Source organism: Lepisosteus platostomus, chromosome 15, assembly GCF_059453375.1.
Source record: "Lepisosteus platostomus isolate fLepPlt1 chromosome 15, fLepPlt1.hap1, whole genome shotgun sequence".
Classification (NCBI taxonomy): Eukaryota; Metazoa; Chordata; class Actinopteri; order Semionotiformes; family Lepisosteidae; genus Lepisosteus; species Lepisosteus platostomus.
In genome coordinates, this window is record NC_142625.1 from 6917830 (window position 1) to 6978777 (window position 60948).

General features: G+C 48.3%; 4 non-coding genes and 3 pseudogenes across 4 annotated transcripts; all 7 read right to left on the reverse strand.

Moving 5' to 3' along the window:
* Positions 1 to 502: 502 nt before the first annotated feature.
* Positions 503 to 677, reverse strand: LOC148647801 (U2 spliceosomal RNA; annotated as a pseudogene).
* An 11745-nt stretch (positions 678 to 12422) lies between these two features.
* On the reverse strand, positions 12423 to 12607 carry LOC148647802 (U2 spliceosomal RNA). The gene has a single exon (XR_015927159.1). It is a non-coding gene; the product is annotated as a U2 spliceosomal RNA (small nuclear RNA).
* A 6569-nt stretch (positions 12608 to 19176) lies between these two features.
* LOC148647803 (U2 spliceosomal RNA) lies at positions 19177 to 19361 on the reverse strand. The gene has a single exon (XR_015927042.1). It is a non-coding gene; the product is annotated as a U2 spliceosomal RNA (small nuclear RNA).
* A 6065-nt stretch (positions 19362 to 25426) lies between these two features.
* LOC148647804 (U2 spliceosomal RNA) lies at positions 25427 to 25600 on the reverse strand (annotated as a pseudogene).
* Positions 25601 to 35624: 10024 nt separating this feature from the next.
* LOC148647805 (U2 spliceosomal RNA) lies at positions 35625 to 35803 on the reverse strand (annotated as a pseudogene).
* A 10562-nt stretch (positions 35804 to 46365) lies between these two features.
* LOC148647806 (U2 spliceosomal RNA) lies at positions 46366 to 46558 on the reverse strand. The gene has a single exon (XR_015927071.1). It is a non-coding gene; the product is annotated as a U2 spliceosomal RNA (small nuclear RNA).
* A 5647-nt stretch (positions 46559 to 52205) lies between these two features.
* On the reverse strand, positions 52206 to 52395 carry LOC148647807 (U2 spliceosomal RNA). The gene has a single exon (XR_015926899.1). It is a non-coding gene; the product is annotated as a U2 spliceosomal RNA (small nuclear RNA).
* Positions 52396 to 60948: the final 8553 nt, after the last annotated feature.

Sequence of the window (60948 nt, forward strand, 5' to 3'; positions counted from 1 at the left end):
GTCAACGGCCTGACAACGACCGCAGCCGCAGGGGGCGCCAGCCGCCCGGCCTCCTTAGCTTAGGCCCCTCCCACCGGCAGCAGCTGTGCCCAACCAGCTGCAAGCGAAAGCCGAGCGCCAGCACCTGTGGGCAGAGGCAAGGGGCAGCTCTCTCTCTCGGGAGGGAGGGACGGGGATGCGCGTGCGTGCGCACGCACGCACGCACGCACGCCTGCCTGCCTGCCTGCCGAAAAAAAAGAAAAAGGTTGGATATACTAAGTTTTTTGGAGGGAAAACGCACGGGAGCCGAAAAGGGGGCCGGGCCTGCTTGCCCAGAGAGTCGAGACGCGGGAAAGCGCACAGAGGGAGCACGGGAACGGAGATGGAGACAGGGAGGGGGAGAGAGACGGACACAGAGACACACACAGATGGACGAGAGACGAGACCCGAGAAGAAGGAGCTCCAGTCCACCTCGCTTGCTTGCTCGCTAGCTAGCTACGTCTGTCTTTTCACCACTGAGAGAAGGTGGTGCACCGCTCCCGGAGGCACTGCAATACCGGGCCGATGCGTGGAGAGGACGGAGCAAGCTCCTGATCCAGCTCCCTGTTCCAAAAATCCGTTTAATATGTGGTCCCCCGATGGGGGACGTATCAGATATTAAATTGATAAGAACTGCTTTTTTTATTACAAAAAGCAAACCTTCAAATATAAACAAACAAATCACAAACAACCAAAATACACATTAGTCATGACCCAAAGACAACCAACCTTATAACACAAACCCAAACATAATACAAAACCAATATATCCGTTAAGCACTTCCTTTTTCTACCAATAATTCCCATTCAACTTATCAACAAAATTGTTACAACACAAAACAAATCTGTTCAAATCCCACTACATAACCCCAAACCCTGCTCATCTCCATAATCCTGCCCATTATGCTAATTAAACCAAAATCCTCATTCCCAAACTTACAATTCGCTCATTTTCCTAACCCCATTATATACAACCAGCATCCCATCCCAATTTCCAAAACAATTCCCCCCACAACGTCACCCTATTTACATTTTCACTCCTTATACAAATTATTCCAACAATCAAATTCATATCACAAACAGTACAATAATTTTGTTACACTAATACCAATTCGATCAAAAACAATACACAGCAAATCAATATCACAGTTCATCATTATTCACTTCCACCATTCCCCTAATAATCCCACCCCTTATGCAATTGTAACCCTAACTTCTAAAAGTCACTTCAAACCTTATAGTAAACAAATAAACCATTCCATCTTTCTTTTGCAGCATGGTATCCCCTTTTCCTTACATCCAATGTTAACTCATTTCTAATTCTGTACAAGAGACTGTTATATAAACCCACCTCACTTGTATGTACCCCGTTTTTGGCCAACTTATTCCGTGCTCTCCATAATTCCAGTTTCACCATGCTTATTAATATCCATAACATTACACCAACCCCACGTGGATATGTCCCCTTCTTTATTCCGTACAATATCATTTGCAGAGTGACTACAAATCTCGGTACCAATTTCTCAAACACTCCATTACACATTTCCCACGTCCTTCTTGCATACTCACATTCCCAAAATACATGGTTTATGGTCTCCTGTTGTTTGCATAGTGCTCTAGGACATGTTCTCTGCAAGGTCAATTTTTGCCTATATAAAACGTTGCGCACCGGGAGCCGCTGCCAGGCTATGAGCCAGTTCAGGTCCATCAATTCGTGGCTCAATTCTTTGGGTTGTATTTGACCCCATACTTCATCTGGCAATCCACCAACCAACTCCATTCTGTCCTTTGTTGCAGCTTCTTTGTACAGTACTCTGTGATTGAGCAGCAATGCGGCCTCTACCCCATTTGTGTGTCGTTGGATCCACACCGTGGCGTGCCGGTAGTGCCAAGGTAAGTCTTCACCGTGGGGATCTTATTGTCCCATTTAAATATCCCTCTTAATTTCCCTGTTAACCAAAACCTCACAAAGTATTGAGATGCGTGAACAAACAGCGTTTTAAGAGCAACACACAAAGAAACCACAAATACACAATTAATCTTCATAGGCAAGTTTGGAACTCCCCTTCCCCCTTTCCCAGTAGGTCTAAACATGTCAGGTCTCTTTATATAATCATATTTTTTCCCCCATATGAACCAAAAAGTCTCTTATCAAATATCTATTTAATCTCAAAGGTATCGGATACACTGCAGCCAAAAAACTCAAAACAGACAGAACTTCAATCTTGATTACAAGCACTTTACCTATATGAGTCAAACTTATTCGACCACTGGCCTAGTCTTACTCTCACCTTTTCCAATTTCTCTAGCCAGTTATAGTTGGCCGCATCCCCTTCCTTAAAGTGAACTCCCAGTATCCGCATTGGATCCCTACAGACTTGAAGTCCACTCACTCTATCTTGCCTGTCTCTCCATTTCCCGAAAAATTTGATTTTACTCTTCTCTATATTCAACCTAGCACCAGAAGCCGCAGCAAAAAGCTCTAAAAGTTCTAGCGCCCTCTGCAGGTCAGCGTCAGAAGACATGAACAGAGTTAAATCATCAGCATATAGGGCTATCTTAGCCCTTTGTCCACCACCCCCAGGTATCAATATCCCCTCCACTTTCGGGTCTAGACACACTAAACGGGCGTAGGCTTCAATGTACAGTGCCTTGCGAAAGTATTCGGCCCCCTTGAACTTTTCAACCTTTTGCCACATTTCAGGCTTCAAACATAAAGATATAATTTTTTTATTTTATGTGAAGAATCACCAACAAGTGGGACACAATTGTGAAGTGGAACGAAATCTATTGGATTTTTGAAACTTTTTTAACTAATAAAAAAATGAAAAGTGGGGCGTGCAAAATTATTCGGCCCCTTTACTTTCAGTGCAGCAAACTCACTCCAGAAGTTCAGCGAGGATCTCTGAATGATCCAATGTTGTCCTAAATGACTGATGGTGATAAATAGAATCCACCTGTGTGTAATCAAGTCTCTGTATAAATGCACCTGCTCTGTGATAGTCTCAAGGTTCTGTTGAAAGCGCAGAGAGCATCATGAAGACCAAGGAACACACCAGGCAGGTCCGTAATACTGTTGTGGAGAAGTTTAAAGCCGGATTTGGATACAAAAAGATTTCCCAAGCTTCAAACATCCCAAGGAGCACTGTGCAAGCGATCATCTTGAAATGGAAGGAGTATCAGACCACTGCAAATCTACCAAGACCTGGCCGTCCCTCTAAACTTTCAGCTCAGACAAGGAGAAGACTGATCAGAGATGCAGCCAAGAGGCCCATGATCACTCTGGATGAACTGCAGAGAACTACAGCTGAGGTGGGAGAGTCTGTCCATAGGACAACAATCAGTCTTACACTGCACAAATCTGGCCTTTATGGAAGAGTGGCAAGAAGAAAGCCATTTCTCAAAGATATCCATAAAAAGTCTCGTCTAAAGTTTGCCACAAGCCACCTGGGAGACACCCCAAACATGTGGAAGAAGGTGCTCTGGTCAGATGAAACCAAAATCGAACTTTTTGGCCACAATGCAAAACGATGTTTGGCGTAAAAGCAACACAGCTCATCACCCTCAACACACCATCCCCACTGTCAAACATGGTGGTGGCAGCATCATGGTTTGGGCCTGCTTTTCTTCAGCAGGGACAGGGAAGATGGTTAAAATTGAGGGGAAGATGGATGCAGCCAAATACAGGACCATTCTGGATGAAAACCTGTTGGAGTCTGCAAAAGACCTGAAACTGGGACGGAGATTTATCTTCCAACAAGACAATGATCCCAAACATACAGCAAAATCTACAAAGGAATGGTTCACAAATAAACGTATCCAGGTGTTTGAATGGCCAAGTCAAAGTCCAGACCTGAATCCAATCGAGAATCTGTGGAAAGAGCTGAAAACTGCTGTTCACAAATGCTCTCCATCCAACCTCACTGAGCTCGAGCTGTTTTGCAAGGAAGAATGAGCAAGAATTTCAGTCTCTCGATGTGCAAAACTGATAGAGACATACCCCAAGCGACTTGCAGCTGTAATCGCAGCAAAAGGTGGCTCTACAAAGTATTAACGCAAGGGGGCCGAATAATTTTGCACGCCCCACTTTTCATTTTTTTATTAGTTAAAAAAGTTTCAAAAATCCAATAGATTTCGTTCCACTTCACAATTGTGTCCCACTTGTTGGTGATTCTTCACATAAAATAAAAAATTTATATCTTTATGTTTGAAGCCTGAAATGTGGCAAAAGGTTGAAAAGTTCAAGGGGGCCGAATACTGTAAGGCACTGTAAATGACAAAAAGCAAAGGAGAAAGAGGGCATCCCTGCCTTACCCCCGAGTTCTGCCAAACCATATTTCCAATATACCCATTTATTAAGCTTACTTCCCACTTCTGTGTAAAAGGTCTGAATCCATCTAATGAAGGTTGGGCCAAACCCCATCCGCTCCATCACCTTCCACAAGAAAGAGTGGGAGACCCTGTCAAAGGCCTTTTCCAGATCCAGATTTACTAACATAAGAGACAGCTCCCTTTGTCCTGTCCAAGCTATTAAATCTCTTATCAATTGTAAGGTCCAACTTATTTTTCGACCCTGAACCCCACACTTTTGCTCTATGCCAATAACTGATGGTAGTACCCTTTTTTTGTCTATTCACAAGTACTTTGGCAAAAAGCTTGTAGTCCGTGCACAAAAGCATCAATGGTCTCCAATTCTTTAAGTCAGTAGCCCTTCCCTTTTTAAACAGCAATGTTAAAATCCCTGTCCTCATCGAAGTCCCATATGCACCTTTTTAAAAATCTCATTCATAACCTGAAGCAGCACGTCACTCAACTCATCCCAAAACGTAACATAAAACTCAGCAGGTATGCCGTCGACACCGGGCACCTTACCCTTTTTTATGTCACTCTTGACCTCATTTAATTCCTTTAAAGTAAAGGGTTCTTCTATGCTCAGCCTTTCCTTCTCTGTCACTGTTTGTGACACCTTTCCCAACACTCTTTGCACTGCTTCCTCTTTTATTTCCTGATCTGTAAAAAGTTCTTGGTAAAACTCAAGTGCCACTTCTAGCATTCCATCTCTATCTGACACCAACTGTCCTGAATGATTCTGTATCCCCTCCATCACCCTCCTTCTCTGCCTTTTCCGCAAACAATTGAACTGGAATGTTGAACAAGTTTCCGAGTACTGCAATTTATCTATATGTAACTTAAATAGATATTTGCGTGCTCTTTTCTCGTAGTAGTCCCTCAATTTCCTTTGTGTATAAATCTCTTCTAAGTCCACCGGTAAACCTTCGTTGCTTTTCTCATATAGACGGTTCAAACTCTTCCTTCTTTCCTTTCCGCTATCTGTCTTCTCATGCAGTATTCCCTTGTTTCTTTCTGAATCCACTAATTCCCACCACTTGGGAATTAAAATGGAAGATTGCCTACACCTTGTTCTTTTCCACATTGCCACCTTCTTCCTTATTAGTTCCCTATACTCAGCATCTTCTAGGATCTCAGTGTTAAGTTTCCAGAACCCTTTTCCAAACTTAATACCAGTACCAGTAATCTCAACCATCAAAATGTCATGATCTGAGTGCCAAAAGGGAGATGTTAACACACTCCCTATCCCCAAGTCTCTGGATACAAAGATATAGTCTAACCTCTTGGCTAAACCCATTGCATTCCTCCACGTAGGGGCAGGTTTCCCCTTAGGAAGTCTTACAACACAGTCTATCAAACCATATTGCCCTAACAGTTTATACACCTTACGTCCGGGCTGTCCTTATCTTTCAAATCAATATTAAAATCTCCTCCCATAACCACTTTCCTATTCGTTAAACAAAAGGGGGCCAAATTCGCATAAAAGGCAGAGCGCTGTGCCGCCACTGCCGGAGCATACACACACACAAACCGGAAATTCACTCCACTCACCACAACATCAACACTCATTAGCCTACCGGCCACGCCCACTTCACTTCTTTCCACTACAAAGTCGTGGGTCCCAAACAAAATTCCGATGCCCGTTGAATGGACTCCTCCCACGCTCCATCTGGAAGTTCCTTTGCCCCATTCGCCTGTGTAATGTTGCCATAGCCAAAATGTAATGTAGTGTGCTCTCTGAAGGCACCAGTTCTGTAGGGTTTGGGCATTTACTGGGACAATTATTAATTGTAGCAGTAAATCACAAAATTGATTCTTTTGATGGCTTTAGAATCCAACCATGCGACATAACTCAAACAACGCACACACACAGGTACTAATACACGAGGATACATTTATTAATACATAAAATATGCATATAAACCTAACAGATCTTATCGAGAGGGTTATCAGAATACAAAAGATATATATTCAGTCAGTTACGAAGTGTTACATATATCAAGAGGACATACGTTCAGTATATCATTCATTTAGACCGTTTCGTAAATGCACTTGGTTATAACTTCTACATTAGATACTCAAAACAAGTACATAACTCTTAGGAATTAAATTGATATCAACTGGTTGGGATAACAATTGAATTCTCAACTGTAATGCATTGAAGTTGAATACTCATCCAATCTCTGGGGATTCAGATCTCCTGCGGACTCAAAGAAACAGTTGCAGGCTGTTGCTGTCCAATCCGCGCTCACTGGCTCCGCGGCTGCGCACTGTGCTGTGCGGCTTGCGATGGTGCGCTGCTGATGCTCACTGGCCGGCAAGTTAGTGTTGGCTTTAACTAGCAAAGTTTGCGCAGAGGAGAAAAGATGACTGTGGGTCCCAGCAAGTCAGGAAGAGGACCAGTTCGTTCCTGATGAAGAGCTAGTTCTGAATAGTGATTCAGCTGTCCACAGTTCCGACCTGTTCACGAGGCCTGCTGCTGATGCTAACCTCAGGTGGATCCTCTGGTTACTCCCTGGCAACCTCCGCTCTAGACTCTTAGAACAAAGGAAAGTTCTGGCACTCGGACACACTGGCCGTTCCATGGTTGTCCGGGCTGAGTCTCAGGATGGTCAGGAGGCGCTCTGCAAGAATGTCCTACCCTTGGGAGCCTTCTGCTCCTGGGCCGTCCTGCCCTGGAATTCTCCTTTGAATTCCCTTTAGAAAAGTCCACAGAATTCTCCTGAATCCCTTCTGAATCTTACTGAATCTGTGTTGCCTGTTTTTACCTGGAGGAACTTCAGCTCGTTGATTGGCTGAAAGTTCCATGGGCATCAGAGTCCCACGTGGGTTACTCGGCCCTACCAGTCCCTGATTGGTTGATCAAGGTGAGATATGAGTCACTTACTCCTGACACTTAGGAATGCAGTCCAGAATGTCCATCTGGCACTCCCTAGACAGATAGATGCCAATGGATGACCATTGATCATGATAGCCAGGCTTAGCTAGGTGCATCCCCCTTTTGAGCTGTCCTAGGAAACCTTATCAAAGGAAACCTTAAATCAGCCTGCATGAATAGTTTCTCTGTGGCTGCACCACAGAGATGAACAGAGAAATGGGGCCTCAATTGGGAAAGCTCAGAAACACAATTCTGCCTTATTAATAAGCCTCGCCGCTACACCTGTGAAAGACTCCACATCCCAGTTATTTTTTTAAGTGCACTTCTTGCAAAAAACAAACAGTAAATTCCAAGGACTTCAAATAACTGAAAACTGCTGCTCTTTTAATCCTATCCCTCAAACCCCTTACGTTAAGTTTTAAAATCTTCATCATAAATAAATTGGTTTAACAATATCCTCCCTTCGTCCATTTTCTTGCAAGAAATACGAACCGTATAAACACCTTACTTTCTTCTTCACTCGTCCCACTTAATAACAGCCCTGTCAGCTTTTCTCTAGTTTTTTCCGCTTCTATTTTTACATTTGTATACTCTTAACATTTTCCCAATGCCCCCCGCTTCAGTAGGGTATACAACATTCCCATTTGCCAACTTACATGAACTTAGGAACTCCTTGGGGACAGTCAACTTAACCTTTGCACCCTCCCGCCTTCTATTTCTTTTCTGTTCAAAACTAGCCTCAACTATCTCTACCTCTTTCACCCATTCCCTCACTAAATCTTCTCATTGATATATCTTTACTTGCAGCTCGTTAGTATCTTCTACATATATCTGAAATGTATTTATTTCACCCAAAATCACTACCGGTCTTAAATTAATACCCTTTTCCCCAAAAACAGACCCGTCAAAGGACTCAGGCCATGCAACAGTTGCTGTTTCGTCGTCCCATCTGCAATACTTCCTGAAACTTGGAGGTAAACATGCTTCAAACCAAACCTCTTTCTCTTTCTCAGTCACTCCACCAGGTAAGTTGACATCTTGCGTTAGCGTTTGCAGGGATGAATTCAACGATGACAGAAATGATTGACACGCAGGCTGACCCTTCCCACCTCTCTTCCAAGGTAGGCATCGGGCTTGCAATGCCTTTGCTTTGCTCAGACAGATCTAGCTGCATCTCTGAACCTTCCATACTTCTTCCTACCTTCTTACCCGGGTCTTCCTCCGATTCCAGATTGTTTCCTTTTAGTTTGACTCTTCTGATGAATCTTCTCCCCCTCCTCTTCCTCCATTCTGTCCCCCCAATTTATTTCATCCACTGCCTTCTTCATTAACTCTAATCCCGGCGCATCTCTTGAAGTCCCAGCTTCCTGATTGTCCATAGAAGGACACGCTCAGTATATTCCCCTGGTTACCTTCTGCCTGGGTCTGCTTTATCCGCTTCAACACTCACAGATATGTCCATACTGTCCAAATCCCCTTCCGTTATATTCTCCTGCCTGTTCTCCGGAGCGCTTAAGGCTGAATGTGCCTCCGCGGTACCACGTACAACCTCTGCATAGTTCCTCTTTCTTTTATCACAGTCTTTAAACATGTGCCCCTCCCCTCCACACAGGTTGCACCTAACTTTCTCTTTGCACTCAGCCATCCAATGTCCCAGTCCTCCACATTTACTGCATACCTTTTCCCTACAATCAATAGCACGCTGGTCGGGTTTCCTGCAGCGTCTACATACTGAAGGCTGCCCATAGTAATATAGGTAGCCATTATTAGAGCCAATCGAAAAGGTTGCTGGGGGGTGTAAAAGACCATCCGGGGAATTTGCATCGAAATGGAGTCTCACTCTATACCGATTCTTCCCTGTCCAAACTCTTTTCCTATCAATCACTTTAGTCCCAAATCCCTGTATATCAACGAACCTCTTCAAGAAAAAGATGACATCTTCCTCTGGGACGTATGGGTTGAACATCGTAACCGTTAAGGTTCTCAATTCCCGGGCAAAGAGGGGTTCTATTATATAATCCGCAAATGGCTTAACATCCTTCCTCAAATTATCAGTATTCCATATCTTTGTTGCTAGATCTTCAGTATACAATGAAAGATCAAAGAACCTCTTACCAGGAAAATCCTGCAAACAGAAGATATCCTCGGGCTCCAACTTCAAGGCTTTGAACAGCACCTCTTCTTCAAAGGTATCCCTTGAGTCCAGTTCTGTCTTCTCACCTCCAGCCCGTAGCACAAAATGCACAGCGTGCCTCACTCGTCCTTCTCGTGTTCTTGATGCTCCCTCCATCGTGGGGAAAAAAAAAGGCCGGAAATCTCCACCTCTGAGTAAATACTTCCAGGAAAGTTCTTGAAGCGCGATCCCTGTCTCTCTCTCCCCCCCCGGCCAAGACCAAGCTGCGGACAAGCCGATTTCGATTTTTAAGAACTTTATTTTCTTTTCACAAAAAAATTCAGGAAATCGCAAATCGGAAAGCTTTACATAAATATACAATCTGGTGCAAATCACATTCTTTATCATGTTTAAGTAATGTTTTTCACAGTTTCTTGAGATATTGACCTATGCTCTCTATTTCCCACAGATTTTCTGCTTCCTCCCTCCCTTCTCTCCACAGATCTCTGAGGTAATAGTTCTCTCGGGTGATGAACAGGGCCAGGCTACCTGCTGCCTTGACTGGGACCTCGATGCCTTTGAACAGCCCCATGTTCCTCACTCTCCACAGGGCGTCTTTCCCACTGTTCACCACGGCCCAGATCCTGTCAAACACGTCAGGAGGAAGTTTGACAGGAGAGATGCCGTATATGACGAAAGCAGCGGTCAGGGTAAATTGGGGCGAGAGAGCCTGCAACCAATCTTCAAACTGTGCCCAGAAGGCCTTAGCAAAAAAGCAGGACCACAGGAGATGGGTCACAGTCTCCTCCTCGCAGCAGCCCACCCTAACGCAGCGAGGGCTGGGGGTGAGGCCCCTACGGTACAAGAAAGTTCGTACCGGTAAGCACTGGTGGACGACACTCCAGGCTAAATCTCTGTGAATGTTGCACAGAAATTTAGAGGATGTGCATTTCCACACCTTCCTTGTTTGGGCTGATGTTAAAATGCCCACAGGGGTCTGCCTATTGTTCTGGGGTGCAACGAAATCTTCCAGTTTTTGGACGCTGACATCTCGGAGGGGAATATGGCCAATTGGGTGAGATCTTAGAAAACTTTTAACTGTCCCATAAATTGCAGGGCATGTGTCAGAGAGTGGGACGTCCAGCTTGGGTCTGACACCCCACACTCTGAACACCTCCCTACCTACCCAGAGCCTGGAAAAATAAGTCCAGGTATGCGCTGCAGGTGCTGTTGCAAAGCCTCTCAGCACAGAGGCCAGGAAAATGCACAGCAGCTTCGTAGCAATATCTGGGACAGACTTCCCCCTGAGGGTAGCAGCCTGTACATTATTTCCCTTCTGAGTCTTTCCTGCTTCCCACCTCATAGAAATTGAAACAATCTCCTCAGCACCGCCGCAACATGGTGTGGGATTGGGAAGGTAGAAGCCAGAAAATTCAAGACAGGCAAGAGCTCGGCTTTGATGACCAGCACCTTCCCTGTCATGGTGAGGTCTCGGTCCTTCCATTGCATCAGTTTTTTGTTTAAGATTGGCAATTTGTTCTGCCAATTTACTGTTCCCATCTCTTCTCCAAAATACACCCCCAGGACCTTAATTCTTTTCTCTTGCAGCCTGAGATCATGTCCTTCTTTTGGCTCCCTCCAGTTCTGATAAAAAATCTCACTCTTAGATTTGTTAATTTTTGCGGAGGAAGCCAAAGAGAACCGATCACAGCACTGCAGAGCTCTGCTAATTGAGGCATTGTCAGAGAGGAGCAGGGTGACGTCATCCATGTATAGAGATGTCTTTACCTCTCCTCCCCTACTTCCAGGCACTGGTATCCCATTAATGGCCTGATCCTGGCGCAAGGCACAGGCGAAGGGCTCCATAGCCAAAATGAATAACAAGGGGGATAATGGGCAGCCCTGCCTCACCCCTGAACAGACTTCAAAGGGGCGTGATCTATTGCCATTAACCATTACTCTGCTGTTGCTACCTGTGTACAGCAGGTTAATCCACTTTCTCATGATGGGGCCAAACTTCATGTGCTCAAGTACCGATGTTAAGTACTGCCGGTTTAGGCGGTCAAAGGCCTTTTCTAGGTCTACACCTAAAATGCACAGAGGGAGGGAGCGATCCTCTGAGTACAGACAGACATCCCTCAACAAGGCCAGGTTGTCGCTCATCAGGCGTCCTGCTATCCCACAAGTCTGTTCTTCCCCTACCAGTGAGGCCCACTACATTTTGTAGGTGCAGGAAAAGGGCTTTGGACAGGATCTTAGTGTCCACGCCTACAGGCTGAGGGGTCTCCAGTTCTTTGTCATTCTTTGCTCCTTTCTTAAACAAGAGAGAGATAATGCCTTCTCTTAAGGAGTCAGGCAGCAATTCTGTCTTATAGCTTTCCTCGATTAGGAGCAGTAGCGGATCCTGAAGCAGATCCCAAAAGGTGCAGTAAAATTCTTTAGGGAGCCCGTCAGCACCCGGAGTTTTCCCCTTCTGTAAGTTCTCCATAGCCTGTCTCAGCTCTTCTACTGTCAAATCCCTCTCAAGTACTTCCCTATCTTCTTCACTCAAAACAAGCCGCACACTTGATCTTAGCCAAAAGGCCGAGAAGCTATGCCCCCAAAGGCGCGGACTGACGCGCGGGCGTTCCGCTGACGCACAGTGGCGCAGGACGACTCCTCTGGAGCCCGGTGGATATACTAAGTTTTTTGGAGGGAAGACGCCCGGCTGTCGAAAGGGGCACGCCTGCAAGGACGGACGGACACACACACACACACACACACACACACACACACACACACACACACACACACACACACACACAAGCTACGCCTGCCTCCCTGGGAAAAGGCTGAAAAAACTAAGTTTTTTGGAGGGAAAACGCACGGGGGCCGGCCTGCTTGCTGAGAGAGTCGAGACGCGGGAAAGCACACAAAGGGAGCACGGGAACGGAGACGGGGAGGGGGAGAGAGAGAGACAGACCCAGAGACACACAGATGGACGAGAGACGAGACCGGAGAAGGAGCTCCAGTCCACCTCGCTTGGTTGCTTGCTAGCTACGTCTGTCTTTTCACCGCTGAGAGAAGGTGGTGCACCGCTCCCGGAGGCGCTGCAATACCGGGCCGATGCGAAGAGAGGACAGAGCAAGCTCCTGATCCAGCTCCCTGTTCCAAAAATCTGTTTAATGTGGTCCCCCGATGGGGGACGTATCAGATATTAAACTGATAAGAACAGATTTTTTTATTGCAAAATACATCACAAACAACCATAATCAACACATAATTACAACAAAATTCTCCATAACAAAAAACAAACTCCTGTAAGGAAACAAAAAACAAGCTTCAATACACTCATCATTACCATAACCCCACCCCTTATTCAAATGAGCACACACCCTTCAATAACAAAAACCCCCCTTATTTAAAACCCGAGTCAACCTTTTTTCTAAATATCCATTAGGGATTTCCATTTTTCTTTTACTGCATGGTAGCTCCAATTAGGCAAATGAGCTGTTATTATGCATTAAACATCCCACACAACTTTGTTCCGCAACACCCCTTTCTTAACTAACACATTTCTGGCGGCCCAAAATTCTAATTTAACACAACTAATCAAAAACCATAAAACAAACGCAGCCTTTTTTGTTCTCCCCCTCCCCCCAACACCATACATTATGGTCGCCAGATTGATTTTGAAACCTGTCTCCAATATCCCAACCAAAATGAACACTTCCCCCACACACTCTGTGCAAAATTACAAAACCAAAAAACATGTTCAACCGACTCGACTGCTTGGCAGTCTGCTTGTGGGCATCCGGCCTGCCTGGTAAGCTTTTGTTTATACAAAACGTCCCGCACTGGAAGCCTCTTCCAAGCCACCAGCCAGTTCAGGTCCAGCATATCCAGCCGCAGGCCTTTGGGCTGGACTCTTCTCCAGGTCTCGGCGGCAACACTCACAACGATCGTGGCTTCTCCCTGCTCCATCACCGTGTGATACAGCGCCCTGTGGTTCGACAGAGGAGGATCTTCCCCTGTTAGATGACTCTTCACCCAGGACACTGCGTGCCTGTAATACCACGGTAAGTCCTCCCCATGCGGGACATCATTCCTCCAGCCAGTAAGGTGTCGCATGCTGCTGGAGAGCCAAAACCTCGCAAAAAACAGAGCTGTGCGTTACTGGTTGACTTAAAGCGGTGCATAACCCCGACACATACAGACAATTAAGCTTGACAGGGATATTTGGGACACCTGGGGTCACGTTAATCATCCTTGCAAATAGATAGATAGATAGATAGATACTTTATTGATCCCGTGAGGGAAATTGCAGTGCAACAGCAGCTTAACACACACAACACAGCCACAGTGTAACGAATTATATACTAATAGTACAATACATACAATACAATACAAGAGTTACTCACAGTCCGGACACACAAGAGGAAACTAGAACAGAACAGTACACAGAAAATCGTATCACACGTATGAATATAAATATAGATGTAACCATAGATATAAATATAAATATAAATGTATTGCACAGGTCCCTGGCATATATTGCACAAAAGTGGTTGTAAACTGGAAAAAGAAAAAGAAAAAGAAAAAGAAAGAGAACAGATGTAGCAGTATATGTGTATATGCGTTTAGTCCAGAAACAGGTCACTGTCGCTGTTGCCTCTGCCAAGACGCAAGGTGGATGCGTTGTACAGTCTTATGGCAGACGGCAAGAATGACCTCCTGTAGCGCTCCCTGTCGCACCGTGGGTGAATCAGTCTATTGCTGAACGTGCTCTTCATTCCTGCAAGCCTGTCATAGAGGGGATGGGAGAAGTTGTCCATGATGGCCTCCAGTTTGGACATCATTCTCCTCTCAGCCACTACCTCCAAGGGGTCCAGGTCAGACCCAATGACAGAGCTCGCTCTCCTGATGAGCTTGTTCAGCCTTTTGGAATCTACTGCTCTAATCCCAGAGCCCCAGCACACCACTGCGTAGAAAATGGCACTCGCTACCACCGACTGATAAAACATGTGTAGCATCTTACTACACACACAAATGGTTCTATATAGAGGATGAACAACAATGGGGACAAAGGACAACCTTGCCTTACTCCTGAGTTTTGTTTTACGAACTTCCCGATGAAGCCGTTGACCACAACTCTGCTGCCCACCTGTGCATACAAGGTTTTCAACCAACCAATAAATGTATGTCCGAAACCCATTCGCTCCATCACTTACCACAAGAAAGAGTGCGATACTTTATCAAACGCTTTCTCCAAATCTAGGTTGGCTAAAATCAATGGCAGATTCCTTTGCTCTGACCACGCAATTACATCTCTAATGAGCTGCAAAGACCAGCTAATCCTTCTCCCCTTTACGCCACAAGTTTGATCCTTGCCTACCACAGACCCTATTACCTCCCTCAAGCGATTAACCAGGACCTTGGCAATGAGCTTATAATCGGTACACAACAAAGTAAATGGCCTCCAATTCCCCAAGTCCGTTGATTGCCCTTTCTTGAATAATAAGGTCAAGACCCCCTCACGCATTGAATCCCCTAACCTTCCCTTAGTGACGACCTCTGTTGTTATTTTGAGCATTATAGGTCCTAATATGTCCCAAAATGTTTTGTAAAATTCTGCAGGTAAGCCGTCTAAACCTGGTGCCTTCCTGTTTTTCATCCCGGCTTCTTTAAGTTCTTCCAAACTCATAGGCTTTTCCAAGAATCACCTACCACTCTCCGACACCCGTGCAGAAATACACTCTAACACAGCGGACTCCGAAGCTCCTCCTAAAGCTTCCCAAGAAAAGAGCTCCTGATAGTACGCATGGACCGCTTCCAACATGCCATCAGTGTCCTCCACTATCTTATCAGTACCTACACGGACCCCGCTCATACTTCTTCTATTTTGAAGTTTCCTTACCTGCCTGAACAGAAAGGAGGCACATGTCTGTTGCTGCAACAGGGAATCAATATGGGCCTTGAACAAAAAACAGCTGCAATCTCCTCCATATCTACTTCCACCCCCTCATTAAGCTGCGTGTAGAGGTTATTCAGTTCCTGCTGCAAGATCCTCCCTTCCTTCACTTCACTCCTCTGGCGATTTAGGTTGTACTCCCTTGTGAACTTTCTAATTCTCTTCTTTACTACCTCCCACCAATCCAGAGCCTGGACATAGCTCTTCTTTGCGCCCCATCACTCATTCAGCTTGGATTTCATACCTTTAATATAAGCTTCCTCACTCAATACCTCCACATTCATTCGCCAAAAGCCCCTGCCATACAACCTGTGCTTAAGACGCAAATCAACCTCAACGATGTTGTGGTCAGAGCACCACACTGGCTGGACAGCAGCTTTCTCCACTGTCACTTCCCTTGAGGCGAAGATATAATCCAGGCGTCTTGCAATACCTGCTGCGTTCCTCCAAGTCGCCGCCCCTGCCCCAGCTGCAACTTGGGAAAAACAATCCACCAAGTTAAAACGTGTCAAAAGCACTCGCGGCTGTTTCCCCCCCACATCCTCCCGGCTGCCAAGATCAACATTGAAATCCCCGCCAATGACAAGTGTTTTGTTCGAAGCACACAGCGGGTATAGATCTTTAAAAAAATCTGCTCTCAAAGAGCTTATAGCAGGGGCATACACCGAAATAAGCCTAAAATTGTTACCAAAACACACATCCACACTCAAGGCCCTCCCAGGCACTATTACATTGCATTCTTCTACAATCATATCGTGATTACCAAATAAAACCCCCACACCCGACGAATGTACCCCACCCACACTCCACCGAGACCCACCCTTGTCCCATTCCCTCGTAAAAGCTCTAACATCCTTGTCGTTCTTCAGGTGCACTTCCTGCAAGAAACACACATCAAAGTTTAAGCTTTTCAGGGAAAGAAACACAGCAGTTCTCTTCACTCTGTCTCTCAACCCCCTCACATTAAGAGTAGCTAGCTTCATCTCGGATACTGATTAGATCTTCCCTTCCCATCTCCTAATGATCTTCATAGCTGCGATATACGCCGCCCTGACTTCCAACTCCTTTTGCCCATACAAACGACTGATATTTCTAGTGTTCCCATCACCTCCGATCTTAACCCCCGGAAAAGACCTTGAAATACTTTTAAGCGCTCCGGCACGATTAGGAAACTTTGTTCCTGTCCATCCATTCACAGCCTTTCAGAAAACCAGGAGATGCCTCTAGGTACTTCACTATTCCGTCTTTTCTTTTGATTGGCCATGCCCTCATTGTTTCGCCACTTTTCCTCAATGTCCAACAGAAGAATCTTTTTAGACCCGATTTCTGCGTGCGTCTTCCCGTACAGCGCTGGATCTTACTCCCATTGCGCACACAATCGTATCGAATAGTCTTTCCTTGATATCTCCTGTTCCTCAAAATCAGCGGGCCATAGAAACTTACCACTCCCCTCGTCCCATTTACAGAGCTCTACAAAGTCACGGGGAAGATCTGAGTCTAGCCAGAGGCCTTCCTCTTCTCCTTGCCTTGGGACTGCACCTGCCTCTAAGACTTGGGTGAAAGTATTGCCGCTTCCATCATTAGGGCCTCCAGTTTCGGGGACAAATGGTGTTCCAGTGGATTCTGAGGAGCCGCTGCCACCAAGCTCACCTTGCTCCTCTACCCAGACCTCTCCATCCTCTTCCCCCTCCACCGAGCACGGAAAGGGGGCTGGAGCTTCAGAAACCTGCCCACCACCCGGGGGTTGCTCCTCTGGATCTCTGCCCGCTTTTTTCACAAAAAGCTCTTCAGACACAGCTGCCTTCCTTTTAACTGTCTTTTTGGAGGTCAAAGCACCATCCTCCTCCTCCTCCTCCTCCTCCATTCTATCCCCCCAGCCTTCCTGTGGGGCCATGCCCCCCATCTCATCCACCACATCTTTTAAAAAAGCCAGCCCAGGTGTATCAAAACTGATGTCCTCTCCAGATTAACTCATTTCCATCTCTTCATTTACCATCCGCCCGCCATTCTCTCCTGATACACCTTCCTCAGCTGCCTCCTGTTCCACTGTTGGATCTACAGCCGAGTTTCTCAACACGCCCGTGTCAGTTGCCTCACTCCCAGAGTCCCCTCGGCCCGCAGACGCAGCTTCCCCATCCTTCCGAAGCCCGCTTATGGCTGCAGAATAGCTCCCAGCCCTTCTCGGGCACTCCCTATAAGCATGGCCTTACTTTCCACATAAATTGCATTTAATGTCCTCTGTGCAAGCAGACGCCACATGCCCAATACCTTCACATCTCTTGCATACCTGCACTACACAGTTCAGAGCTATATGACCCTCTTGTCCACAACGCCTGCGTGTGAGGGGCTGGCCCGGGTAAAACAAGTACCCATTGTTTGATCCAATCGTGAAGGTAGCTGGCGGGTGAAGCAAACCATCACTTGCCTGTGCACTGAACCTGAACCGCACTTGGTACCTTCGTCTCCCGTTCCAGTATTTCTTCCTATCGAGCACTTTGACCCCTTCGTCCTGCACATCCACAAAGCGCTTAAGAAAGCTCACAATGTCCTCCTCCGCCATATAACAATTAAACATGTGCAGTTAATGTCCGCAGTTCCCTTGCAAATAAAGGCTCAACGTAGAAATGCTTAATCGGCTGTTCATTTCGATGCTCATTATCAATTAACCAAACTTCACTGCATTTAATGTCAGAAATCAAAGAGAGGTCAAATACCTTTTTCCCGGGAAAATCCTGTAGACAGTAAGTATCCTCCGAGTGCACACCCAAAGCCTTCTCCAGAACCACGTCTTCAAAAGTATCCCTGTGAACAAACTCCTGGATCCCATCATCCTTCAAGACAAACCGGATAGTATTCCTCAGCCTCGCCTCCCTGCCGCTCGGTCTTCTCTCCATCCTCTCAAAATGGCCGGATCCTCCTCCGCCACGTAGAAAGTAAAAAAAAAAAAGTCAAAAAAAGCTCCTGCCTAGCCTATAGGCAGGCCTGGGGGGAAAAAAAACCCTCACCTTCCCTCCTTTCAACTGTTCCCACAGCCGCGGTCAAGCCACATACTAAGATCGCAGCCAAAAGGCTGAGAAGCGATGCCCCCAAAGGCGCGGACCGACGCGCGGGCGTTCCGCTGGCGCACAGTGGCGCAGGCCGACTCCTCTGGAGCCCGGGACCCGCGCAGCTGCCGGCCTCCCTGCAGCCAGAGGCCTGCCGCTGGACTCTGCTCCCCCTCTCTCTTGCCTACCTGCTTTCCTGCCAGTCCCGGGCGGGGGCCCTGCTCTTTGATCTTCTGTCAATGGCCCGACAACGACCGCAGCCACAGGGGGCGCCAGCCGCCCGGCCTCCTTAGCTTAGGCCCCTCCCACTGGCAGCAGCTGTGCCCAACCAGCTGCAAGCGAAAGCCGAGCGCCAGCACCTGCGGGCAGAGGCAAGGGGCAGCTCTCTCTCGGGAGGGAGGGATGGGGACACGCGCGCGCACACACGCCTGCCCGTCTGCCGAAAAAAAAGAAAGGTGGATATACTAAGTTTTTTGGAGGGAAAACGCCCGGCTGTCGAAAGGGGCCCGCCTGCAGGGACGGACACACACACACACACACACACACACACACACACACACACACACACACCACGCCTGCCTCCCTGGGAAAAAGCTGAAAAAACTAAGTTTTTTGGAGGGAAAACGCACGGGAGCCGAAAAGGGGGCCGGCCTGCTTGCCCAGAGAGTCGAGAGGTGGGAAAGCGCACAGAGGGAGCATGGGAACGGAGACGGGGAGGGGGAGAGAGAGACACACAGATGGACGAGAGACGAGACCGGAGAAGAAGGAGCTCCAGTCCACCTTGCTTGCTTGCTAGCTACATCTGTCTTTTCACCGCTGAGAGAAGGTGGTGCACCGCTCCCGGAGGCGCTGCAATACTGGGCCGATGCATGGAGAGGATGGAGCAAGCTCCTGATCCAGCTCCCTGTTCAAAAAATCCGTTTAATATGTGGTCCCCCAAAGGGGGACGTATCAGATATTAAACTGATAAGAACAGATTTTTTTTTTATTACAATAATACAAAAGGGAACAATTATCAAAGAGCTCACAGACAAAAAAAACACACATTACTCCAAAAGACACAATACCGCAAAACTACTTTTTACCACATAACACCACACTTTCCCTAATCCCCGCCCTTATTCAAATCAAACCCTCCCTTACCCAAATATTCGCAATTCGACCAAAGATGCTAAACATCCGTAACATAAAACTATTCTATCAACATAATTTATACACAGATAGATACAGTTAACCCCTTTTTTCCGTATGACCCTCAGTCTAAATTCTGTCAGCTCGCCAAAAACAAATCCTTCCACCTCTCTTTAGCGGCCGAAAAACCCCACCGCACAATGTCCCTTTTGACACGCGTCCGGATGTCTGTTTTAATCCTCCCTACCACTTCCCCACTCGTAAGATACACAGCATGCTTAACCATCTCATCCCTGGATGCCCAAATATGGAATTTAATCAAACTAACTACAAACCAGAACAAGAAATTAGCACTCCATTTCCTAACACCCGGCACTCCTTTCATAAGTGCATAGGTCAGAGTAAAATCTCTTGTAGCTAAAAAATACAAAGTGGCACACTGTCCCCACACTTCTCTCGCAAAACCGCACTCCCAAAAGGCATGTCTTATTGATTCTGTTTCTTTGCAACCCTGCCTAGGACACAAAGGCTGTCGCGACAGTCTATGCTTAATCATTATCTCCCTAACCGGTAACCTTCCCCACACTCCAAACCAGTTTAAATCCTTAAATCGGTTATCCAATCCACGAGGTTGAGTTCTCACCCATACTTCCTGTGTGACCCCAACTACTGCCTGTTTTTCCTCCTTTCGAATCAGATTATACATTTGCCTGTGATCCAAGGCTATTTTCTCCTTCTTGACCTGTGGGTGCGCCTTTACCCACCCCACAAGATGTCTATAATGCCAGGGTAACTTCTCCGCTTTGGGGGTTGTATTAGACCATGCCACCAGGTGGCGCATCGCATGCGATAACCACAAAAGGGCGAAATAACGGCACGGATGAGACACGTTCACATTTAACAGGATGCATGAACGAGCAACAAAGAGGCAGTCAAGCTTCAAAGGGATGTCCGGGACTCCCCTTCCTCCCTCCTCCACCTCTCTGTATATATCTCTCCTTTTAATATACTTGTACCTCTTGCCCCAGACAAAGCCAAAGACAGCCCTTACCACCTCTCTCCTAAAACATGCCGGTAATGGAAAAACCTCCGCCAGATATAAAAGAAGCGGCAAAATTATCAGTTTTCAACACTAAAACCTTCCCCGCCAAGGAGAGTGATTGCTGTCTCCACATACCCAACTTCTGATACAGTTTGGGAAGTTTGGACTCCCAGTTCAGCCTTGCCGAATTTTCGGATTGAAACAAGACCCCTAAAACTTTGACAGGCCCTTCAGCAACTGGGAGGTCCCCGACTGCCTCCCTTCTGTTCTTCCAGACCCCAAAATACTTAATAGTACACTTATTAAGATTTAAAAAGGCCCCTTTCCCAGCCGTAAAAACCTGGATAATCTTTAAAACTCTTAAAACACTATGATCTGTAACAAAACAAGGAGATGTCATCTGTGTAGGCAGCCACTTTCACCTGGAGTCCGTTGCTCCCCGGCACCATAACTCCTTCAATTACCAGGTCACGTCGAAACCGTCTAAGCAGAGGTTCAATATAAAGAACGTATAGCAGGGGGGACAATGGACAGCCCTGCCTCACCCCCCGCTGAACAGACAAACCCCCCCAAACTACCATTACTACAAACTCTTGCCCTAACACCACTATAAAGAACCTGTAGCCAGCCAAAAAAAATATCACCAAACCCCATGCGCCTTAAAACTTCCCATAAAAACCCATGGTGGACTCGATCAAAAGCTTTGTTTTGGTCTAAATTGACCAAACTAAGAGGGAGACCCCTATCCTCAACCCATTCCACCACATCCCTAATCAGTTGCAGGTTCCAACTGATCTTTCTACCCTCAACCCCACACGTCTGGTCCACACCCACCACTGCACCCATCACCCGGCGTAACCGGCGTCCTAATACCCTAGCCAAAATCTTATAATCGGAACACAATAATTGAATTGGTCTCCAATTGTCTAGATTACATTTTTCCCCTTTCTTATAGATTAATGTGATGATCCCGGTCCTCATAGTTACCCCCAGTCCGCTGCCAGCTAAAATCTCTTTAAAAACAGAGTAAAAGGGGACCCAACTGCTCCCAAAATGTGCAATAAAACTCAATGGGTAAGCCATCTACCCCCGGGACTTTACCTTTTTTTGAGCCCAACATCGCTTCTTTAAGTTCAGCCTCTGTGACCTCCCCCCCAAGATCAGACCCGTCCGGAATGTTCTCAATATCCTCCAGGAATTCCTCCCAATCATCACGATTGACTGCGCTCTCTGCGAAAAGTTCTTTATAATATCTAGTCCCACATGCCACCATTTCCCCCAAATCCCTTGTGATCACCCCACTTGCATCTCTCACCTCTGTAAAAAGTGCTCTTTCTTGCTTAATTCTTACAGATCTAAAAAACTGGGCCGAACATCTCTCCTGGTTTTCTAAAACTACCCCCTGCAGCCGGAAGAGGAAATCCTTAGCTTTCCTTAACCAAGCCTCCCTTAATCTGGCTTTCAAATCTGCTGCCTTTTCTGCCCGAAAACCCCCGCCCCAGTTAAAATCAACGTATAAAGTCTCCAATTCCTTCTATAGTGCAACTAAAACACACTTTTCCCTTAGCCTTCTCTTTTTACAGTATTCCATAGAGAGCCGCGCAATGGTCTTTTTACACAGCTCCCACCACTCGGTTTTAGATGTAAAATCAGAAAGTTTGTTTTTGAAACTATCAATAAAATCATCTGAAATTAAAACACGATACCCGACTTCTTCTAAAATGGAAATATTAAGCTTCCAATAACTGACTTGGTAAGTTGGGCCTTCTATATCGAGTGTTACCGAGAGAGTCGTATGGTCCGAAAACCAAACTGGGAACACTTGTTCCTTCTTGATGTTACATTTCAGTGTAATAAAAATAGTCCAACCGTCGACGGTGACCCCTGCTGTTTTGCTAGGTAAAATTTTTATTCGACCGGCTAAATTCCTGAAAACAATCAACCAGATTAAACCGTTGGAGAAGATCTCTCAGGCCGCGTGCTCCTCCACCATGCTAGTCTGCTATGTCTATATTAAAATCTCCGCCCACCACAATCTCTCTGTTGGTAAAAAACCAAGGCTCAAGATCTTTTAAGAAAGCGGCCTGCAGGGCCCTTTCTGCAGGGGCATAAACCCCGATTACTCTTACCCTGACCCTCCACCAGCACCCGTCAACCACTAAGAGGCGGCCGGGTACCGCAGAGACAACTTCAGTCGCCTGAAACCCCGGATCTCCCAATCCCGATGAGTGCACTCCTCCAATACTCCACCAAGAGGGGCCTTTCTCCCATTCTCGCGAGAATCTTACCACATCCTCCGGGCCTTCCAGATGCGCCTCCTGAATAAAACAAAAACTTGGCTTTAAATCAGCCAAAAAAGTAAACACCGCCACTCTCTTTACACCATCTTTCAAATCCTGTAGATTGCTCGAAATTATCTTGTAAACTCCCATTTTACCATTATTCAATGTCAGCTGTCTAGTCCGTAAAGGTCCTCAAACCTTGGGCTCCCCTCAGTACTCCCTCCACTCTGATCCCCAAAAGGAATGGGAGTCATTGGTGAGACCTGAAGGGGGCTATAGCCTTGATCTACCTCAATAACACCACTAGGTGGCAACGTCCCCCCCTCGTCTGGGTCACTAGACCCTCCCGGCTCCAGTGGACCTTTCGGCTGGGGTGGTCCACCTTCCTGACCCTCAAAAGAGTCACCTAGAAAAATCTCTTCAAAGTTTTGTGCAGAGTCAGTCCCAAGACATTCCTCAGTCTCAAAAACCACTTCCCCTGCTGCGCTCTTCACTGATTCCTCGCCGCGTTCCTCCCTTCCACAAAATCTTCCTGCCTTTTTTCCAAGACTTGAACCTCTTCTCCTCCTACCTCCTCTTCAACCCTAAAACCCTCCTCTCCCATACTCATGGAGCTATCAGCATCACTGTCAGATACTTGTAATTCATCTTCCTCTCCCGAAGATGACAGGGCCTCTCTCTGCCTCTTTTCCTCGTTCAGTGGAGCATCCTCTTCCATCACCTCCCTCCCTCTTTTCTTATCCTTTTTCTTCCTGTTGATAATTATCCATTCTGATTCTTTTGCAGTCCCTTCCTCCAAAGCTTCCTCTCCTGCAACAATAGACAAACCCTCCTCCACACGTTCCTGATGTGTTCTTCCCTCTTTCTCCGCAGAAGTTCCTGGCTCCTGCCCTCCCTGCATCGCCGATGTCCCTTCCCCTGGATCCGATGTAGTACGGCACCGCCGTTCCTCCCGGTAAGTATCCTCTGTCCTCCCGTCCTTACACCCTACTGTTGGATGTTCCGTTCTTCTCACCGGCCCTTCGGAGACAACTGATGCAAAACTGGCCTTCTTCGTAGGGCACATTCTATATGTGTGTCCCTGTTCTCCACACAGGTTACACACCAAAGGGTTTACACAGACCATCGCTATGTGCCCCACCCTGCCACACCGTCTGCAGACCATGCTCCTACAATCAATAGCAAAGTCTTTTTCCCCACATTTCCGACATGTCTTAGGCTGACCCGGATAGACTAGATACCCTTTATTCGACCAAATAAAAAAATTGGCTGGAGGGACTAACACCACCTTCTGCTGTATCACAGGATCGAAACCTCACCATATATCTCCACTTACTAGTCCAGACATTTTCTTCATCAATAATCTTTCTTCCGTCCCCCTGAATATCCACAAACCTTCTCAAAAACGTTTTCACGTCGGCCTCAGGCACATTAGGATTAAATAGATGTACCGTCAAAGGCTTTAATTCCCGAGCAAAGAGGGGCTACACATAAAAGTGACTAAGAGGCTCCTGCTCCTTCATCAGTTGGGCTTTACACCACACTCTTGTACATTCCGCATCCGTTGTCAATGTAAGATCGAAAATACATTTACCTTGGAAATCCTGCAAGGCCAAGTTGTCCATCTGCCCCTCACGGGACAGCGGGCGACCGGCCGCCATTATCGAAAGCCACTCACCCTTCGCTGCAGTCATCTGGGAGCCCCACCTTCACCCCCTGGGCTCAACCCAGGGCGATTCCAGTGGTGGCTCTGTTCTTCCTTCTGCCTCCACTCCCTCAGATGTCCGCACGTCCACTCCACAGGTGATGCCTTCGTCGATGTTCAGATGGTCTTCCACAAAGTCTTCCTTCGGCTCTCCTTCCCCGCCCTTCACGACCTCTGACAAAACCTCCAGCCACGGACAGACCACGTGCTTTTGGATCTTGGCCAAAAGGCAGAGAAGGGATGCCCCCAAAGGCGCGGACCGACGCGCGGGCGTTCCGCTGGCGCACAGTGGCGCAGGCCGACTCCTCTGGAGCCCAGGACCCGCGCAGCTGCCGGCCTCCCTGCAGCCAGAGGCCTGCCCCCGGACTCTGCTCCCCCTCTCTCTTGCCTGCCTGCCTTCCTGCCAGTCCCGGGCGGGGGCCCTGCTCTTTGATCTTCTGTCAACGGCCCGACAACGACCGCAGCCGCAGGGGGCGCCAGCCGCCCGGCCTCCTTAGCTTAGGCCCCTCCCACCGGCAGCAGCTGCGCCCAACCGGCTGCAAGCGAAAGCCGAGCGCCAGCACCTGCGGGCAGAGGCAAGGGGCAGCTCTCTCTCGGGAGGGAGGGACGGGGACACATGCACGCCTGCCTGCCGAAAAAAAAGAAAGAAAGGTGGATATACTAAGTTTTTTGGAGGGAAAACGCCCGGCTGTCGAAAGGGGGGCCGGCCTGCTTGCCCAGAGAGTCGAGACGCGGGAAAGTGCACAAAGGGAGCACGGGAACGGAGATGGAGACGGGGAGGGGGAGAGCGAGACAGACACAGAGACACACAGATGGACGAGAGACGAGACGAGACCCGAGAAGAAGGAGCTCCAGTCCACCTCGCTTGCTTGCTCGCTAGCTAGCTACGTCTGTAGCTTTTCACCGCTGAGAGAAGGTGGTGCACCGCTCCCGGAGGCGCTGCAATACCGGGCCGATGCGTGGAGAGGACGGAGCAAGCTCCTGATCCAGCTCCCTGTTCCAGAAATCTGTTTAATATGTTGTCCCCCGATGGGAGACGTATCAGATATTAAACTGATAAGAACAGATTTTTTTTTCTTATAAAATATACTTTTATTCTGAAAAAACACATCTCAAAAGGAAAACATCTCAAACATTATCACTCCACATAATTAAAACAACGGCGGAACGGCGGTGATTGTCCGTTATCAATCCTTGCAAGGGTGGGCGGATTTGCGCTATTATGAGAGTCCCTCCAAACCCTACCGCTTGCTGTAAACCATTAATCCCTGTACAGAGTCCATAGGCCTTTCCAGCGCTCTTTTGCCGTGGGGAAACCCCATTTAGCAACGTCGCGCTTCATCCTCCTCCTGAGGTCCGCCAGGATCCTCTCCTCCAGCTCCCTCGCTCCCCACTCGATGTTGTGCCGGATGAGATTGTTCCTCGCGTCCCACAGGCCTTTTTTTGTGAGGGACAGCAGCAGCCACATCAGGAACTGCGTCCCCCTGTCCAGTCCGGTAGGTGCCAGCCCCAGCAGAATGTACTGGTAACTGAGCCTCGTACCTCCTGCTCCACTTGACAGCGTGGGTGTAGAACTTCGGTCGCCTCTCTGCCTTGGGCAGAGTTTGACCACTGGACCAAGTGCCTCATCGGGACGGAGAGCCACAGCCTGACAAAGTACTGGTACTTGTGGCCCATGGGCTCCCGCAGCGCCCGGCAGAGGTTGCAGTAAAAGATGCAGTCGAGTTTCAGGGGGAAATGTGGGACATCCCGACCTCCTTCCTCGACCGGCTGACACATCCGGTTTCTCGTGATGTACTCGTACCTGCCGCCCCAGACGAAGCCGAAGATCATCCCTTGCAGCGCTCGTCTGAGTCTGGCCGGCAGCGGGTACACCACCGCCAGGTAAACCAAAGCCGGCAGGACGTCTGCTTTCAACACCATCACTTTCCCTGTGTACGACAGTGACCGCGTTTTCCACAGACCCAGCTTCGCGTTCACCTTGGCGATCCTCTCAGTCCAGTTGTTGGTCTCGTTGTCCCGGCTCTGGAAGGAAACCCCCAGTATTCTGAGGGGCTCCGTGCAGAGCTCGAGACCCTCCGGCGCCGTCGTCCTGTGCTTCCAGGGTCCGAAGAACTTCAGTTTGCTCTTTCGGCGGTTGAGCTTCGACCCCGAGGCTCTGGAGTATTGCTCCATGACCTGCAGGGCCCTCCTCAACCCCCTGTCCGACCTCAGGAACAGCGTCGTGTCGTCGGCGTACTGGGAGATCTTCAGGGTTTCCCCCGCACCTCCCGGTATCTCCAGGCCGTCGATGACGGGGTCCCGTCTCACCGCCTCTGCTAAGGGCTCTGTGAAGAGAACATAGAGAAGGGATGAAAGGGGGCAGCCCTGTCGTACTCCGGATTCCTGAGGAATGAAATACCCCAGGTTTCCGTTCACGTTCACTCTGCTGCCCACGTCAGAGTACAGAATCTGAATCCCGCGGCTGAAACTCTCTCCGAAACCGAAGTGTTAAAGCACCCTGAACAGATAGCTGTGGTTCACTCTGTCGAAGGCTTTCTCCTGGTCCAGGCTGACCACCATCATGGGCACGTTCCGGTCCTCGGCCCAGGCGATGGCGTCTCTGGTCAGCTGGAGGTTCCAGCTGACGGATCGCCCATCCACCCCACACGTCTGGTCGCTGTGGATGATGTGGGGGAGGGCGGTTCTCAGTCTGCCGGTCAGGAGCTTGGACAGGATCTTTACGTCCACGCAGAGCATTGTGATTGGCCTCCAGTTTTTGAAGAGCAGGGAGACGACGCCCTCCCTCATGGTGTCTCCGAGTTTCCCCCGGCAGAAGATCTCCTGCACCACTTCCACCAGATCTGCCGCCAGGGTGTCCCAGAAGCAGGTGTAGAATTCCTTGGGGAGTCTGTCCGGCCCTGGCACCTTGCCATTCTCCATGGACAAGAGCGCCGCCTTCAGCTCCTCGACCGTGATCGGACCCTCCAAGTCCTCCCTCACCTCCTCTGGTACTCGTGCCTTCAGCCCCTCCAGAAAAGCATCGCCTGCCTCCACCTCCGTCTGCTTTTCTGAAAAGAGCTCCGTGTAGAAAGCGGTGGCCGCTTCTACTTTGTCGCTCTCGTCCAGCACTTCCTCTCCATCTCCCCGTCTCAGGCTGCGGATCACCCTCTTTTTCTGGGCTCCCCGGACCTGGTTGAAGAAATAGGAGGAACAGGTTTCATTATTTTCATAATGCTCCCTTTGTGCCTTGACCAGAAAAGCCTTGGCTTTCTCGGTGTGCAGTTTGCGGAGCCTCTCCTTCAGGTCCCGTGCCCGGGCTGAATTGAAGGCTCCTCCCCCGTTAGCCGAGCTGTACTCCTCCTCGAGTTGCCTCTGGAGTCGTGCAGCTTCCTTCCTCTCCCTGGCCGCCTTCCGTCTGCAGTACGTCTGCGCCATGGTTCGGGTCCTGTCCTTCACCGACTCCCACCATTCCACCACGGAGCTGTAGCCGTCTCTCAGATCAACCCAGCTCGCGTAGTCTTTCCGGAACAGTGCCCTGAAGTCGTCTTCCTCCAGTATCTCCCGGTTCAGCTTCCAGTACCCACGACCGAATGCCGGCAGGCTGGTGTTAGCCACCACCGTCAAGCGCTCGTGGTCGGAATACCACGCCGGGGACACCGTCGCCGACTCCAGGGAGCAGGTCGTATGCAGGAAGATGTAGTCCGGGCGGCTGCACACTCCCCGGGAGATTTTCCAGGTTGTTCCGGCGTCGTTAGGGCGGCACCGTCTGAAGCCGTCTACCAGGGAGAACTGCTTGAGTAGCGACTCCAGCTCTGCCGAGCTAGCGTCGCTACCCTTCTCCCGGTCGACGTTGAAGTCCCCGCCGAGCACCACCTGTCTGTTGGTGGTGCAGCAGCTGGCCAGGTCAGCAAACACTTCCTTCCGGATAGAGGGTTCCGTCGGAGCATAGACGTTAATCGCTCTCAACTTCTGCCCCCTCCAGTCGATGTCTGCGACCAGGATCCGGCCCTGCACCACCGAGAAGGAGGAAACCAGTGTCATCTCTGGGTTTCCGAGGAGGATTCCCACTCCGGAAGAGTGGACCCCTCCTACGCTCCAGCATGATTCTCCCTTCGTCCGTTCCCTGGTGAATGTCAGCTTGTCGCTTTCATCCTTCAGGTGGGCCTCCTGTAAGAAACAAACTGAGAAAGACTTTGAGGCCAGATCATGAAAGACTCCCCGTCTTTTCACTGGGTCTCTCAGCCCTCTCACGTTAGTTGTTAAGAAGGTTAGTTTCATAGTCATGGTTAAACTAGTGAAAGTTAAACCTCCTCTCTGTGCTTACAGTAGAAACTTGGGAGTCTACATCTGGGCACTGTTTAGCCTAGATGTAACTCCTCTCGTTCGGGTCCTGGGGGGAATATGCTGGGCTCCCTCCAGGTCTCGCTGGGGACTGAAAAGTAAACATGCTGGACAGGTCCAGCCCTACCATCAGTCCGGACTCCAGGGCGGCTTCGAAATAATCCTCGTCGTCCTCGAGGATACTCTCTGCCACAGCTTCGGGAAGGCTCCTTTCTTCCCTTTCTCCGGGAGTTTCGGGGGCCTCCAGTTTCTCCTTGGCCGCGGGGGAAGGGGGCTCCAATTCCTGGTCTGCCTCTTCCTGTTGTTCCTGGGCCTTGGGGGAGGGGGTTCCGACTTCCTGTGCTGCCTCTTCCTGTTGTCCCTGGGACTCGGGGGGGAGGGTTTCCATTTCCTGGGGCGCCTCCTCCGGTTGTTCCTGGGCCTCGAGGGAAGAGAGTTCTGTTTCCTCTAGGACGAGGAAACAGTTTTCCCTTACCACTCTTTTTTTCTGTCCTTCCGAATGTGGATTCGCCCTGGGTCTCTTCTCCCGCTTTCGCTTTCCCTTCTTACTGGGAGTTATCCAGGGCCCTTCCTCCGGTCTGATAAGAACAGATTTTTTTTTTATTAATTACAAAGTGACAAAAAACATCCTATTTACAGAAGAAAAACATAACTAATATAAAGGAAAACGACACAATCCGAGATAAACAAAAAACGAAACCAACAGCAAAACCCCAAACTAAGACATACTATATGGCAATAACCCCTTCCACCTTTCTTTGGCAGCGTGGTATCCTCTTTTCCTCATATCTGACAATTTCACACTTAATTCACACTTAAATCTGCGAAGCACACCCACCACGCTTACCTGGACCCCGTTTTTTGCCACACCGTTCTGCGCTCTCCATAACTCGGACTTTGCATAACTTATTATTAACCAAAGAACCCACGATGTTTCTTTAGAGTACAAACCTTTTTTCAAACCATACATAACTATATTTACAGTGATGACAAAGTTCAACACAAACATGTCAAATAGTACATTACAATTTTTCCACAAACACTTAGCAAAATCACAATCCCAAAAAACATGGCGTATCGATTCTTGTTCATTGCATTGAGTCCTCGGGCAAAATTTTTGTCGAGATAGTTTGTGTCTATACAAAACCTCCCTCACTGGGAGTCTTTGCCAAGCGATTAACCAATTGAGATCCATCAGGTCGTGCTGTAATTCTTTTGGTTGAATCCGGCTCCAGATGTCTTTGGGTAGTCCACCCACCAGGCTTGCTTCATCCTTGCCCATTACTTCCACATACAGCGTCCTGTGGTTGGAAAGCACCTCACCTTCCAGTCCCTGTGCATTTTTGCTAATCCACCGGCTGGCGTGCCTATAATGCCAGGGCATGTCGACACCATGAGGAACTGAATTGTCCCAACAAAACAGTCCTTTTAACGATCTTGCAAACCAAAACCAAACAAAATAATGAGCCAGATGTCCAATGGGCCTTTTTGAAGCCTCACATAAGGAAGACACAAAAATACAATTCAATTTAATGGGTAAAGATGGGACCCCTCTTCCCCCCTCCTCAATAGGTCTGTACATATCCGCCCGCCTAATGTATTCATACTTTTTACCCCAAATGAAACCAAAAACCTCTTTTGTCAGGTACCTGTTTAAACTCAAAGGCATGGGATACACTGAAGCTAAATATCCCAACAAAGACAATATCTCTATCTTTATTATAAGGACTTTACCTATATGCGTTAGCCCCTTACTTTTCCACAAACCCAAACGTATTCTGGCCTTTTCTAACTTTTCAAGCCAATTATACTTGGCTGCATCTTCTTCCTGGAAAAAAACGCTGAGAATCTTCAGAGGATCTTTACACACCTGCAAACCACACACACAGTCCTGCCGATCCCTCCACCTCCCCAAAAATTTAATTTGGCTTTTTCCCCGTGTTGAGTTTAGCCCCAGATGCCTTGGTAAAGATTGCGAAATGATCCAGCGCCCCCTGCAGGTCCACGTCAGAATTCATGAACAAAGAAATATCGTCTGCATATAAAGCAATCTTGGCTCTCTGCCCTCCACTACCAGGCACCAAAACACCTTCAACCTTAAGGTCGGCACAAACAAGGCGAGCATATGCTTCAATGTACAACACAAAGAGTAATGGAGAAAGAGGACATCCCTGTCTCACCCCTGAGTCCTGCCATACCATTCGACCTACATGTCCGTTTATTAAAACTTTGCTCCCCACTTCTCTATAGAGGGTCTGAATCCAACCTATAAAAAGAGAGCCAAAGCCCATACGCTCCATAACCTTCCATAGGAAGTCATGAGACACTCGGTCAAAGGCTTTCTCCAGATCTAAATTAGCCAGCAAGAAGGGCACATCTCTTTGTCTTGACCAAGCAACTAAGTCCCTTATTAACTGCAGAGTCCAGCAAATCTTTCGTCTTTGGACTCCACATGTTTGCTCTTTACCCACGACTTTAGGAAGCACTCGTTTTAGCCTATTCGTAAGAACTTTCGCCAAAATCTTGTAATCGGTGCCCAGAAACGTCAAAGGCCTCCAATTACTCATATCTGTAGGTCTTCCCTTCTTATACAACAAAATCAAAATCCCTGTCCTCATAGATGTACTCAAGCGCCCTTTCACAAATACCTCCTTCACCACAGATAACAATATATCTTTCAATATGTCCCAAAAGGTGTAATAAAACTCTACAGGGAGGCCATCTGCGCCCGGCACTCTCCCTTTTTTCAACTCTCTCATGGCGGTAGTTAACTCTTCCACCGTAAAAGGGCCTTCCATACTCGATTGTTCATCCTCTGTGATTAATGTTGCCACTGGCTTTAAAACACATCTAACAGCTGCTTCTTCTATCTCTCGCTTCGCAAAAAGCTCCTGATAAAAAACCGTTGCAACCGATAACAGCCCTTCCCTATCTGATACAGTTTTACTTGCACTATCAAGCAGGCCTTCCACTACTCTCCTGCGAAGCCTGTCCCTCATGCCATGGAACTGGAAAGTAGAGCAGGACTCTGAGAACGGCAGTTTATCAATGTGTGTCTTAAAGAGGTACCTATGAGCCTTCTTCTCAAAGAAGCTTTTCAGCTTCTCCTTCTGTTTACAGATCTCCTCTAAATCCACTGATACCCCTCTGTTACTGTTCTCATATAAAAGTTAGATGCTCCTGCAACAATCTACCCTCTCTCTTTTCCTGTGCTTGCTTTTCCCTACAGTAGCTTCTCGTTATTTGTTGGATCCTCTTCTTAACTAAGTCCCACCACTTTAGGGTGGAGGACCATTTAGTTCTTTCATCTACCCACTCCATCAGTTTACTTCTTATCAATTTTCTGTAGGCTGCATCTTCTAACTCGTGTTCAATCTCCAGGTCCCCTTACCAAAGTTAACACCTGCCCCAGCAATTTCAATCAACACCAGATCATGATCTGGGTGCCAAAAGGGCTGCACAGATGCACTTAATACCATAAGGTCCCTGGAGGAAAAGATATAATCCAGCCTTTTGGACACTCCTTTCGAGTTTCTCCACGTGGGCCTGGCCTTCCCTTTCGCAACTCTGGCAACACAATCAAACAAACCGTATTGCACTAGCATTCTGCTCACGAACTTTACGTCGGGGTTATCTTTGTCATTAAAGTCAAGGTTGAAATCTCCCCCTATAACGATCTTTCTATTGGTTAAACAAAAAGGAGCTAAGTTCGCGTAAAAGGTAAGTCTCTGGGAAGCTACAGCTGGAGCGTACACTCCTACAAACCGAAAACTAAAACCACCCACAACCACATCCACACTTATTAGCCTACCAGCCACGCCCACCTCACATCCTTCCACCACTAAATCGTAGGTCCCAAATAAAACTCCAATGCCTGAAGAATGAACCCCACCGTGCTCCATCTGGAAGGGCCTCTATCCCATTCATTAGTAAAGACAGCCGCATCCCTTCGATCTCTGAGATGCACTTCCTGTAAAAAACACACAGTAAAATCCAATGTCCTCAAATAACTAAACACTGCCGTTCTTTTAGTTCTATCTCTCAGTCCTCTGACATTGATTGTTAAAACTTTCAACATAGGAAATTACAAAGATTTAACAAAAGCCCTTCTGAGACCATTCCCTCACTAGACAAGAAAAACGTACGTAGACTTCTCTTACTTCTTTCTCAAATGTACCACACACTAATAAACCAGCCACTCTCTCCCTAGATTTTTCTACCTCTACTCTCACACTCTTAAAACCTTGCAACATATTACAAATACCCTCCGTATCAGGAGGATAAATGACATTTCCGTCCACTAATTTGCATGCATGCAAAAATTCCCTAGGGACCACTAGTTTCGCTTTTAGCGTTTCCCTTCTCCTAACCTTCTGCTCACAATTGACCTAATCTTTTTCTACATCTTCTACCCACTTTCTCACTAGGTCTGCAATTCGATATCTCTGCTGTGCAACATCCCTAATGTCTTCCGCGTACAATTGGAAAGTGGATACTTCCCCGGCGGTAACCACTGGCCTCAATCTGATCCCTCTTTTCTCAAAAATTGATTCAGACCACAGTCTCAAAAATTTGCTGGGCATTCCTGCATCAAACCATACCTCTGTTCTTTCTTCAGGCATTCCACCGGGCAAGCTGTTCCCTTCTTCTAGAGGCGTTTCATCAATGGTCAGATTTGGTCCTGGAGAACAAGAAGGCTCCAACAACACATCCTGAAAATTAGGTATGGAAATTGCAAAACCCCTTTGTGCTTCCATCCCAGTAGACGCTAGGTAATCCTTCGCCGCTTCTACCTCCATGTTATCTGCACTTCTACCCGCCTTTCTAATTAAATCATCATCAGGCTCTATGTTCTTCCTCTTGCTTTTATGTTTAGTTTGGACCTGTCCCGGCTCCATCTCCTCCGCCATGTCTCCCCAACTCATTTCTCCGACAACCTCCTTCATTACTTCCAGTCCCGAAGAAACTTCTTTTGACTCACCTCCGGTAAGTTCACACCCCCGCGCTGTTTCTCCAGTGTCAGCCATTGAGGCTTCTCTTGTTTCCTCCATGTCCACACTGCCCATCTCCTCCTCACCTCCGCGCCCCTCTGTACTGGCACCTGGGGCTGGTCTCGAACCCTGCACAATCTCAGCAAAACTCTTTTTCCGCTGTTCACAATCCTTAAATATGTGCACCTCGCCCCCACACAGATTGCATCTAGTTTCTTCAGTGCAGTTAGCGGTGGAATGCCCCACACCTTCACATTTCCGGCAGATCACCTCACGACAATCAGCAGCGTTGTGCTCCGGTTTCCCACATCACCTACAAACTGCGGGCTGCCCATAATAATAACAATAACCGTTATTTGAGCCAATGAAGAAAGATGCTGGGGGATGCAAAAGGCCGTCAGGCGCTTGTCCGTTAGGCCGAAGACACACCCTATAGCGTCTCTACCCTGTCCAGTACCCCTTCCTGTCCATAAGTTTTTCACCCACTCCTTGTATGTCCACAAACCGTCTTAAAAAGCAGACGATATCTCCTTCTGGTACATATGGATTGAACATCACCACAGTTAATGTTCTCAGTTCACGGGCAAACAAAGGTTCAATGATATAGTCCGAGAAAGGTTTATCAGCTTTTTTCCCATTAGCAGTAATCCAGACTCTCCTGACTAGATCCTCCGAAATAAGCGATAAGTCGAAAATCTTCTTACCCGGAAAATCTTGGAGACAAAAGACGTCTTCTGGTCTTAACTGTAAGGCTTTCTGCACCACTTCTTCCTCAAAAGTGTCCAGAGAATCCAACTCTGTTTTCGATCCTCCCATCCGTAGCACGAACCGCACTGCATTCCGCACTCGTCCCTCACGGGTCCTTGAAGCTCCATCCATCTCGAAGAAAAATGTTTGGCCGGAAAGCTCCGCCACAAAAAAAACTCCTGGCATCGATCCCTCCTCTCTCTTTCTCTTGACTAAGAAGCAAGCTGCGGACAGGCCACACACTTGATCTTAGCCAAAAGGCCGAGAAGCGATGCCCGACGCCGGCCTTGGGCGGGCGCGCAGCGGCGCAGGCCGACGCCTCGGGAGCCCGGTCCGCACGCGGCTGCCGGCCGCCCAGACTCCGCTCTCCCCCTGTCTTGCCTGCCTGCCCGCCAGTCCCGGGCGGGGGCCCTGCTCTTGGATCTCCTGTCAACGGCCCGACAATGGCCGCAGGGGGGCGCCAGCAGGCCGGCCTCCTTAGCTTAGGCCCCTCCCACCAGCAACAGCTGTGCCGAGCGAGCTGCAAGCGAAAGCGGACTGTCGGCACCTGCGGGCAGAGGCAAGGGGCAGCGCTCTCTTGGGAGGGATGGGGACACACACACACACACACACACACACACCTGCCTGCCTGCCTGCCTGCCGTAAAAAAAGGAAGAAAAGGTGTATATACTAAGTTTTTTGGAGGGAAAACGCCCGGCTGTTGAAAGGGGCCCGCCTGCGAGGACGGACACACACACACACACACACACACACACACACACACACGCCTGCCTCCCTGGGAAAAGGCTGAAAAAACTTTTTTGAAAAAGTTTTTTGGAGGGAAAACGCACGGGAGCCGAAAAAGGGGCCGGCCTGCTTGCCGAGAGAGTCGAGACGCGGGAAAGTGCACAGAGGGAGCACGGGAACGGAGACGGGGAGGGGGAGAGAGAGACGGACACACGGAGACACACAGATGGATGAGAGACGAGACCGGAGAAGAAGGAGCTCCAGTCCACCTCGCTTGCTTGCTTGCTCGCTAGCTAGCTACGTCTGTCTTTTCACCGCTGAGAGAAGGTGGTGCACCGTTCCCGGAGGCGCTGCAATACCTGGCCGATGCGTGGAGAGGACGGAGAAAGCTCCTGATCCAGCTCCCTGTTCCAAAAATCCGTTTAATATGTGGACCCCGGTGGGGGACGTATCAGATATTAAACTGATAAGAACAGATTTTTTTTTATTATATATAAAAATGAACCCCAAAAATCATGCACTCACTCCACCATCCAAACTAAACCACGAACACCACAAAACTAAATCCTTCCACCTTTCTTTAGCTGCCGCAAAACCCCACCTAATCACATCCCACCTGATCCGTCTCCCTATGTCTGCTTTCACCCTGGCAAACACTAAAAGCTGAGACCTCCACTCCATGTTTAATCAAATCATCACGAGCCTCCCACACATACAGTTTCACCAGGCTTACTATTAGCCAGGCAAGGAACTTATCATCCCACTTCCCCACCCTTGGTATGCCCCTCATAAGTAAATTAAAGGACAGCACAACCCCCAGGCCAACCCGTGCCATTGCACTCCCACATTGTTCCCACACTGCCTGAACAAACCCACACTCCCAAAATACGTGTCGGACTGTTTCTTCCTGGGAACATCCCGTTCTCGGGCACTGACTCTTCTTCGACAGCCCCCTAGCATACATGACTGATCTTACAGAGAGTCTCTCCCACACACACAGCCAGTTAAGATCTTTCAGCTTATTGTCCAACCCCCCGGGTTGTGTCTGCAGCCATACTTCGTTGGACACACCCAAAATTGCTGCGGTCTCCATCTTCATCACCAGTTCGTACAGTGACCTGTGATTTAAGGACCTTGACGGGCCTCCGGGTGAGCCTTCAGCCATTGTGCCGCATGTCGATAGTGCAAAGGTAAGGATTCTGCCTTCGGAGTAGTATTCTTCCATCTCGCTAGGTGTCGCATTGTCGACAGAAACCACAATTGAACAAAATAGCAGCAGAGATGTGGTGGATCATTAGCCAGGAGTACACACAAATTTGACACAAAAACACAGTCCAACTTAGCCACGAAATTTGGAACTCCTCTGCCCCCCTCGGCGACTGGCCTGAACATATCCACTCTTTTTATCCTTTCGTATCCTTTCCCCCACATAAATCGAAAGATCATTCTCGTCACTTCCTTCCTTTTCCTCATTGGCAATGGTAGTTCTACTGCCAAATACAAAAGCAACGGCAAAATGTCAACTTTCAGAACCAGGATCTTACCTGTGTAGGTAAGCACTCGATGTTGCCACAACCCAATCTTGCGATTAACCTCCCGCAATCTTTCCTCCCAGTTCAGCTTAGCAGAATCTTTGTTGTGAAACAGGATTCCCAAGGTCTTCACTGGCCCAGACACCACAGTAAGACCCCTCGTCCGTTCCGGTCTGTACTTCCATACCCCAAATAGTTTAATGGTACTCTTAGCTTTATTCAATTGGGCTCCGGTCCCTGCTGAGAATTCGCCAACAATACTCAGAGCTCTTTCCAACCCTTCTTCAGAATCAAGAAACAAAGTGACGTCATCGGCATAACTTTAGCCTCTTTCCCGCCACTTCCAGGAACTGTTATCCCCCTCACTGTCGTGTCTTCTCTCAACTGGTCCAGAAGGAGCTCTAGATATACAACGTACAGGAGTGGGGACAAAGGACACCCCTGCCGCACTCCGCACTGCACAGGAATCCCCTCTCCCATCCACCCATTCACACACACTCTTGTCTCCACCCTTCTATACAAGGTATGAATCCAACCCACGAATGTTCTGCTAAGACCCTTTGCTTCCAGGAGTCGCCATAGGACATTGTGATTCACCCGGTCGAAAGCTTTGCACTGATCTAAACTCACCAACATAAGTGGTAGATTCCGTTCTTCGACCCAGGATATGATGTCCCTGGTCAGTTGCAAATTCCATCCAATATTTCGGCCTGCCACCCCACATGTCTGATCATCTTTCACTAGAAGTGGCATCACTTCCCTTGGTTGCCTACCCAGCACTCTGGCCAAGATCTTGTAATCTACACACAAGAGCTGGATAGGCCTCCAATTACTCAGATCAGCCTTATCGCCCTTCTTGAAAATTAAAGTTGTGACACCAATCTTCATGCTGGGTCCAAGCTCACCTTGGTCCAATACCTCCGAAAAAACCTGTAACAGAACCGGCTCCAGTTGCCTCCAAAATGTTCAATAAAATTCTGCCGGTAGGCCATCAATACCCGGTGCCGCTCCCTTCCTTAACCCGAGCATTGCAGATCTAATTTCCGCCGCCGTCACTGTTCCCTCCAATTCTGTACTGCCCACAGACGCTTTTTGCACTCTAGACAGCATTCTGTCCTGGGTATCGAGATCAGCCGCTTTTTCTGAAAAGAGAGATGAATAAAATTCTGTAGCCCTTCTCACCATCCTTGGGGGGTCGGTGACCATACTCCCGTCTTCCATTCTGATGCCTGTAAAAGAGCTTCTTTCCTGTTGGTTCCTCATGGCCCTAAAAAACTGAGGCGTACAACGCTCATCACTCTCCAAGATGGCTCCCTTAAGTTTAAAGAAAGAATTCCTCCCCCATCTTTACCATTTCTCCTTGAGCATTGCTTTAATTTGAGCTGCTCTGTCCCCGTTGAAAGGGCCCCCTTGATTGGACACTATATACAGATGCAGCCATTCAAAACGAGCGGGCGATACCGCATTATTTTGCGGTGCGCTTTAAGCAGTCTACCGCGAGTTACCGTAAATTCTCCTATAATACTGCAAGTAAAATAATAGTATCCGGAATTTCCGCAAGGTGGAGCTAATAAAGCTCAACCTCTCATGTTTGTGCTGTCGCCATCAAAGTCTTTAACGAAGATATTACTAATAGGATTAATAATGAATGACCTTGGACAAGCTGTAAACTCAAAGTCTGGTCCACTGGTCCACATTCTTTTTTTCATTGACCGTCTTTGTAAAAGTAACACCACGGCATTTCGCAATCACGCATTTGTTTCCAATCATGCAAAGTACAGTAATTTTTGAGAATCGATTCACCATGCCTTTCACATGCTCATAAAATAGATTGATTTAGGAACATAAACATATTACCGTATGCAAACTGTACTGTATACAGTATGTATATGTATATTTAATGTCTTAACTGTGCCCGTTTAAGTATTGAATATTTATATGGAATTTTACCACTGAAGGGAAATCTTAATACCTGAGCATAAAATGAATAGGAACATACTGTAACGCGTGTGAAGGCCATAAACGATATTAATTTTGGAACTTAAACATACAGTATATGGCTGGTCTCAGTACTTTAAAGAAAACATACACACCAGTATCCCATTTCTCCCTAAACATTTTAAGCATCGAAGTCTTTAACTAACGTGATACCGGAGTCAACAAGCATACTTTTAGAATTTGATTAAACGGGAATATAATATGGAATCGCGTATCTAAAGAAATTAATAACGATATTATATTCATGTACCGCAACACAAGAATAGTACACGCTGTACATTGTTGATAATGTTTCTGTAGTGTTTTTTCAGCACTCTCCATGTGACCTTGCTGGTGGCACTGTGGGTTAGGTTCCTGACCCCCATGTCACATGGTCTGTGATCGAATCCTGCTAGAGCCGTGACTTTTTTTTTAACAAACATTTCTTTGAAAAAATGAAACGTTTCCCTGAGTCAGAGATTAAATAAAACCTCACTCGCACCAAACAAATTTATATTTCTAAATATCACAACATGATCGAATTTAAGTCATTTTAATAACAATGAATAGTCACCTAGGCGTTACAATATAAACATTTATATTGATTTAAATAACGTTTTGATTTAAATCGCAAATGCGGGTTTAAATATGTGTTTTTTGATTCACAATCAGACAAATGCAACATAAATTGATATCTTTGTCTTCTAAGTATCTTAATAAACTTTCAGCATAGCTTTCTCCCCGTTTAGATTTATTTTGGGATCAAACGTGGAAAGATTAAATTGTAATCGTTTTTATTTTTTAAATACATTTTAGAAAAGTGTAATCTATACTAAAAAGCTGTACACCACCTGCTATAAAGATACATATTGTAATACTTTCGGGTTCGGATAGGACAGACACAAGAACTCAGACTTGCGGAGTTAAAGCAAGTTAAAGCCTTGATTTTATATATCACCTTTAAAAGTGGCATCTCAAAGCAAAGTAAATACCCAACACTGATTGTACCCATCTGTCATGCTAATAAAGCAGCTTGAATTGAATTGAGAGAGGGGGGGGGGGGGGGTATATTTGCTTTGTGTATAAAGTACATTGTGAATGTTTTCACAGCCTTCACTTTGTCGTTTTTATGCCATTTTTTGACCACGCACGAATATTCCTATGTCCGTATCTTCGCAAGGGAATCAGTGCGAATTTTAATACTAATTAAAAATATTAATTACCGTGGGCACTTTCCACCCCCTCTACATTCTCAGAGTAGAACAGACTAACCTTCTAATGAAAGACGGTCCACCCCCCACGGACAGGAATAGTGCCCACCGGCACTTAAATTTAATATGGTCAGTAACAGTAAACAGTAACATGGTCAGAAGGAGCACGTACAAACGTTTCCGAAATAACCACATGCAAGACTCTGATGCTTAAAATGTTTAGGGAGAAAGTGGAATACTGGTGTGTATTTTCTTTAAACTACCAATACCAGCCATATACAGTCTGTAACATAGGGATTTCTATATGTCTTTATTTAGTGGTTACATTAGTGACAAAGGCTAAACTTTTAGCTTCAGTAACGTGTACATATCTCCCCTTTTTATAAAACGACATGGTTGAAAACTGTTCCAGAGCCACTGTTGTTTCATCAGTGAAAAGTACATCATGAAATGCCTCTCCCTGTTCAATCCACTGGAAAAAAGAAAAGGAGCATAAAGCTTCTGATGGTCATAAACGATATTCATTTAGGAGCAGCATCAGAGGTATGTTTTTAACTGCACTGCATTGGAGAGAATACCATAGTGTGTTTTTTTTTTACTCCCTGGCGGAAACTAGCTTCCAGAAGAATCAGTATGGCTCAGAGATTAAATAAAACTTCACTCGCACCAAACAAATGTATATTTCTAAATATCACAACATGATCGAATTTAAGTCATTTTAATAACAATGAATAGTCACCTATGCGTTACAATATAAACATTTATATTGATTTAAATCGCGTTTAAATCACCTTTATTTAAAACCCATAAATAAAGCTGATACTGTTTAGACTTTTAATTATTTAAAACTGTATTAAAGCAGCACTATACACAATGCAATGTAAATCGCTATCTTTGTCTTCTGTGTAATGTTCACCTCTCTGTCCAGCAAATTTACAATAGTAATAATAATGAACTTTATTGTATATGGCGCCTTTAAAGGTGGCTCCTCAAAGCGCTTTACAGGTTAAAAACAATACTGTTAGGCTGGGAAAACGATTTTTGTTTAAGAAATACAAAATGAGATATAATGATATGTTCCGGCTTAGACATTAACGAAGAGCATAACGCGTGTACTGTATACACTGCAAGTACAACCCCCCTCTCTGCAGGAGTGCTGGCTGTGACGAATTGAACCGGTTTCACGGGTATTTTCAAAGTAGGAGGCGAGATTTCGAGCGAAAGACACCTCTCCCCCCTCAAAAACCCAGTAAGTACAGTACTTACTAGTTAAAGGCTAGGCTCCTCAATGAAATCGCTTTAACATGCTAATGCGTTGGTGTAACAGTCCGGGCGTGGCAAGCTTCTAATTTCAACCCGACTACGGCGAAAGGAACCCTTCTTTCATTAGAAGACAATGAACATATTTTAGCCCTGAATGAATTAATAGCAAACATGGTTTACATAAAAGACATTTTTCCAAGAAAGTTTAGCCTTTGTCACTAATGAAACCACTAAATAAAGACATAAATATAAAAATCTTAAGATTTTTAAAAGACATGACTTTGCTAAAATTTATTTGAAATTAAAAACAATTACAACCGCCAGGGGAGAGAGAGAACAGGGGAGGGATGTTGGTTTTGCATAAGGGGCGGGGCTATGGAAATTAGGTATGTTTGGGAATGTGTAGTTACATGTTCTGGCTGTTTGTGAATTGTCGTTGTTGAGGTATTGATTTTGTGTAATGCTTTGTTGAAAATTGAGGTGGATTTTGTTTATGATAAACAGGATAAACTGGGATGGGAGGAAGGTTTGGTTTTGCATAAGGGGCGGGATTATGATAATTGGAGGACTTTGCAAGAGTAAAATGGTTTGATTATTTGATTTTGTATTGTTGTTATCTATGTTTTTGGTTGGTATTATGTTTATGTGGTTGTTTTTGTTGGTTGGTTGTTATTATGGTTATTAATAATACGATCTATAGTTGAAATCTGAGCCTAAATAAAAAGAAAAAGCAAGTGATTAGGTTTATGAGCAATCTAATTACTTATTCGTTTAAAACGCTATATAAAATAGTTTATTAATTTGCTGGACAGAGCGGTGAACATTTATGCATAAGACAAAGATAACGATCCTGATCAGTTTAGAAATCTGTGTACGCTGTAAGGTTTTTACTCCTTAAACTTTTAAAATACACGTTTTGAATAGAAAGAAATCCTCTTCCTGGTACAGTATGTATAGCAAACCAGCACGTCTTTTTTCTCCAATCAGAGGGGTGTCAGATGGTGTCAGCCAATCACCATTCTGAAGCCCTACCATAATCTCTGGTATGGGGAGACCCCAGAATTCTGTCCCATAGTTTAGACAGATGATAGATACTTTTATTGATCCCGTGAGGGAAATAAAGTAAATCATTTTCATTTTAGGAAATTATTAAACGCTCGGTTCAAAGCAAAGGAGATTGTCTGTTATAGTGGACATAAAAACAAGAGTTCGCTGGCATTATATCCTGGAAGACACAGACCTGCACCAGACCGGTAAAATGCCTGATGAACTAGGGATTGGACAGTTTCCAAGTGCTTGTACAATCGATGGAAATGTTCAAATAAATGTGCAAAAGAAATAAACAAAATAATCATTTATTTCTTTATCATATTGGGTAGCTAATGTCCTCTCTTTGCTAGTTAGTGGCTGTGTTTCTGCGTTGGGTAGCAACGGGTGACTGTTCTCAGGCGGAAGATGTAAACAGCTTAATGTTCGTGTTAAATAATTTTTTTAAATTAAAATTAATTCTATACAGCAATCGCATATTTGGGTACCGTTTCATAAAACTTTCATGCTTAAAATGTTTAGGGAGAAATGGAAGACTGGTGTGTATTTTTTCTTTAAACTACCAAGACCAGCCATACACAGTACAGTTTACATACATACAGTAATGTTTGTTCCTAAATTAATATCGTTTATGACCTTCAGATGCGTTATGCTCCTCTTCTTTTTATGCTCAGCTACTAAAATTTCCCTTTAGTGGTAAAATCCATATAAATATTCAAAACTAAGCGGATAAAAATGTGCACAGTAAAGACATTAAATGATTAAATCTTTGCACTACCAACCAATGCACCACGAGTGCCCCTGTCGGTCATTTTGGCCAGCCAATCACTTACCGCGGTGCCCTGCGGTGGCTTGTGGGTAGGTTACTGTACCGCGGGTTTTTACCGCGCATTTTGAATGGCTGCATCTGTACAAGGTTTCAGGTTCTTCCTGCAGTCTCACACAATCTTTGTTCCAAACGACGTTTGACCCTGCAATAGTTTTTAGAAACCACTGCAATCGTTCGTTTACACGATTCCTACCAACAGGCAGCCGATGTGAAAAATCTCCTCCTCTCTTTATAATCCCGTAGGATGCTTTCAATTCGCCTCTGATATTTCTTCTCCCCTAAGATCGAACAATTCAATTTCCAATAGTTCACTGAAAAACAGGGGTCTTCATCACCAAAGGTGATGGAAAGCAGTAAATGGTCCGAAAACCACATAGGGACAACTTCCCTGGCAAGAACTTTCGCCCTAGTTGAAACAAAGATATAATCCAGCCTCCGAAAACTTCCTCTCCCATTACTCCAGGTGTAGTGTTGGACTTGGAGAAAACCGTCCAACAACTTAAAATTAGCAATCAAATCCTTAAGTGTGTGCACCACCTCACCCAAAGTGTCTCCCAAATCAATGTTAAAATCCCCACCAATGATTAGCTCTCTTTCTGTATAATAAAGGCTCCAGATCCCTTAAAAAAACACCCTGCATCCGCCTATCTGCTGGAGCATAAACACCAATGATTCTTAATTTAATTCCCTTCCGTATTCCGTCTATCATTAACAGACGTCCCGGAACCACAGAGTTTACCTCCTGACAGACTAAATCAGACCCATAACATAAAATGCCAACCCCTGAAGAGTTGATTCCTCCCACACTCCACCACGAGTATCCATGGGTCCACTCTTTTTTGAAAATTCCCACATCAGCGGAGTCTTTCAAGTGAACCTCCTGAAGGAAACATATGTCAAACCGTCTACGTCCCAGGTCTTCAAACACCGCAGCTCTTCTTTCCGGATTTCATAGCCCTCTCACATTAATGGTGATGACCGAGAAGTTCATGGTGGGTCCGGGGGGTTGTCACCCATCTCCTCATCCGAATTGGAGTCTGAGGGACTCAGAGCACCAATAAGGCTGTCCGAACTTCCATCACCATAAGGACTCCGACCTTCCTCCATTTCTGTTGGGCTCTGTGCCCTTTCCTCTTGAAAAGGCGTCTGTGCTAGGCAATTTGCATAAGGACTTCCCTCCTCTGATACGGGTAACACCGATATCTGGCCATGAAGTTCTGTTGATCTCTCTCCCTGTCCGGGAGGCAGCGTGTTTGCAGAATCCTCCACTTCTTCCTGATCACTTGTATCCGAACCAGTGTTAACCATCCGATCCGTGATCTCCTCTTCTGATACTGCGCCCTGTTTTCTCCCCTCCTTCTTTTTCTTCTTCCCTTCACTGGAGGTTCTTTTCCCCTCACCTGTCAGATGCCGTTTGTTTTTTCTTCCTTTTAACCACCGTAAAACCGTCTCTGTCCTGCACCTCCATCGCCTCCGATCTCGTAGACGGCCCTTCTCCGGCAGCATCCAGCCCCTCCAGCATGTCAGCCCAACTATTCCTGCTCTCCTCACCTTCTCTCGCAATCTCGCCCCCTGCCCTTTATCCTCCCGGCCTTCCTCCTCAGCTTGCGGCTCCTCTTCATCCTTCCTCTCTCTACCTTTCCCTTCTTCCGCAGGGGTTGGTGCGTCCTCTTCACTGTCCTCCCCAAACAACCTGATTTCCCCCCGGAGTGCTCTGCTGTAGTCCATATTCCTGCGATTACATTGATGGTACAGGTGTCCCTCTGCCCCACACAGAGAACACTCTTTGATATTACAGTTCCGGGTAGAGTGATTACGGCTCTGGCATTTTGAGCATTCCGTTACCTCACAGTCAGCGTCACGATGCCCAAAACCACGACATTTGCGGCAAAAAAGGGGTTGGTCTCGATAATAAAGATCCAATTGCAAAGGTTGCTGGGGGGTGCTTAAAGCCATCCGAACTTCTGCCATCCGCTTGCAGTTGGACCCGGTACTGCCTGTTCCCAGCCCAAACATTACGTCGATCCATTATTCTCCGCGGTTCTTCACACACCTCTACATATCTACTTAGGAAAGTTGTAACATCCGCATCCGAAATGAAAGGATCATGCATATGCAAAATTATCCACCGTTCATAATTAACCAGTCCCGTACATGTATAATCACTTAAGCCCTCTTTGTTCTCTGCGGCACGACACCTTTCCGTGACTTTCCTATGCAGGTTAACATCCTTCAGAGACAAATCAAAGTATCCTTGTGTTCTATTCCCTTGTAAACATAAGATCTCACATGCACTAAGCTTCAAGGTTTGAAACAAAACCGTTTCCTCAAACTGATCCCTTCCCTGCATTTCTGTTCCCGGCTTCCAATGGAACCGTATTGTCTGTCTTAAGCTAGGGGGGACCCCCTCTCCTCCACTTTCCTCCAGGATCCGCAGCCATAGCGAAAAAGGTGTTTCGGCTGCCGAAGCAGCCTACTCACCAAGAGACGTCCTCTGGTACGCCACGTACTGGGATCGCAGCCAAAAGGCCGAGAAGCGATGCCCCCAAAGGGGCGGACCGACGCGCGGGCATTCCGCTCGTGCACAGTGGCGCAGGCCGACTCCTCTGGAGCCCGGGAACCGCGCAGCTGCCGGCCTCCCTGCAGCCAGAGGCCTGCCGCCGGACTCTGCTCCCCCTCTCTCTTGCCTGCCTGCCTGCCAGTCCCGGGCGGGGACCCTGCTCTTTGATCTTCTGTCAACGGCCCGACAACGACCGCAGCCGCAGGGGGCGCCAGCCGCCTGGCCTCCTTAGCTTAGGCCCCTCTCAACGGCAGCAGCTGTGCCCAAAAAGCTGCAAGCGAAAGCCGAGCACCAGCACCTGCGGGCAGAGGCAAGGGGCAGCTCTCTCTCGGGAGGGAGGGACGGGGACGCGCGCACGCACACATGCCTGCCTGCCTGCCTGCCTGCCGAAAAAAAAGAAAGAAAAGGTGGATATACTAAGTTTTTAGTATAGGGAGCCGAAAAGGGGGCCGGCCTGCTTGCCCAGAGAGTCGAGACGTGGGAAAGTGCACAGAGGGAGCACGGGAACGGAGACGGGGAGGGGGAGAGCGAGACAGACACAGAGACACACAGATGGACGAGAGACGAGACCCGAGAAGAAGGAGCTCCAGTCCACCTCGCTCGCTTGCTCGCTAGCTAGCTACGTCTGTCTTTTCACCGCTGAGAAAAGGTGGTGCACCGCTCCCGGAGGCGCTGCAATACCGGGCCAATGCGTGGAGAGGACGGAGCAAGCTCCTGATCCAGCTCCCTGTTCCAAAAATCCGTTTAATATGTGGTCCCCCGATGGGGGGCGTATCAGATATTAAACTGATAAGAACAGATTTTTTTATTTATGTTTTATTATAAAACAGTTCAAAAAATGATTATCCTACCCTCCACCATTAGCACCACGTGAGTAAGTCCTTCCATCTTTCCTTTGCGGCCGCAAATCCCCAACGCTTGATGTCCCATCTTATCCTGCGGACAACGTCCGTCTTCACCTTCTTTAGGATGGCAGAAACCGTCCCTTCCACTCCGTGCCTGATGAGTTCTGTGCGGGCCTCCCATACATACAGCTTTGTGAGGCTGATCAAAAACCAGAACAAAAAGGCTGCTGTCCATCTTCGGGAACCGGGAACTCCTCTCATCACCACGTTCAGTGACAAAGGTAAGTCCAGGCCTGCTTGTGCGAAAAGGTGCCGGCCGGAACTCCACACCCTCTGCACAAACCCGCACTCCCAAAAAACATGGTTTACCGTTTCAGTCCCTGTGCAGCCTTGCCTCGGACACTGGCTCTTTTTTGATAGTCCATGAGCATGCATGACTGCCCTAACCGCCATTCGACCCCATATGCAGAGCCAGTTCAGATGCTTCATCCGATTATCCAGGCCCTTCGGTTGGGCCTGCAGCCAGGTCTCGCTGGACACACCCAGGATCGCTGGCTTTCCCGATGTCATAACTGTCTTGTATAACAGGCGATGGTTCAGTGTAGTAGTACCGTCCCGTACCTCTGGGTGTGTCCGCAGCCACCGCACTGCGTGACGGTAGTGCGGCAGGAGTCTCTCTGTCCTCGGGGTCGTGTTCGTCCAGGCGGCTAGGTGTCGCATGCTCGCTGTGAACCAGAGACTTACAAACCGGCTGCACAGGTGAGGCATGTTATCGTGCAGGGTGACGCACAAGCTTGCGATGTAAACACAATCTAGCTTTGCTGGGAAATCCGGAATCCCTCTGCCGTCGGCGAATGCTCTCGTACGAGTGCCCCCAGATGAAGGTAAATACGGCTCTTACTAGCTCCTTCCTCTTCCTCGCAGGTAGGGGGTACACTACCGCCAGGTGGAGCAGCAGGAGCAGGATCTCCACTTTCAGCACCAGTGCCTTCCCGATCCAAGTCAAAGACCTCTTCTGCCAAAGGCCTAGCTTCTGATGGATCTTCCGGAACCTGGCCTCCTAGTTCGGGCTTGAGGGGTCCTCATTGTGGAAAAGGACCCCCAAGATCTTCACCGGGCCCGTCGTCATTGTTAACCCACTGGCAATCTCTGGTTCGTATGACCAGGTTCCAAACATCTTCACTAGGCTTTTGGCACGATTCAGCTGGGCGCCAGTGCCTCTGGAGAACTCGTCCACTATAGCCAACGCTCTCCCCAAGCTTCTGTCTGAGCCCAGGAAGAGCGTGATGTCGTCAGCATAAGCGGCGATCCTGGCTTCCTGCCCCCCACCACCTGGCACTCCGATACCTTCTACACTGGAGTCCCTCCTCAGCTGGTCCAGCAGGAGCTCTAAATAGACCACGTACAGCAGGGGCGAAAGAGGACAGCCCTGTCGCACACCACACTTTACTGGTATACTCCTCCCTACTGCTCCGTTGACGCATACCCAGGATTCTGCACCGCTATACAAAGTCTTGATCCACCCAACGAACCTGTCGGGTAGGCCTTTCCTCTGCAGGAGTGCCCACAGGGTCTCGTGATGGACCCGGTCGAATGCCTTCGCTTGATCCCGGCTTACCAGCATGAGTGGTAGGCCTCTGTCCTCCACCCAGGAGATGATATCCCTGGTCAGCTGCAGATTCCAGCTGATCTTCCGGCCTGCCACGCCACATGTCTGGTCCGCCTTGACCAGCTCAGACATTACCGTCCTCAGACGGCCGCCCAGCATCCTGGCCAAGATCTTGTAATCAGTGCACAGGAGCTGGATCAGCCTCCAATTGGCCAGGTCTGCTTTGTCTCCCCCCTTGAAAATCAAGGAGACAACTCCAGTCTTCATAGTCAGGCCCAGTCCATCTCTGTCCAGGGCCTCATTGAAGACTTGCACCAGGAATGGCTCCAGTTGGTCCCAAAAGGTGCGGAAAAACTGTTGGTAACCCATCAATGCCAGGGACAGTGCCCTTCTTCAGGCCAAGCATTGCAGTCTTGATTTCTGCCCCTGACACTGGTCCAGTCAGAGCGGCAGGTTCCTCCACCGCTTTCTCCACACCCTTCAGGAGTCTGTCCCTGATGCTGGAGTCGATCTCCTTTTCTCGAAACAAAGCTTCATGAAACCCTGTGGCGCACCTCAGCATCCCGGGTATGCCTGTAGCTGCAGTCCCGTCCTCGCACCGGATACTCTCGAAGCGACTTCGTTCTTGTTGTCTCCTTACGGCGCCGAAGAACTGGGGTGAGCAGCATTCTTCCCCTTCCCTCCAGACTCCCTGCAACCTGAAGAGGAAGTCCTTTGCTCGCTGCAGCCACACGTCCCTAAGCAGGCTCCTAATGTAGGTGACTCGTTCACCATTGAAGGCGCCCCCCTGGTTCAGACGACCGTACAGGTCGTCGAGTTCTTCCTGCAGTTTGGTGCACTGGCGTTCCTCCAAGCTGCGCCGGATCCTACAGTACTTCCTGGTGATCGTCGCGATGGTTTGCTTACAAGATTCCCACCAGTGCACCGCGGAGCTGAAAGACTCCCTCCTCTTCGCAAAATCTCTCAGTGCCGCCTCCATTCTCCTTCGGTATCTCGTCTCTAATAGTACTTGTTTATTTAGTTTCCAGTAGCTAGCCTGGAAACCGGGGTCCTTAACACCGAAAAAGACTGTCAACAATTGGTGGTCCGAAAACCAGGTGGGGTTTACCTGCCTGCTTAGGGTCTTCCACTTTGCAGTAGAGAAGATATAATCCAGTCGTCTGAAGATTCCTCTTCCATTATCCCATGTGTGGTGTGCGACATCGACGAACTCATCCCGCAAGTTAAAATCCGCCATCAAGGACCTCAGTAGGCGAACTCCCTCACCGTGCGTGTCCCCCAGGTCAATGTTGAAGTCACCACCGACGATCAGCTCCCTGTTCGTGTACAGCAGGGCTTCTAGTTCCTTCAGAAAGGGACCCTGCTGGCGTCGGTCTGCTGGGGCATACACATTGATGATTCTCAGCATTGTTCCCTTCCAGGTTCCGTCCACCACCAGCAGACGTCCAGGGATCACCAAGCTGACCGTCTGAGCGTCAAGACCTGGTGAACCGCACAAGATACCTACACCAGAGGAGTTCACCCCTCCGACGCTCCACCACGAAGGACCCTTCCTCCACGCCTTCTGAAGGGTCCTCACATCTTCGAGGTCCTTGAGATGGACTTCCTGCAGGAAACACAAATCCAAATTCTTCTGCGACAGGTATGAAAATACCGCCGTCCGCTTGTCCGTCTTCCGCAAACCCCTCACATTGGCTGTCGCCACCACGAGGGTCATGGTGGGTCCAAGAGGGGTCTGTCACTCTCCATCTCCTCTCCCTGGCTGGGCTCAGGTGAGCTCGCTGCCCCTGCTGTACTTACCGAGGTTTCGCTGTCCAAGGTCTCCATAAGGGGAATCGACCCCAGGGGGCTGTACGGGTACGCCTGTTCGGGGGTAAGCATGCCGGGCTGGCAGTCGACTATCGGGCTGCCATCTTCCGTCATGTCCTGCGCCACCGAGTAGGTGTGGCGGGGTGCTGGTCCGGACCCCTGCCCAGGAGGCAGAGAGCCCTTGGTGTCTTCAAGTTCGGAGTCGCTCGAAGTTGACTGGAGCATCTCTTCCTCCATCTTTTCCAGGCCTGCCATCTCCTCCTGGTTTTCTCCTTCTTCTCCTCCTTCGTCCGTCTTCTTTTTCTTTTCCTGTGTCTCCTTCTTCCTTCTCCCAGCTCGAGAGCGCTTTTGCTTTTTCGGCCCTAGGGGGGTGAGAGTTGTTGCCCCCACCTCCTCTCCCACCAGTCCCGATGCTGCAGGTGTTGCCTCTACCACTGGGGGTCGTGTCCCCTTCACCACATCTGCCCAGCTGGTGTGCCACACCTCCCGTGAAGCTCCCGGTCGTACCTCTTCTTCTCCCGCTTGCCCTCCTTGTCCTTCTTCCTACTGCCCTCCGGTTGATCTTCCTCCTCCCCGGCCTCCTCTGGCCGCTGTACCCAGGCTTGGATTTCCCTCTCCAGGTCCCTGCCCCTCTGATTACACTGCCGGAACAAGTGCCCTGTGTTCCCACACAGGGAGCACTCCTTCACTGGGCATTCCCGTGTGGAGTGGCCAGGTCGGTGACACTTCCCACACTCTCCGACAGTGCACGTCCCCTCGCGGTGTCCAAAACCTCGGCATTTCCTGCAAAACTCCGGCTGGTCCCAGTAATAAAGGTACCCCCTACCTGATCCAATGGAGAAAGTGCCCGGGGGGTGGGTGAAGCCGTCCGGTGTCCTGGCATCCCACCGAAGTTTGACCTGATATTTACGCTTCCCGGTCCAGACCGTGCGGGTATCACTGACGGCACCCGGGGCGCTCCGCACCTCCACGTACCGACGTAGGAAGGTCGTCACATCTTGATCCGTCACAAAAGGGTCAAACATGTGGAGGACCACCCACCTTTTGCCGTCGCCGAGCAGGCCCCCGCACTCATACTCACGCAATTTCCCATCCGCCTTCGCTTGTGCACATCTCTCCGCTGCCCTTTTGTGAAGTGCGGCGGTCCTGAAGGTAACATCCATAAACTTCTGCGCCCGGTTCCCTTGTAGACATAAGATTTCACTTGCCTTAAAACCCAGGATCCCGAACAGTACCTCGTCTTCAAAAGGCTCTCTCCCCTGAGGCTCCGTCTCCGCCCTCCAATGGAAGCGGATGGTCCACTTGATGCTGGGGTTCATCCCGGCCTTCCTCGCCTCCCCGGGATCCGCAGCCATGACGAAAAGGCAGCCTTTCGGCTGCCAAGCAGCCCACGCACCAAAACCCAAGTGAAAAAAACAAATCCAAAAGTCCAAAATCCAAAACGCAATCCAAAAAAAGTCTGGGGTCCAAAACGATGCAATCCAAAGCGTGTCCTCATGGAAAAGTGTTGTCCTCACGATCCCTTCTCTCCCTCGACCTCTGACCTTAGCCAAAAGGCTGAGAAGCGATGCCCCCAAAGGCGCGGACCAACGCGCGGGCATTCCTCTGGCGCACAGTGGCGCAGGCCGACTCCTCTGGAGCCCGGGACCCGCGCAGCTGCCGGCCTCCCTGCAGCCAGAGGCCTGCCGCCGGACTCTGCTCCCCCTCTCTCTTGCCTGCCTGCCTTCCTGCCAGTCCCGGGCGGGGGCCCTGCTCTTTGATCTTCTGTCAACGGCCCGACAACGACCGCAGCCGCTGGGGGTGCCAGCTAACCGGCCTCCTTAGCTTAGGCCCCTCCCACCAGCAGCAGCTGTGCCCAACCAGCTGCAAGCGAAAGCCGAGCGCCAGCACCTGCGGGCAGAGGCAAGGGGCAGCTCTCTCTCGGGAGGGAGGGACGGGGACGCGCGCACGCACACACGCCTGCCTGCCAAAAAAAGAAAGAAAAGGTGGATATATATATACTAAGTTTTTTGGAGGGAAAACGCCTGGCTGTCGAAAGGAGGGCCGGCCTGCTTGTCGAGACGCGGGAAAGCGCACAGAGGGAGCACGGGGACGGGGAGGGGGAGACAGACACAGAGACACACAGATGGACGAGAGACGAGACCGGAGAAGAAGGAACTCCAGTCCACCTCGCTTGCTTGCTTGCTTGCTTGCTAGCTATGTCTGTCTTTTCACCGCTGAGAGAAGGTGGTGCACCGCTCCCGGAGGCGCTGCAATACCGGGCCGATGCGTGGAGAGGATGGAGCAAGCTCCTGATCCAGCTCCCTGTTCCAAAAATCCGTTTAATATGTGGTCCCCCGATGGGGGACGTATCAGATATTAAACTGATAAGAACAGATTTTTTTTGTTTTTTGTTTTTTATTATCAAAAGGTAACAAAAGGGTTCACAGAAACTTCGTCAATCACCAAAATCAAACATAGAAACACAAATGGCAAAAACAAAACCACTGCAAGAAACCAATCAAATCATGGGATTACAATAAGATAAAACATCAGTAGTTAGATATTAGCCAATACCTTCCACTTTTCTTTAACAGCATGGAAACTCCATTTCCTTTTATCAACGGCCACCATACATCTGACATCCCATAGTACCTTATTCCACACCCCTCCCACATCACGTCACTCCCTTCTTCACCAGCAAATTTCTTGCGGCCCACAGTTCAATTTTCACAAAGCTAATTAAAAACCATAACAAAAAAAACATTTCTTTCATTTCCCCCCCCCCCCCACCAAACATTATTGTTGCAAGGTTCACTGTAAAAGTATTATCTATAGCCTCCAAAACAGTTTTGCTCTTTTCCCACACTTTTTGCGCAAAATTACACAACCAAAAAACATGTTCGATGCTTTCCTCGCCACGACATCCAGTTCAGGGGCACCCGACTTGTTTGGTCAACTTATGTTTATATAATACAGTTCTTACTGGAAGTCTCTTCCATAACGTTAACCAATTGAGGTCCAGACAGTCCAGACGCAAACCCTTGGGCTGCACTCTTCCCCAGATCTCGTTTGCGACGCCCCCAACAACCCTGGCTTCTCCTCTTTCTGTTGTAGCGCAATACAGTGCCCTGTGATCCAGCAGCTCCGACTCGTCCACCGACTTCAGATGTTTCCTTGTCCAGGACACTGCATACCTGTAATGCCAGGGCAGATCTTCACCGTGAGGGACGTCGTTCTTCCAGTTGGTGAGGCTGCGCATGCTGTTCGATAACCAAAATCTTACAAAGTACTGATAATCATGCGACACAGGTTGTTTCAATGCTTTACAAAGACCAGACACAAATAAACAATTTAGCTTGATCGGCATGTTCGGTACTGACCTGCCCCCCTTTTCTATGGATCTATACATATCAACATGTTTTACGTATTCATATTTTTTATTCCACAAAAAACAAAAAACTTCTCTAACCAGATACCTATTATACCTAGCAGGCATGGGATACACGTTTGCTAAATACGTGAGGGCGGGTTACACATCTGTTTTTAATATAATTACCTTTTCGATGAAAGAAAGCCTCCTGTCGCCCCATCGGAGTAGTCTTTTCCTAACCACCTCCAATGCCTCTTGCCAGCTGCTATGAATAGTACTTTGGTCATTAAAAGAAACCCCCAGAACTTTCAAAGGACCTCTGCAGCAATTCAGGTCGCAGAGACTCCCCTTTTCGTCCCTCCAACACCCGAAATATTTTATTTTGCTTTTATGTTTATTTAAATTTGCTCCAGATATCCGGGCAAAGCTATCAAAAATCCCCAGAGCCTCCTGCAGACTTTCCTTCGACCCTACCATCAAAGTGATATCGTCAGCATACAAAGTCATCTTCACTCTCCCACCACCACTCCCAGGCAACACTATGCCATCTACACGTGGGCTCGCGTTAACCATCCTAACAAAGGGTTCCAAATAAAGCACAAATAATAGAGGCGATAACGGGCATCCTTGTTTCACGCCCACCTTCTGTTCTACCAATTTCCCAAGGTATCCATTCACCACCACTCTACTCCCTACTTGCTTATACAAAGTCTTTAGCCACCTGATGAAAAGTAAACCAAAACCCATCCTCTCCATCACGGCCCACAAAAACTTATGTGACACTCTATCAAAGGCCTTCTCCAAATCAAGGCTCACCAGTGCAAGGGGGATGTTCCTCTGCTCGGACCACGCTATTATGTCCCTAACCAACTGTAATGACCAGGTAATTTTCCTTCCCTGGACCCCACATGTCTGATCTTTCCCAATCACTTTGTCCAAAACCCCTTTCATCCTATTAACTAACACCTTTGGGAACAGTTTATAATCTGAGCAAAGCATAGTTAAAGGCCTCCAATTCGCTAACTCTGTCGGTTGGCCTTTTTTATACAGCAGAGTCAAAACCCCCTCAGGCATCGATCTTCCCAAAACGTCCATGCAAAAAACCTCCTTCATTACCTCGAGCAAGATCGGCCCCAATATACCCCAGAAGGTCCTGTAAAATTCCGATGGCAAACCATCAATTCCAGGCACCTTTCCATTTTTTGTGTCAGCTAAGGCCAACCTGAGCTCTTCTAATGTAAAAGGCCTTTCTAAGAGGGCCCTACTCTCCTCCGGCAGCTTTGAGTCAATACAATCCAGGGAGGTGAAATCTATCTCCCTTCCCGTCTCTTTTTCAGAAAAGATTCTGATAATAACTAAACACTGCCTCCAACATGCCATCTATGTCTGCTACTACTGTGTTCGCATCCACTCGTATCCCATCCAGCCTTCTTTTAACCTGCTGCTTTCTCACCTGTCTAAAAAGATAAGAGACACAGGTCCCTTGCTGCAGGGAGGAGTCAACTCGGGTCTTAAAAATAAAGTTTTTTGCCCTCTCCTCATGATACGACCTTAATTTTCTTTTAGAGGCTGCCACCTCAGTCATGTCCACCGGCACCCCTTCGTTCAGGAGAGCATAGAGCTTATTCAGCCCTTCCTGGAGCAGCCTCCCCTCTCTCCTCACCTTTTTCTGACGTTCAAGACAATATAACCTCGTTTCTCTTTTAATTTTCTTTTTAATCTGCTCCCACCAATCCAACGCGGGAACATGCCGTTGCCTTTCTTCCCGCCACCTGTTCAAATTCAAACTCATGCGATCCACATACTCTCTCTCTCTTCCAACACCTCAACATTCATTCTCCAAACACCCTTCCCATACATTCCTCTTGCCAGGCTCAAATCCACTTCCACAATATTGTGATCTGAAAGCCAGGCCGGATGAGTGGTTACTCCACCAACTGCCACCTCCCTGGATACAAAAACATAATCAAGGCGCTTCGCTACACCCGCTGTGTTTCTCCAGGTAGGCACCACCCCTTTTGCTTGAAATCGCACTGCACTGTCAACTAAATTGAAGCGCGTCAATAGTGTGCGCAGCTGCTTTGCCCCTGCCTCTTCCTTATTAATGAGGTCAACATTAAAATCTCCACCAATAACCAGAAACCTATTCGTGGCACACAATGGGAACAGCTCTTTAAAAAATCATTGACCCTACATCATTGACCCTACAGCAGGAGCATAGACACACACGACTCTAAAGTTACACTCGCCAAAACTCAAATCAACACTTAAAGCTCTTCCCGGCACCACTACAACACTCCCTTCAACCAAAACATCCCGATTTCCAATCAACACACCCACACCCGATGAGTGAACCCCACCCACACTCCACCTAGAATCACCTCTATCCCACTCACGCGCAAAACCAACCACATCCCCACCACTCTTCAGGTGAACCTCCTGCAAAAGACAGACACAAAAATCAAAAGTCCTCAAAGACCGAAAGACCGCCGTCCCCCGGTGCCCGACGCAAGGATCTCCATGCCCACAAGTGGCCACTCCACATCTGTTCTTCCCATTTATCTATGATGGCCATCGCCGCTATGTAAGCGTCCCGCACTTCCGGTTCTTGATAACCGCTCACAGCCAATTTTGTGATTCTCCTAGCCGTTCCGTTGTTCTCGAGTTTCACTCCCGGAAATCTTCTGGGTATGTTTTTGAGTCCACCCGCCTTGTTCGGGAACCTCACATTTCCGTTCTGCCATTCACACTTTTTAAAAAAAAAACTGACGAGGCATCCAACTTTTTCACATACCTTCCTTCCTTTCTGTACACCCCCGCAGCAAAGGCTTCCTTTGCCTTCCCAGCGCTGTTCCTCCACTGCTTTACTAAATCAGAGAAAAGGTACTTTTTTGAACCTATCTCTGAGTGGGTTCTTCCATACAGATGCAGCCATTCAAAGTGTGCGGTACAGACACGTACCGCAGGTAAGATGACACGGGGTACCGCGGTGCATGATTGGTTGACCGACAGGGGCACTCGTGATCCGTTGGTCTGTCGTAGAAAGACTTACTGTAAACGTCTTTACTGTGCCTGTTGTAGATATTGAATTTTACCACTGAAGGGAAATCTTAGTAGCTGAGCATAAAAAGAATAGGAGCATACTGTAACGCGTGTGAAGGCCATAAACGATATTAATTTTGGAACGTAAACATACAGTATATAGCTGGTCTGGGTACTTTAAAGAAAAAAATACACACCAGTATTCCATTTCTCCCTAAACATTGTAAGCTTCGAAGTCTTTAACTAACGTGATACCGGAGTCAACAAGCATCCTTTTAGAATTTGATTAAAAGGGAATATAATATGGAATCGCGTATCTCAAGAATTTAATAACGGTATGATTATATCCGTGTACTGCGGCAGGGCTGTGTAGGGCTGTTTCGCCTGCCTGTTCATGCGAGCTGTCTTGTAGCCTACTGGTCTAGGTGCGTGACTACCAACTGGCAGGTTGTGTGTTCAAATCCAGCTGGTGCTGGACTTTTCATTTTTATTTATTTATTTTTTAATCGCGTAACAAACATATTACTGTATGCAAACTGTACTGTATACAGTATGTATATGTATATTTAATGTCTTAACTGTGCCCGTTTAATTGAATTTAAAAAAAATATTTAAAACACGAACATTAAGCTGTTTACATCTTCCGCCTGAGAACAGTCACCCGTTGCTACCCAACGCAGAATGGTGATTAGCTGACACCATCTGACACCCCTCTGATTGGAGAAAAAAGACGTGCTGGTTTGCTATACATACTGTACCAGGAAGAGGATTTCTTTCTATTCAAAACGTGTATTTTAAAAGTTTAAGAAGTAAAAACCTTACAGCGTACACAGATTTCTAAACTGATCAGGATCGTTATCTTTGTCTTATGCATAATAATGTTCACTGCTCTGTCCAGCAAATTAATAATAAACTTTATTTTATATAGCGTTTTAAACGAATAAGTAATTAGATTGCTCATAAACCTAATCACTTGCTTTTTCTTTTTATTTAGATATTAAACTGATAAGAACAGATTTTTTTATATTTTATTAGAAAACAGTACAAAAAACAGTGCTTAAAAGTTTATTCTACCCACCACCTTTAACACCACGTGATCAAGTCCTTCCATCTTTCCCGTGCAGCAGCAAAACCCCATCAGAAGACGTCCCATTTGATCCTTCGTGAAATGTCCCTTTTAACCCGCTTCAGGATTCCTGGAAAAGACCTCTCCACGCCATGTTTTACCAGCTCAGTCCTCGCCTCCCATACGTACAGCTTGGTCAGGCTGATGAAAAACCACAGAAGAAAAGCTGTGTTCCACTTCAGGGAACCGGCCACACCCTTCATCACCATGTTTAGAGTCAAGAGGGACCCCAGGCCTACCTGCGCGTATAGGTGCTGGCTGGAACTCCACACCCTCTGCACAAACCCGCACTCCCAGAAGACGTGATTAACAGTTTCTTCCCCTGTGCAGCCGTGCCTCGGGCACTGGCTCTGTTTTGATAATCCAAGCGAGTACATGACAGCCCTGACCGCCTTTCGACCCCACACGCCGAGCCAGTTCAGGTCTTTTAGTCTGTTGTCCAGGCCCTTTGGTTGGGCCTGCTGCCAGATGTCGCTGGGCACACCCAGGAGCGCTGGCCTGTCTGGTGCTGTAACTACCTGGTACATCCGTCTATGGCTCAGCGCTATGTCTTTGTCCCGTACCTCTGGATGTGCCCGCAGCCACTGCACTGCGTGGCAGTAGTGCAGTGGGAGATGCTCGGCCTTTGGGGTCGCGTTCGTCCAGGCGGGCAGGTGTCTCATACTCGCTGCCAGCCAGAGGCTCACGAACCGGCCGCACAGGTGGGGCGGGTTACCGTGCAGGATGATGCACAGGTTGGCAACGAAAACACAGTCAAGCTTCACTGGAAAGTTCGGGATCCCTCTGCCTCCTTCCATGATAGGTCTGTACATATCCGTTCGTATGAGTGGCCCCAAACAAATGTGAAAACTGTTCTGACCAGCTCTTTCCTTTTTCTCGTAGGTAGGGGGTACACTACTGCCAGGTGAACCAACAAGGGCAGGATCTCCACCTTCAGCACCAGCGCCTTCCCTATCCATGTCAGGGATCGTTGCTGCCAAAGGCCCAGCTTTTGCTTGATCTTCCGGAACCTGGCCTCCCAGTTCAGTCCTGAGGGGTCCAAGGTGTGAAACAGGACCCCCAGGATTTTCACCGGGTCCATTGTCCAGTGTCATGTCGTCAGCGTAGGCTGCGATTTTAGCTTCCTGCCCACCTCCACCTGGCACTTTAATTCCTGTCACGCCGGGGTCCTTCCACAACTGGTCCAGTAAAAGCTCGAGGAAGATGACATACAGCAGGGGCGAGAGTGGACAGCCCTGTCGCACACCACACCTTACCGGAATCCTCCTCCCTACTGCTCCGTTGATGCTTACCCGGGACGCTGCACCGTTGTAGAGTGCTTCAATCCACCTGACAAACCCGTCAGGCAGACCCTTCTTCCTCAGGAGTGCCCACAGGATCCCATGATGGACCCGGTCGAACGCCTTCGCTTGGTCTAGGCTCACCAGCATGAGCGGCAGGCCTCCTCCACCCAGGCGATAGTGTCCCGGATCAGCTGCAGGGTCCAGCTGATCTTTCGGCCTGCCACGCCACATGTCTGGTCTGCCCCGACCAGCGCCGGCATCACCGTTCTCAGGCGGCCGCCCAGCACCCTTGCCAAGATCTTATAGTCCGTGCACAGGAGCTGGATCAGAGACACGACGCCGGTCTTCATAGAGAGGCCCAGTTCATTGCTGTCCAGGGCCTCGTTGAAGACCTGCACCAGAAAAGGCTCCAGTTGGTCCCAGAAGGTACAGTAGAATTCCGCTGGTAGGCCGTCGACTCCGGGGACGGTACCCTTCTTTAAACCGAGCAATGCTGTTTTTATTTCCGCCCCCGTCGCAGGCCCAACCAGTGAGGCGGGGTCGTCCACCGCCTTCTCCACACCCTCCAGGACCCTCTCCTTAATGCTGGCGTCGATTTCCTTCTCCTGGAACAAGGCTGTGTAGAACCCTGTGGCACACTCCAACATCCCGGGTAAGTCCGTGGCTGCAGTCCTATCTTCGCGCCGTATGCTTTCGAAGCAGCTGCGCTCCTGCTGCCTTCTCACGGCGCTGAAGAATTGGGGTGAGCACTCTTCTTCTCCCTCCTTCCAAACTCCCCGCAGCCTGAAAAGGAAGTTCTTTGCTCTCTGCAGCCACTTGTCCCTAAGCAGGCTCCTGACGTTGGCAATCTTCTCGCCGTTAAGGCACCCCCTGGTTCAGCTGCTCATACAGTGCTTCTAGCTCTTCTTGGAGCTGGGCGCACTGGCATTCCTCCAGACTCCACCGGATCCAGCAGTATCGCCTGGTGACCATTGCGAGAGTCTGTTTGCACGATTCCCACCAGTGCACCGCAGAGCTAAAGAGCTCCCTTCTCTTCTCCAGGTCTTTCAGCACTGCCTCGATCTTCCTTCGGTATCTCTCCTCATGAAGAACTTGTTTGTTCAGCTTCCAGTACCCAGCCTGGAAGCGCGGGTCCTCAACACCGAAGGAGACCGTGAGCAGCCGATGGTCCGAGAACCAGGTAGGGGTCACTTGCCTGCTTAGCGTTGTCCACTTCACAGTAGAGAGGATGTAGTCGAGGCGTCGAAAACTCCCTCTTCCATTGTCCCAGGTGTGGTGTGCAACGTTCTTAAACCCGTCTCGAAGGCCGAAATCCGCGATCAAGGACCTCAACAGATGAACTCCCTGGCCGTGCGGGTCTCCCAGGTCGATGTTGAAGTCGCCGCCTACAATCAGCTCTCTGTTGGTGTACAGCACGGGCTCCAGGTCTTTCAAAAAGGTGCCCTGCTGCCTTCTGTCTGCTGGGGCGTACACGTTAACCAGCCTTATCTTCACTCCCCTCCAGGTTCCGTCCACCACCAGCAGACGTCCGGGAATTACTGAGCTGACTGTTTGGGCGGCGAACCCTGGCAAGCCGCACAGGATACCCACACCAGAGGAGTTCACCCCTCCGACGCTGGAATCGGGTGAGCTCGCCGTCCCTGCTGTACTCTCCGAGCTGCCATCCTCCGTGTCCATATACTGGCACAAGGGGCTGTCCAGGGACTCTCGTTCCGGAGTTGGTGTTTCAGGCAGGCAGGCGACTATGGGGCTGCCATCGTCCGTTACGTTGGCCGACACTGAGTAGACGGCCATCGTTGCCATTCCTGACCCCTGCCCTGGGGGGAGAGATTCCGAGGTGCTTTCGGCCTCGGAGTCACTCAAGGCCGACAAAACTCCCTCCTCCTCTTCCATCCCCTCAGAGTCTGCGAGGTCTCCCGGGTCTTCCTCCTGGCCTTCCTCCTCGGCCGTCCTCTTTTTTTTCTCCTGCGTCTCTTGCTGATGCTTTTTCGCCCGCTGCAACTTCGTCCTCCTCTTCTTTCCTGCGCTCTGCAGGGTTACCATCCCCTCCTCCTCTGTTGGCGTTGGTGCTGGTGTTGCAGTTCTTCCCCCGCCCTTCAGGGGGCACCCCTTCTTCACCACCTCCGCCCAGGTTCCGGCCCCTCCGTCTGCTCCCCGCGATGTT